The following is a 72089-nucleotide window of genomic DNA, read 5'->3' as shown; positions in this document are numbered from 1 at the left end:
GACTTTGATGGCTCTACAAATTGCCTTACGTTTTAGCAGGAAAATCACTTATGGGAAGCCTCTCGTTTGGCACGCTTTTTCTTAAACCAAAAGCACTTTACTGATAAGTGGACCTTAGCAGATGGAGCAGATGGAGCTGCGACAGAAGCAATAAGGGAAAGCAGGAGGGGAAAGCCAAAGAGTCCTGGAGGCAAGAAAGAAAGGCTGATGACTATTTTTGGTTTGGGGCTCTTTATTATATTTTTATCCACTTTACTTTACACATCTAACTTACAACTCAGTATTCTGTCAGGAAGTACCAACAAAGTTTCAGAACTCGCTTTCCCCTGATCAAGATTAATTGTTTTACATTCTAATGATCCAAGAGCCATGAGCAAGTGCGTTCAGCTTGTTAAGGATTTTAGGACCAGGTTTTCGGGATCCACATAAAATAGTACATTCCTTATTATTTGGAGAATTCTGATGTACACCATCTGCTCCTCCTTTTATAGCCATAGGTGTTTTGTGTCTGGAACCCATTCCTTTATGCGTGGTCTCATCCTCTTAGCTCCTTCTGTGTCCTAAAACTGGGGAGACAGTTTGCTTGTTGGAATAAAAGCCTAGACGAGCTGGTATCTGCTGTTATTTAAGCTCTTTGTGAATGTTAGGGACAAACACATGAATCTCAGGTATAAATACAATCCATAGGCAGGGGAGTGTTCTCATGTTAAAAATGTGCAAACTATTTTATATTCAACTATTGGATAGCTGAAACATAATTTCAAAAATTATTATTCAAGAGCTCTTTTTTGGTTATTTGGGCTTTGTTTTTGCTTTATGATTTAGATAAAAAATGGGAAAGTTAAGTTTTGGAAACATAATGTAATTGTCACTTAATGCTCAAAAATTATTACCATGGTTAACTTTTTAAAAACATGGTCATAATTGCACCACCAGCATATGCCAGAAATCAGAAATTTCAGATTTTATTCCAATATTGGTAATGATGCTGTGAGTAAGCACTATCTGTACATCCTCATCTGGGCTCAATAGTTAATAGTGTTTTTCCTTTTTTAAAAACTTCCTAATTTTTTTTTAAAGATTTTGTTTATTTATTTGACGGAGAGAGACACAGCGAGAGGGGGAACACAAGCTGGGTGGGTAGGAGAGGGAGCTGCAGGCTTCCCGCTGAGGAGGGAGCCCAATGCGGGGCTTGATCCCAGGACCCTGGAATCATGACCCGAACCGAAGGCAGATGCTTAGTGACTGAGCCCCCCAGCCACCTCTGTTTTTCCATTTTTGCTAAATATAAGTATATTTTAGTTTGGTGAAACATTGCCTATAAAGTACTTTGGTCAGTTGAAAAATGCAAGAGGAGGATGGCAAAATAAAGATAATGACGATCAAGAGTGAGAATGAGGAAATTCGAACATTTCAAGGGGTGTTCATTTACTCAAGCAATTCTGAAAAAGGAATACCTACTTAATATATGTAAAGCAACTGAAGAATTGTAAAGCCAATGGTGGCCAAAAACCCCCACCATACTGCTAGTAAAAATCCTAAGATAAGCATGGTTTATTGACCTCAACCTTGGGCATGGATTAGCTCTTTAATAGTGGTCAGTTTACCAGAATGTCCACTAGACTCATTGCCAAGAGCAGAAGGAAGTGGAAGAATGGGGCAGAGACTGGGTAATGTTTAAAGCCAGCATTTGCACAGAGTTGGAATATGTAAAAAGGGGCATAGGGACACAAAAACCCCTGAATCCAGCTCTGACACTTGTAAAATGACATTGAGGAACTTTCTATTATGTAAACACATACCAGCAATTATCATTACTTTCCTTAAGGGGCTCTGCCTTTTAGTTAATGAAATATATTTATTCAAGATTAAAATAATAGAATAACACTGACTTGAAATTAATTTGTAAGTCAAAACCTGGTTTCTATTTCTAATCTACTGAAATGGTAGGTGGATCGGACTTTGAACTAGCTAACAAAGACTGCATAATAGTGTCAGAATGCCTTGATCATTACAATTAATTAAGCAAAACACAATTTATTCAATATCAGTGTGTACTTGGCATCATTACAAGGAAAGAACAATTACATTTCTACTTTTTATTCCAATTGGAGATAATCATTGTAAATAAAGATATTTCTTCACATGCAGATATTTCTTTAAAGTCTTGTCCATTAAACATGTCGTTTATAGAAATATTTCTTCTAGTATGGCTTTTCTTTCTTTTAAATAAAAAGATTATAAAATTAGATTTTGTTCAGTTCATTAATTGTGGCTAATTTGCCGTTCTGACTACTTTTATTTTCTGGAAATAAAAATAAATGTTTCCCTATATCAATTTAGAGGACAGAAGAAAAGCTTAGTTGGCTATGTAGATTATTCCAAAATTTTCCCCACAAGTGTACTTTAGACTTTCTAAAATTAAATTCTTCGAGGCCAAGTTACACAATGATGCTACTAAGTACAAAAATGAGATTACACTAAGTGCTATAATGATATTTTAGAGAGTTCACAAGTCCTGTCATGCCTGCTTTATTACGTACATTAATTCAAGATTATTTTACCCACTTGGGAAGCTCATTCCCTTTTAACATATGCTTCTGATTCAGCTGTAACAGTGCACTGACCAAGCCAATGGACTCTTCACTGATGCTTTATAGGGTCCTAAATATCAAAACTGCATCTACCACAAATCAGTAAAAATTACCAATTTTATCAGCAAGAATTATTTTGTTTATTAAGTGAATATTTAATGCATACTTTATGTCAGCACTTTTTAAGTTTCGGGAGCTATTGGAGTTATGAAGAATTTTTACACTGACCTTACTCTTAAAGTTTTATAGTTATTTTGTCAGTTGGTTTGCTTTTAGAGGCTAGTGGGTAGGAAGCAGTTGATACAATACAGTTGATAAGAGCAATAGAAGTGCTTTGCTCAAGTGTACTAGGCAGCACAATATTGGGGTGGCAGTTGCTGCCTGATTGGAGAAGTAGGGTTGATTCTCTGCTTTTAAGTGTTCAACTTTTTTAGTAGAATAGGGGGTAGGGGAAATGGGGAGATGTTGGTCAAATTGTACAACATTTCAGTTATGCTGGATGAGTAAGTTCTCATAGCTAATGTACAACAGGGTGACTACAGTTAATAAACCTGTATTGTGTACTTGAAATTTGCTAATAGAGTTGATCTTAAATGTCGTCACTACCAAAGCAATAACAACAAAGGTAATTATGTGAGGTGATGAATATAATGCTTAGCTTGATTGTGATAGTCACTTAATATTATGTACCTATATCAAAATATCACATTGTATACCTTAAGAGTGTGTATGTGTATGTGTGTGTGTGATTTATACTTTAATAAAACTGGAAAAAACTTAAAATTTTCAAAATAGACACACAAATTATTTTACAAAGTGCTTTTTAAAAAAAAAATTTACACTTTGCAGATGAAAAACTACTGGGACACCGAGAAATTAAGAAAATATCTCAAGTGGACACAACTAATAAAGGGCACAACCAATGGGCTAACCCATTCTGCAAAATCCATCTGTACATTCATTTTTCTTTGAATAGTCAACAATGCCTTTGAGAAACCAAAGATCCCGATAGTTCTCAGGTTGAATAGGATCAAAGCAGTTAATGAATAGGAAAACAAAAAAACCAGCCTTCTTATATCTACATTCCTCCTGGTCTTGTAATTAACAAAGAGGCTCATCTTTATTACTTGGAAAAATGTAGCAAATGTGCTGAGTAGACAAAATAGAAGGAAGACAGGGAGAAGCTGAGCTTCTTGTTGGTTTATTTGCTTCTGTGTATGCTGCTTTTGTTGTTTTTGATGTTTGTTAATCAAAGAAAAGTGAATTTATGGCCCACAAAAATACTATAAGCATCAATAAAAAACCTTATTTCTAAGATAGACTCATATCCTTACTCCTATCTGTTAAGGTAAACAAAAATTATTTGATCTGTTCTAGAAGAATTGTGATACTGATATTTTTTCATTCAGCATACCCGACAGGGAAGTCAGACTCGTAAAAAACAAGAATGTAAGTTGATACATTTTTACACTAATATATAAGATTTATTAAATGCCATGGGCACTAACATTATTAAGGGAAATGAAAGTACTGAAATAAAACCCTTTTGTTAAGGAGAGTAAAAAAATAGCTCTTCAAAGTACAATTTAGAATTCTTATTTATTAAATCAATAAAACAAATGGAAAATAAGAAATGGTGTATGTTCATTAATTCTATGGAACAAACAAACATGGAGGTTTTTATTAAAACCTAATTTAAGGATAACATACTTTATTTTCACATTCAACCTGATTTTATTTTAAACTATAAATTACTCTTTAAAGATATTTGATATTTTTATAGTTGAGGGATTTGATTTTTTTTTAAATTCTATATCAAGTTCATTGAAAACCCACATGAAATTCTACCTATTATTAGATGACATACTGTACCATGCACGAGAAATACTACCTTTTTTTGTCTATGCCTTTAGACATATAGAAAAGCATACATTTCCTTAAAAATATGGCATCGCCTTAATTCTTCCACACCTTGTTGGGTTGGCATATCAGGTGGCCAATGTTTAAAGAAAGGGCTTGGTAATCTTCACTCTTTTTTGTACATAAACCATTGTCTGTTTGAGGATAACATGAAAGTATCATCAACCCATGAGAAAAAAATGTGTGTGTGCTTTTTACAGTTATCAACCAATTTAAAATTTACTCCCAGGATTATACCTCATTTAATCCAATACTCTCGGTTTATAGAAAAAATTGAAGAGTAGAGGGGACAAATCATTTGTCCCAAATAAATCTAACTATTGGTAGCATCAGGCTTAGTTTTCAGATTCTGAGCTTTTTATTCCAAGATGACTTTCCTGAGTTAATTCTTTCTTATTTTACCTGTTACATATTTTCAGAATATAAAAATGTGGCATAAAAATAAATCACCCAAATAATATAGTATACGGGGGTGCCTGGGAGACTGTCGGTTAAGTGTCTGCCTTTGGCTCAGGTCATGATCCCAGAGTCCTGGGATGGAGCCCCACATCGGGCTCCTTGCTCAATGAGGAGACTGCTTCTCCCTCTACCTGTCTCACTCACTGCTTTTGCTCATACGTGCTCTCTCTCTCTGACAAATAAATAAATAAAATCTTTAAAAAAATAAACAATAACTATTTATTAAACACCAATATTTCTGAAACACTAAAAGAAGCCCATTCAACTCTGGCGTATATTATATTTTTCATAATTTTTTAAAATTTCAAGTTAGCCAGAAATTTTAATATATTGGAATGCCACATTAGGAAGGAAAGGATTTTTATTATGCAAAATATAGTATGCATTATGAATTTCAATGCTTTCTAATAGTTTCTCTCTTTATGATCATATGGGTAGCCACACCATAGTACTTTGAACAGTTGGAGTGCTTAAAAGCTATTTAGTTCTTACCACAGTGAGATGAACCATATGCTTGAGTTAATTAGTTCTCTTTGTTCCTGAAATGTTTTTCTTAACTCCTTTGTCATATTTTTGTCATATTCTGCTCTTTCTCCCACTTCTTCACAGCCCTTCACATAGCTGAAGAAACATTTTAATGAATCCAGGTTAAAATTTAAAATGTTGCCTCAAAAAAAAAAAAAATTAAACCTACTTTTTTACCAAGTTGCTATCATGAAATTTTTAAAGATAAACCTTCAAAAATATTAACAGTGTTACAATTTGGTTGGGCAACAGCACATTATCCAAATTATATGTTTGCATATATGTGAATGAAAAAGTTTTAAAAAGTTAAAAATGGAAACTTCTTAGACCAAACTACTTTTTTTCTGATAAACAATAATAGGTAATAATCTATTTTTGATACTTTCATTAAATCCACTGCATATTTTTAAGATTTATTTATTTATTTGAGAGAGAGCGCATAAGAGTGGAGAGAGGGGAGGAGGGAGAGGGAGAGGGAATCTCAAGCAGACTCCCCGCTGAGTGCAGAGCCTGATGTGGGGCTCAATCTCACCACCCTTGAGTTCATGACCTTAGCAGAAGCAAAGTGTCGGCACACACTCAACCAACTGAGCCAGCCAGGCACTCGTCCATTGCATATTTAAAATCCATGGAGACAAATTCATGAATGAATTTAGATTCAAAGAGCCTTCCATGAAGGAATGTTAAGAAGGGCCCAGATTTCCAGAACATCCCACTTCCTCCACTCCCTCACGTTGAGACTGGGGAAGTGAGGTAATATGTTAAACTGTGATTTCTTCATCTGTCAAATGACAGAAGACTAACCCCCTCATTGTACAGTTCGGGTAAATAAAGGAGATTATGTCTCTGACACACATAATAAGTTGCCTGGTACAATGTTTTCTTTCTTTCTTTCTTTTTTTTAATAAATGTCAGCTACTACTTTAGTTATCTATTTAATAAGACATTAATTTGTTATAATGTTAAGAAAAGATTCTAATGATCAGGGAGCATTTGTTATCATAGATCCATGGAGAGCAGCTACTATTTCTGGTGGGTAAAGGCCAAGAATGATGCTCAATTCCCTGCGGTGCACAGACAGCCTCATAACAAAGAATGATTTGGCTGCAAATGTCAAAAGCACGAAGATAAATAACCCTGTGGTTTAACATGGCTTGACACTAAGCTCTACATTGTGTTTTTTGAAAGCTCTTCTTAAGTAATACAGATCCAACAACTGATAACTGAATTCCAGTTTTATACAATTTATCATATAATGTATGAGTTATTTTTGATACTTTCTCTAAGTAAACTGGGAAGGAAAAATCATTCTAACTAATGCCTCAAAGTGGTTTGATCATCCTCATCATTTAAGAATTTAAATCCAATTCCACTGTCAGGGACAAACTTGAGTTCTAACCTGCCTATTTCTGAAAACAAGTCTTTCCTTCCTCCACCCCCACCCAGAAAGTCAGACTGTTAGAGCAGAAAGACATGCCCATTATAAAAACAATTCTACTGATTATGGGCCTTTTTCTAATGTCAGTTTAACAGTATTATAGAGGGGAAAGGTCACTACAAGAATCCCTGACACCTTCTTTCCTCTCACAGGACACAGCCAATCTGCCGGCAAATTCCTGAGGCTCTATCTTCAGAATCTGACCATTTGTCGTAACCTCCACAATTACCACCTTGGTCCAAGCCACCATAATTTTTTGCTCCTAACTAGTCATCAGCCTCTACCCATGCCCACTGTGTAATCTCCCACAGAAAGATTCATTTTTATATTTTTCTTTTTATCATTATAATGTAAGGAAAAATAGATTTTTGCTCTGCTAAAATTTTTGAATTGTATCTTTTTAAAAAAAAATGTTTTTAAGTAATCTCTACACCAAATGTGGGGCTCGAAATAGCCTCGAGATCAAGAGTCACATGCTTCACTGACTGAGCCAGCCAGGTGCACCCTGAATCGTGTCTTATCTCCTACAGAGTAGAGCTGAAAAGGGGAAAGTGTCTACCATGCCTTAGCAGTTGCCATTATTTGAATACTCCACCCAAGTCAGGTATCCGGAGCTTTCCACTTGATTTTTCCTTTGCTGTCACTTGCTTTCTCTTGGCATTCCCGTGGTTCATTCCCTCCTTCCTTTGCCTACGGTACTACTACCTTTTCAGTGAGGCCCTCCCAGACCATCTCTGAAAATCGTAATTGCAAATGCATGATCCATTGTGCTTTTTCCCACCAGCAACCCCAATCCTGATTCACTGCCCTTATTTTTTCCACAACAATTATCATCTGACATAGTGTATATTTTATTTGTTTGTTATTTGTTTTTCTCCTTATGAAGAAGGTAAATTGCTTTATGACTGGAATTCTTTCTTTCCCCCCTCTGTTTTGTTCATTGTTTTTTCTTTGTTCTATTGCCTAGACAATGCTTGGCACGTAGCAGGATTAAATCAGTGAATAAGCACTATCGAGGAATGCAAAGGATAATGTCTGTAATGTAGTAATTTAACTACAAAAAGAGCTACATTGTTGAACTCTATTATTCTCCACTCAAGAGCAGCATCATAAATAGAAATTCAATCTGAGCCACAGTTTTTAATATTCTAGTAGCATTTTTTTAAAGGTTAAAAAAGGTGAAATTAATTATAATATAATAATATATTTTTTAAGCCAGTATGTCTATAGTAGTATCTTCTATGTCTTTAGATCCACAAACATCTCAGTTCAAACTAGCCACATTTCAAGTGCTCAAAAGACATGTGTGTGTGTGTGTGTGTGTGTGTGTGTAGTGGTTCCACACTGGACAAAAGAAAAACAATATTATTCAGAGAGCCTAAGCATATGTCTGCAAACAGAGAAAATAATACTGTTGCATTCTGATGAACTTTGTACATATGTTTATATAAATACATGAACCTAATTTTTTAAATTAGTGAGATTTATATAGTAGTATAATTTTTATTAATTAAAAAAGACATATGCCAGAATTCACATAATTTAACAGATTTGGAATGGAAGATTTTAAAGTTGTTTGCTCTAGCCCTATCCAAATATAGATTCTTCATTATATTCATATTTGTATCATTGAACATTTAATTGAAAAGCATTAGTGATAAGCTGACATAGAGCCACCCTTCCATGCCAATTATGGACAGTTCCATAGGGAAGCAAATTAGATTAAGCCAAAATCTAATTTGTGTATTTTCACATATAGATATGTCTCAGTAACTTCCTCTGAAACCAGAGAGGAAAGTCCAGATCCTTTTCCATGTGAAAACTGGTAGAGATTTTGAATATTGAATATGACGATCTAAGTCTTTTTCTTTTCTTCTGCTTTAACAGACTTGGTCTTTTGAACAAGTCCTTTTACGTTATGTTGTCCTCGAACTTTCCTTTTCCAATCCCTGTCCTCTGGACACCAGCTTGAGTTTGCTGGTGGTCCTTTTAAAATTGCAGGAACTAGAGTAAGGCAAATATTCAAAATCTCACTCAAATATATTATCCTTTTCTGGTTTTACTGTCCAATTTTGTGCAGACTCCATCCTCTATTTCAGCAATTCTCTTGCCTGCACCCTCAATACTCTTGTCCCTTTGTTCTAACACTCCAAACAGTTTACCACCTCTACGTCCCTCGTCAGATCCGACTGTTGACCCACTTTCTCCAGTCAGGCTGCCAAACGGGACATCCCTCAGTGATGCAGATGGACACTACAATATCAGAGTCTCAAATCTCAGCTGGGTGTTCCGTGCTGCCTTATGATCCTCCAGATCTTCAGTATCCACCCTTTCCATCTCATTCTCTCTGTGCCAAATATAAAAATATTTTCAAGGCACTGAGCGAAATCCAACACACTCCACTACCAGGTTATATCACTTCCTAATTCTTAAAGAATCCAAAGGCAACCACGCACACATTTATCATCCCTCTACCATATCACTTTGCCCAACTGAAATGGTACAGTTAAAGGAAAAGTAAGCATTAGCATTTCTGAAAGCCCCATTCCATTGCTGATATGTTAAACATAACTCTGCTTTTCCATACTGTAATTATTAATTCATACATGATTTTTTCTTTAAAACTCTATTTATCTCTAGGAAATTTTACCATATTAAACCTATTATCCATTTCTTCTCAAGGATTTTTCAAGTATTTGACATTACTGCTATTTTTTTCTACCTTCTTGCAATCTAGTAATGGGATGATCATAGCTGGAATGACTTTCTTAAATTACAAACAATACTGGGTAAAGAAGATAACTGGATAAAGTTAAAAGGTCCCTAGAACTCTTTTTGGGATCAACCAAGGGGCAGCTTCGTGGAATGAACAGCCTTCTAGGAGCCAGTTAGGCAGTTACCTCTCTGCCTAACCAGCGAGTTCAGTGTCAGGTACTATATTATTCATCTTTCCCACAGTGGCCTGATCCCTGAAGGCAGGGATTGATAAAGAAATCTCCATGGGCCTGTTCCTCCCAGGTCTCAATCTAAAAATACATTGACTATTTCAAATCTCTAATTAATATAAAGCTTTAAGAATGACTATCGAAGAACCCAAGTTTTACAATTTTTCCCTGTTTATTTTTACTGACAAATTTAAGCCTTATAAATTATAAGACTATTTCATGACTTCTATATTAAATATAAGTATTTTACTTTATTTTTTTAATCTTAATTCCAGTTAATTAACATAGTGTTATATTAGTTCCAGGTGTACAGTATAGCATACCATACATTACCTTGTGTAATGTACACTTCCGTACATCACCCTGTGCTCATCTCAAGTGCACTTTCTAAGCCCTATCACATAGTTAACCTATCCCCCTACCCACCTCCACTCTGGTGACCATCAGTTTGTTCTCTATTTTCTATAGTTAGGATTTGTCTTTCTCTCTCTCTCTTATTTGTTCCCTTTGTTTGTTTTTCTTAAATTCTACATACAAGTGAAATCGTATGGTATTTGTCTTTCTCTGACTGACTTATTTTGGTTACTGTTATACTCTAGCTCCATCTGTGTCATTGCAAATGGCAAGATTTCATTCTTTTTATGGCTGAATTATATCTATATCCACCTCTTCTTTATCCATTCATTTATCAGTGGACACGGTCTGCTTCCATATTTTGGCTCTTGTACATAATGCTGAAATAAATGTGGGGGTGTACGTATCCCCTTGAATTAGTGTTCTTCTATTCCTTGGGTAAATACCCAGTAGTGTGATTGCTGGGTCATAGGGTAGTTGTATTTTAAATTTTTGAGGAACTTCCATACTGTTTTCCAGACTGGCTGCACCAGTTTGCATTCCCACCAACAGTGCAAGAAGATTCCTTTTTCTCCACATCCTCCCGAACACTGGGTATTTTTTGTGTTGTTGATTTTAGCCATTCCAACAGGTGTGAGGTGGTAGCTTAATGTGGTTTTGATTTGCATTTCTGTGATGATAAATGATGATGAGCCTCTTTTCATGTGTCCGTTGGCCATCTGTATGTCTTCTTTGGAGAAATGTCTGTTCATGGTCTTGTGCCCATTTTTAATCAAATTATTTGTTTTTTTGGATGTTGAGTTTTGTAAGTTCTTTATATATTTTGGATACTAACCCTTTATCAAATATGTCATTTGCAAATATCTTCTTCTATTCCATAGGTTGCCTTTTAGTTTTCTTGACTGTTTTCTTTGCTGTGCAGAAGATTTTTATTATATTGTTATTATTTATTTAAGATTTTCTTTATTTGAGAGAGAGAGATAGATAGTGACAGAGATAGCAAGAGAAAGGACAAGTGGGGAGGAGAGGGTGAAATAGGCTCCCACTGAGCAGGGAGCCTGATGTGGAGTAAATCCCAGGACCCTGGGATCATAATCTGAGCCAAAGGCAGACACTTAACCAACCAAGCCACTCAAGTGCCCCAAGAAGGTTTTTATTTTGATATAGGACCAATAGTTTATTTTTTAAATAAGGTATTATATAATAATAGTTTTATTGTGATCATTTCAACATTGGCAACTTTTTATTCACTTCCAATAATGGTAAAATATTGTTCATTACCATGGTCTCATTTGATGCTATAATGACATTTCAAATAAGCATGTTCACAGAGAAATGTCTTACTTGAATTAGATTGATATTGGTTGCACTAAGCAACCTTTTCTTTTATTACTGAAGGAATTGGTTCTTTAGGAGTTGACGAAAGTAGAGTGATTGCAGATTGCATGGAACTCAGGAATCCTCTGAACAATAGGTTTTTGTTGTTGTTGTTGTTTTAATAAAAAGTGTGTTAATGTTATTTTTAAAGAAAGAATAGCAGGGTGCCTGGGTGGCTCAGTGGGTCAAAGCCTCTGCCTTTGGCTCAGGTCATGATCCCAAGGTCCTGGGATCAAGCCCTGCATCTGGCTCTCTGCTCAGCAGGGAGCCTGCTTCCCCCCCTCTCTGCCTGCCTCTCTACTTATGATCACTGTCTGTCAAATAAATAAATAAGATCTTAAAAAGAAAGAAAGAATAGCATTTTCCAAGTACACATTCTCAATAAGGAAAGTAGATTTGCAGTAGTTGTATTCATTTTGTTTTATTTTTTGATTTAATACTCCCAGTTTCAATTTCCCAAAATGTTCCAATTTAAGAAAACCAAGTAAGAAATTTAAAAATAATTGTATAATATTATTTTATAAAGCAGAGTTATAAATTAATACTGAAACCCATCTATGCTGAAGTGGTTATAAACTTGGACAATATACAGAGTGCATTTTAGTAAGCAGGGTAGAATACTAAGCAAATGACTCTTTTCAAATTTAAGTCACTTTCATTTTTCATTTTCATTTTTCATTTTCATTATTTTCCAGGCACTACTGATGATGAATTCAAAGTTACAAAAAACACAAAAATACGGTCACTGACCTGTAACCTAAGCTTACAATTTAGTAAGTGAAATACTATGCAGTACACATAAGTTTAGTACCAGGCAAATCTAACTTACTATAATATTGTCACTTTCACAAAAGTCTCTGGACCATGATAACTATTGAAACAGCCTAGAGGAGATTGAGAAGGTCTTGATAGAGAAAATGTCATTTTGGAAAGAAGCTAAGCTGGAAAGAAAGGAGTCTTCTAGTACAAGGAACAGTGCAAGCGAAGACAGCAGGTGACAAGGAAAAAGAGATTTACAGCTAATAGACAGTGCCTTATGAATGAAGCAGAGCTTGGAAGGGAGTAGCAACAGATACAGGTGAATTGTTGTAGAGAGGTATAATGTCAGATTGTTACCTTAGAAATCTGATTAGGTTAGCTTAGATATCTGATTTAATTTAGTAAGGTAGTGAGAAATTGATTTAAACAGTTTTACTGAGGAACATACTCCTTTTACTTAAACACCTTGCAATTGCAAAATTCATGTATGTACACAAGTAAGAAAAAGTGTACTGTGTACCCATCTCACCTTCAATAACTAGTTGACTGCTAATATTATTTTATTTATACCCTGACCTCACTTCTTCTACCTTCCTATTACAGATTATTCTGAAGGAAATCAAAGACACAATATCATTTCATCTGCAATGTAATGTAAATACATTTTAGCATGTGTTTCGAAAAGGTAAGAATAATGGCTGCCATTACTCACTGCCATTATCACATGCTAATAAACAGTGACTCCTTAGTATCAAATGGCCAGATAGGGATTATTTACTGATTTTTTATTTTCTTGTAGTTTGTTTGAATTGGGATCCAAGTAAAGTCTATGCAATGCAATTAGTTAATGACTTTACCCTCCTACTTCTTCTATATACTTTGCCTTTTTTTTTTTTTGAGGGAATCTGTTGTCATAGTTTTTTTTTTTTAATTCAGTCTGAATTTTACTAAATCAATCTGTGTGATTATTTAACATTTTCTTCCATCATCCCCCCCACCCGCTTGTTTTGGTTTGTTTGTTGGTTGTTTGGCATTACAGAGAAATTCCAGAAGTCATCCTTCAAGCTTTCTGTAACCATACGGTCAGACATTGCTGAAGAAAATGACACAGTGGGTCATTTTGTGTTCACCATCACCAGTGTCAAATAGGTATTGTACAATGCTCAGTAGTTTTAGTATATTCCTCTAGTAAATATACTGTCCATTATCTGCAGCGCTTTTTCACATTCTTTCGGAATATGTGTGATTTTTCTAAAGGTCTTATTTTTATTTGATAATCTCGTTCCATATTTTTTCTAAAAGAACAGAAGCCTTTAAATTGGAGATACAACTTCCCATAACCACTTCCTCAATACCAGTTGTATTTGTCCATTCTTCCTTTCTCATGTTCACAGAAGGCAAGTGAGTGTGTGCGTGCTGTCTTTTTTGATAAGAAACCACTTATAAATCCAGTACATCTCTACTTTTAGCATTTGTCACAATTTACAAATGTACTTCTTGATTTTTTATTTTATGTCAATCTTTCCAACTATAGGCTAGAAACTCGGTGGGCAAAAATCTTCTTTCTTTCTTTCTTCCTTTTTTTTTTAATTTTTGCAGGTTTCATTCCATAATCACATCTAGACCAGCAGAGCGCCTCCTTATTATAGTCACTCAATAAATAGTGGTTTAATGAGAATATAGAAGAATGAGTGATGAGTGAACAACCAGAAAAACAGAAGTCCACAGAGACAAAAACAAAATAAAATGAAACAGTATGCAGTACACAGAATAAAGGTAAGTGTAACCTATTTTCATTTCTTGTGACTTATTTTAATGTCTCGAATTGATCCACATGAACAAACTGTCTGCCTTTGGGGGAAAAAATTCTGTCAGCAACTACTATTCTTTTCTGACATCTTAAATATTTAGAAATTATACTTCACAGTGCAAAAAAACTAATTGAAAGTAAAAAAAGTGTTAACTCAAGGCATCATAAGCTTTGTTCCAAGGTTTTAAGTGTCAAGAAAGAACAGCATTTACTGATATATTTTATTTAAGTGAAATATTTGAAGCTACGTCTAGAAGTTTTAGCTGTTTCTCTTATTGAAAGGAAAAAATGGATATAGAAATGTTCAGATCAAATTCACATTTTTCTAAATTTGCTTATGCTGCTTTTTTTCTGCTTTTGAAAATACACATGGACTTTCATAATTCTTCAATAGAAATAGAAATGATAATTTTATAAATTTATTGATAGAGAAAGATAATTAGTCATTGCTTGCTAGGAGTACAATTTATAGACACAAATATTTCAAACCACTATTATATAACCTGAAATGAATGTCTCCAATTATAAAGAGATGAAATATTACACATTCCAATGATTTATATATTTGTATTTGTGTATAAATATAATGATGTATATATGTATAAACTTTTAAAGATTTATGAATTTAGTATTTCTTCATTCTAATAATAAGTACCTTTTGATAAATGCATTCATTTGTCTTTGACTAATGAGATTATCATTAGACAAGAGGCCATCACAGTTCCTGGAACATATATATTTACTGAATGAGATAAGTAGGCATTATATCAAAAAGAAAAAAGTGTAATTACTTGGTTTGTAATCAATACTAAGCCACAAGTATAATTCTTATGCTAAAACTTAAGTGGAATTATTAAGCACTCAAAGAATATTCTATGATTGACAAAAGGCCTGCAGAAGAAATATGAAATAATATTTTCAAGGGAGTGGATCAAACCACATCACATCTATTGCTCCAATAATGTTAATGGGTTGTGTAATAGCAGATGACCAATGACTGTTGTTAGACAAAGGTATTCTGGAGAGTCTATGGCTAGTGCCTTGATGATCTTTTTGTCTTTGATTGCTTAACATGCATGTACCCATTTATGTATGTTCCTCTCAAAATCAGCACGTAACCCTTGGTATTATATATTGATCTACTTGAATGTACTAAGCTGAAACCTTACCCCATTACAAATAAAATATTCAGATTTTTCCTCATTTTTGAAAAAATGCAGATTTTGATTTCTTTTATTTTTTTTCATTTCTGTGTATACTATTATCTAAATAGTTTAATTTATTCATCTGATATTATTTTCCTATCATGCAACTAGTCCCTACTAAGAATTACATATCTCAAGATATGTATGTATGATGGGATATACATCATATTCAATAATTCATACTACCTGTGGGTAAAATATAGGTGCTTAATAAAAATAATTTCTTTTGGGTGCCTGGGTGGCTCAGTGGGTTAAGCCTCTGCCTTCTGCTCAGGTCATGATCCCAGGGTGCTGGGATCGAGCCCAGCGTTGAGCTCTCTCTCAGCAGGGAGTCTGCTTCTCCCTCTCTGCCTGCTTGTGATCTCTCTCTCTGTCAAATAAATAAATAAAATCTTGGGACGCCTGGGTGGCTCAGTTGGTTAAGCAGCTGCCTTCGGCTCAGGTCATGATCCCAGCGTACTGGGATCGAGTCCCACATTGGGCTCCTTGCTTGGCAGGGAGCCTGCTTCTCCCTCTGCCTCTGCCTGCCTCTCTGCCTGTGTTCGCTCTCTCTCCCTCTCTCTCTGACAAATAAATAAATAAAATCTTAAAATAAATAAATAAATAAAATCTTTAAAAAATAATAATAATTTATTTTAACATTATATCATTTTTCATTACCTATTTCCCCTTTTTAATTTTAGCTGCCAAAATTTTTACAGACATTGTAGACAATAAAGAAGATAATCTTCAGATGCCGTATGTTAAACAAATATTTCAGAAAAGTGCAACTGGGTTTTCTATTCAAAATTAGATGATCTTTTTTTTCATCCAAGAGATTTTTTTTTTTTACATTTTCAAATTTTAAAAAAGTAAAAAAGTAAATAAAAATTCTATTGAGGCTTTACCAACATCCTTAGCTTTTACATGGATTAGGAAGTAGATATTGTATAATGATAAGAAAAAAAAAGTAGTATATCATAATACAGATAAAGTATGGACGTAGAGGGACGCCTGGGTGGTTCAGTTGGTTAAGCAGCTGCCTTCGGCTCAGGTCATGATTCTGGCGTCCTGGGATCGAGTCCCACATCGGGCTCCTTGCTCAGCAGGGAGCCTGCTTCTCCCTCTGCCTCTGCCTGCCATTCTGTCTGCCTGTGCTCGCTCTCCCCCCCCCGATAAATAAAATCTTAAAAAAAAAAAAGTATGGACATAAAGGAACAAATAATCTTCCTCTCTTGTGTCAGGTTTTTAATACAGTTGGTAGAGCACATGGCATCTGATATGATTATGAGTGAGGATCCCTCCCTCCTTCTGTATCCCTGCTGTGGATAGATGCCAGTTTTTAGGCTCTTAAAAGGAAGGGAGAAAGGCAGACATACGTATCATATTAATTTAAACAAGGAATTGCCTTAATTGTTCTACTTTTTAGTTTATCTATAGCCATGTATATCTCTTTGACTGGATATAGACCTGTGTTGTTATTTTTTAAACACTTGATTATCTAGGTTAAAGTGTCAAAAATTGTGACATGTTAAGTGACAATTTAGCTTCGAAAATCATTTTGCTACTAGAATCAATACTGCTGCATTTTACAGTTTGTTCTTATGCGTCCTAAAATAAGTTTTCAGCATATGTATTTATACCTGCACCTATGCATTCTACTTTATAGTTAAATTTTTTAGAGTTAAAATTTTTATCTATTATTTAATATATTAGAAGACTTTTTGAAAAACAGTGATTCAGTATACAGAGCTATTTAAGAAAATTATTTTGTTGACAATATTTTTTAAAAGATTCTATTTATTTATTTGACAGAGAGAGATCACAAGTAGACAGAAAGGCAGGCAGAGAGAGAGAGGGAAGCAGGCTCCCTGCTGAGCAGAGAGCCCAATGTGGGGCTCGATCTCAGGACCCTGAGATCATGACCCGAGCCGAAAGCAGCGGCTCAACCCACTGAGCTACCCAGGTGCCCTGTTGACAATTTTTTAATCCAAATTCTTTCATTGTAAGAAAAGTATTTTCTTAAAAATGTTTTATTTATTTATTTAAGAGAGAGAGAGCATGAGCAGGGAGGAGGGGCAGAAGCAGACTCTCTGGTGAACAGGGAGCCCCAAGAGGGCCTGATCCCAGGACACTGGAATCATGACCAGAGCAGAATCATGACCAGAGCAGAAGGCAGATGCTTAACCAACTGAGCCACGAAGGTGTCCCAAGGAAAGTATTTCTCGCAGGGAATCAAAAACTCAACTAATTGAGAAAGACTTTAGAGATCACGTGGCTCAACTTCCTGTCTCCCACAGCTGGACTGGCAATTAACAATTAAGACGTCAGATATGTTGTTGAGAGTGGAGTTTCTTGTGCTTTTCCAAGCATTTCATTCTTCATTCCATTTCATTTTTCATCATGAGAACTCTTTTATTTTTTTTTAAGATTTTATTTATTTATTTGACAGACAGAGATCACAAGTAGGCAGAGAGGCAGGCAGAGAGAGAGGGGAGGAAGCAGGCTCCCTGCGGAGCAGAGAGCCCGATGTGGGGCTCTATCCCAGGACTCTGGGATCATGACCTGAGCAGAAGGTAGAGGCTTTAACCCACTGAGCCACCCAGGTGCCCTGAGAACTCTTTTTTTAATGGAATCTCTATTTTATTTTATTTTATTTTTTATTTGCTTAAATTTATTTTATTATGTTCAGTTAGCCAACATATAGTACATCGTTAGTTTTTTATGTAGTGTTCAACAATTCGTTATTCATAACACACAGTTTACAACATGTGCCCTCCTTAATATCCATCACCTGGCTACCCCATCTCCCCACCCCCTCCCTTCTTAACCCTCAGTTTGTTTCCCAGAGTCCAAAATCTTTCATGGTTTATCTCCCTCTCTGATTTCTTCCCATTCAGTTTTCCCTCCCTTTCCCTATGGTCTTCTGCAATATTCCTTATGTTCCACATATAAGAACTCTTGATAATTATTGCATTAAAGCTTTTATACTTCCCATTAGTCTTCTTAAGCCTGCAGCTAAAGAAGTTTCACCCAAAGTGATGTGACGTGGTTTCACATTCCTCTTCCATTCAGGTTTAAAATCAAGCATACCATGCCAAATGTATGCATGCATTGCTTCACTACTAAGGGCTCATACAGATTTTGTGATCAATGAAATCTGCTAAGTCTTTCATATAACTAGCGTTGATATAATTATCTAACAGTTTGATAAAAAGAGAATTTTAAAGATATATATTTACCTCCTCTTTCCTCCAAAATAAATTCCAAAACAATTTTGAGAAAGAAAAGCACAGCTAGAGGTATCATAATTCCAGACTTAAAGTTATACTACAAAGTTGTAGTCATCAAGACAATATGGTACCAGTACAGAATAGACACAGAGATCAATAGAACAGAATAGAAAATCCAGAAGTGAACCCACAATTATATGGTTAATTAATATTTGACTAAGTAGGAAAGAAATCCAATGGGAAAAGGACTGTCTCCTCAATAAATGGTGTTGGGGAAACTGGGCAGCTACATGGAAAGAATGAAACTGGACCACTTTCTTACACCATACACAAAAATAAACTCAAAATAGCATGAAGACTTAAATTGAAGACCTGAAACCATAAAAGTCCTAGAAGAGAACATAGGCAGTAATATCTCTGACATAAGTTGCGGCAACAGTTTTCTCAATATATCTCCTGAGGCAAGGTAAATAAAAGCAAAAATAAACTACTGGTACTATGTCAGTATGAAAAGTCTTTGCACAGTAAAGAAAACAATCAACAAAACTGAAAGACAATCTACTGGATGGGAGAAGATACTTGCAAATATCCAAATAAAGATATTAGTTAGTATCCAAAATATATAAAAGATCAGTATCCAATATCTATAAAGAAATGATACAGCTCACCACCCAAAAACCAAATAATCCAATTAAAAAGTGGTCAGAAGACATGGCAGATATTTCTCCAAAGAAGACATTCAGATGGATGAAAAGATGCTCAACATCACTCATCTTCAGAAAACTATAAATAAGAAGCATAAGATATCACACCTGTCAGATTGGATAAAATCAAAAGCTCATGGAACAAGAATTGTTGAGGATGTGGAGAACAAGAAACTCTCATGCACTATTGGTGGGAATGTGAACTGGTGTGGTCACTGTGGAAAATGGTAAGAGTTTTCTAAAATAATTAAACATAGAATTACCCTATTACCCAGTTATCACACTATTAGATATTTACCCCCAAAATACATGAACGCTAATTCAAAGGAATACATGCACACCTATAAATATTTTACAATAGCCAAATTATGGAAACAACTCAAGTGTCCATCAATAGATGAAGGGATAAAGAAGATGATGTATATACATATGATGGAATATTACTCAGCCATAAAAACTAATGAAATCTTGACATTTACAATGACATGGATGGAGCTAGAGAGTATAAAGGTAAGCAAAATAAGTCAAAGAAAGAGCAATAGAATATGATTTCATTCATTTGTGGAATTTAAGAAACAAAAAAAATGAGTGAAGGAAAAACAGAGGGAAACAAACCAAGAAACAGACTCTTAACTACAGAGAACAAGCGGATGATTGCCAAATGAAAGGTGGGTAGGGTGATGCGTGAAATAGGTGGTGAGGATTAAGGTGTACATGTGTCATGATTAGCACTGGGTGCTGAATATCTATAGTGTACACCTATAATACAATGCTGTATGTTAAGTATACTGAAATTAAAATTTTTAAAGTTTCAGATAAATTAAGATCAAAATGTAAAACATTAAATAAAAATATAAATCTTCTAAAATTATTCAAGGAAAAGAAAATATAGCAGAAAATACTGATGATCTTAGAGTAGTGAAGAATTGCTTAAAACTATTAAAAAAAAAGAATTGTTTCATAATGGAACAAATTGTCAAGTGTCTTAAAATGTCCTTCGCAGTTTTGATAGCAAGTTTCTATCAGCCTTGTAAAAGGGTTTGGGCAACTTTTCCTAATAGAGATTTTTTTTGTCCTTGAATTCATAAGAATGGCTAGTAAAGTGATTTGTGCTTGAGATACTTCTGCTTTCTCCTTATTTTTTTGCAGGGTGCTGGAGAGATGTGAAAAATTTAAATTACATTATTTCTCATAGGGGTTTTGGTATGTTTCAATTTATATTTTTTCCTTGAGCCATGTTTTTTTTTCTTATGTTCCTGCAACATTTTAACTTTCAGCTGTTTTAGTGTATATGTGTTCACATAATTTATTGGTATAAATTAATGGTCATATCTCATGATTATTTTAGTATGTATTTTACGGATATTTATGCCCTTCCTTTTCTTTTCTGGGTATTTATACAAAATTTTAGTTGCTTTTTTACTGTAAGATCAATCTTTCCAGATGCGTATCTAAAGTATTTTTTTTCTAATTTTTAAAAATTTTGTTAATTATCTTTTATTTTTTCATAAATTAACAATTTCTGATTTTAACTTTACTTCTAATTTCTTAAGATGCATTTTTATGACGTTTTTCTAATTCTTAGATCAAACCATTAATAATTAATTTTCATCTTTTCTGTTTCTAAAAACAGAGTTCTCATTGCTTATTATTTCTAAATATTTTCTTTCCACTATGATTATTTCTTTAACCCTAATATTTTTAGGATGATTTTACTATAGCCATTTATTCGATTTTTATTTACAATTTGTTTATTGCATACTCTAATTTCTACCACTTTTCCCATTCCGTTTCCCTTATTTAATTTTTATTTATTTATTTATTTATTTATTTTTAAAGAACATTACTTTTCCATTAAAAACAAAAATAGAGGAACTAGTACAATGGAAACACATTGAATAATTAATCTAAATTAAGCTAATTAAATTAATCTAAATTGGAGAAGCATATCTATTCCTTATTCCTGAGGTATTTACATTTACTTATTTATTGAATAATGTTGTAAAAGAGTTTGTATTTGTTCTATTCATGTTTTCATCATATTATAAGCAAATTGATAAAAGTTTTGCAAGAAATATAGCACAAAATAAATAATATTATCGTCCATTAATATTTCAATGATCACTTTTTTATAATCATTATAAAATGCATCATAATTCTAAGAAAAAAAAGCAGCTAGCAAAGGCAAGAAACTAAGCTATTTCAAAGTTATTTTGCTCCTAATAACTCAAGTCATAGATAAGGGTTGTGTGCTCTTCTGATAAGTACTAAAGTAAAGCAATTTCCCCCGACACATCATATAAGAGAGCAATTCAGTTAGGATGACATGCTTCCTATTTCAGAATATTTTATTTTAGTGATGTTGGTATTTATCTGGGGATGAATGCAAATAACCTTCTTTCAATATTTTGAACTAGCAATATTTTCGGTAACAATTACCACTATACTTTGAGGTAAAAATTAAGGCATATTAATGTTGCAAGAATATAAATTAATAATTTTATGGCCTATTTTAAAGGCAAACATTTTAATTTTTTAAAAAAAGCTTCTGGTGTTTATATGTTTAAGGCATTTGGAGTAATTACTTATGACATTGATTATATAATTTAATGCTCTGTTTTCCAATATAAAAACTAATTTCAAGAAGAGTCTACTTTTAACTTTTAGATGTAATATAATATAGAGGAATTTGGAGCCTCAAATTTCAAGTCAAAACTCAAAGAAAAAGTATATAATTCTGGCTAGTATTACAGATAATAAAAATGTAAAGCTATAGTGGTTAATAAGCAGTATCACCATTTACAATTGAAGTTTCCTTCCATAAATGTTTTACATCATAAAATATAGTAAATTATAGTAAATTGCATTATTTATATGAGTATTTCTGACCAATATTTTTGAAAATAGTGTATGGTGTATTATCTATATCATCTTTATCAAAAACTATAAAATCTGACTCAGAAATAAAACATTTAAGTACATTTGATTAAAAAATACATTATTGTTTCTTCATACAACTTCCTCCAGATAATGCAGCATGCTTCACAGAACATTTATGCCAAACTACAGGCTATTTGGGGGGCTTAAAAGTAACAGTGGCCACCATGAAATATTAATTTTAAATAAAATACACTTACTATGAATCTAGAAGATGTTGTTAAATTGTTAATTTTCAGATAGTTTGTTTGAGGCATAGCATTTCAATTCCAAATCCTCATTTTAAAAAATTACTTATTGTGGGCGCCTGGGTGGCTCAGTGGGTTGAGCCGCTGCCTTCGGCTCAGGTCATGATCTTGGGGTCCTGGGATCGAGTCCCACATCGGGCTCTCTGTTCTGCAGGGAGCCTGCTTCCTCCTCTCCCTCTCTCTGCCTGCCTGTCTGCCTGCTTGTGATCTCTGTCTGTCAAATAAATAAATAAAATCTTTAAAAAAAAAATTACTTATTGTGAAGAAAGAAGTATGGCATTTTTTCAGTCCAAGGTAGTAAACTTATTTTAATATGGTCATGAAGGTCTAAACACTTAGAGTAAGCTTTCCAAATCCAGAATAAAAAAGAAGCATAGAATTTGTTAATTCTGTTTTGTCAAAGACTGGTTATTCCATCCGTCTGAAGGTGACCTAGACAATTCTATTCTATTTTTAGTTACTTTTTTTTTTCACTTTAAGACTATAACTGTATTTTAATGGATGCCTGCAACATAGCTAAGCAAATATCTTTAAGGGTGAGGACCACTTAGTGAATTTATTAATCCTCGGGGCACCAGAAAAGTAGTCATTACTATTTACCATCTGAGTTCAAGGGACCTATTTATTTATATTTTTAAGTCTTTTTATTATTTATATTCTTGAGTATATTTGGAATACAGTTGAGAATGAATTTCTTCCACTTTAAATGAAGTTTAAAAATTATTTTGCCAGGGTGTCTGGGTGATACAGTACCTTAGTACATGACTTCTGGTTCCAGATCTGGTCATGATCTCAGGGTCCTGAGCATGAGCCTTTTATTGGGTTCTGGGCTCAGTGGGGAGTCTGCTTGAGAGTCTCTCTCTCCTTCTCTCTCCTCCATTCCCCCCACAGGCAAACACTCTCTCTTTCTAAAATAAACAAGTAAATCTTTTAAAAAATTATTCTGCCAATTTTATACTATAAATCCAAAGAGGATTCACTGATGCATTCCAAATGTCTAGCAAATCCTTATCACTCAATAACTATTTATTTAATTTACATATATATAAATAATACATTTTAAGTAGATGTATTCTTGAAAGAAGAAAGATGAAGTATAGTTTCTGAAAGAATTTTTAAAAACTGATTTATTTTTTAACCTTTATAAGAAATCAGATATTGTTCTTTTTTAAATATTTGACAAAGTTAGATATAAAGATTTTATTTATTTATTTGACAGAGAAAGATCACAAGTAGGCAGAGAGGCAGGCAGAGAGAGAGAGAGGAGGAGGAAGCAGGCTCCCTGCTGAGCAGAGAGCCCGACGCGGGACTCGATCCCAGGACCCTGAGATCATGACCTGAGCCGAAGGCAGCGGCTTAACCCACTGAGCCACCCAGGCAACAAAGTTAGATATAAATGGAAGTATTATATATTTTCAAAGTTTGCTTAATAGAGTCACTGGATAAACATATACTCTCAGATATCACCTTGCTATTATTGCATTATTTTTCATGTACTCAGAAATAGTACATTTCTTTTCTCAAAAAGAAAGAAAGAAACCGCATTTTCACAAGCATTTTTGTCTTGTCATGTAGGTCAAAGTAATCTAAAAAAATTTGGGGGTGGTGTCTGGAAACTTTCAAAATAGCTTGTACAGATAGAAACACATGCCTTAGTTTATATATAAATTTTAAGATTATGCTTTTTGCTTTTATTTTGAAAGCAAGTAACATCTTGGACATGCTTTTTGTGAAATTTCACTATGTGGCCAGCAATTACCTTGAATTTAATTTCTGCCTTTCTTCTTAATAAGAAAATCTATGAATGTTAATAGCCAATGCATGCATCTGTTATTTGGCATTTATAAAGTTCATCAGAAACACTTATATTTTATGTGTCAATTGGGATGGTACCACATTAGCCCTGATTTATAAGTATCATCTATCAGAGATAACACCTACAGCAAAAAACAAAACAAAACAAAAAAAACACACAAGGTCACTTTTTCTCTTAATATCTCTGCTGCCAATTTATTTTTTATGAAGTTTCTTACTGGTATTCTATTTTTTTTTATCACTAGTACTTAATCAGTAAGATAAAAGTCTATATCTTCATTATGCTTAAAGGGCCATATACACATAAATTATATAATATATGAATAATACATAAGATCTATATCATATATGCATATTTAAATTTTTCTTAACTTTGGTTATGTATATATAGTATGCCTATTCATATATTCTGTAAGTTTTATAGTATAGCAATTTGAATGCAGGTTCTGGGAGATTGGCTATTGTCCATATATACAATGGAGTATTATGCCTCCATCAGAAAGGATGAATACCCAACTTTTGTATCAACATGGACAGAACTGGAAGAGTTATGCTGAGTGAAATAAGTCAAGCTGAGAGAGTCAATTAACATATGGTTTCCCTTACTTGTGGAGCATAAGGAATAACATGGAGGACATTGGGGATGGAGAGGAGAAGGGAGTTGGGGGAAGTCAGAGGGGGAGACAAACCATGAGAGATTGTGGAGTCTGAGAAACAAACTGAGGTTTGTGGAGGGGAAGGGGGTGGGCGGTTGGGTGAGCCTGGTGGGGGTTATTAAGGAGGGCATGCATTGCATGGAGCACTGGGTGTGGTGCATAAACAATGTATTTTGCAACACTGAAAAAAAATTAAATTAGATAAATTTAAATTCAGTTTAAAAAATCAACCATTTGTGGTTTACATTATGATGAATATTTATTGAATACTATTACATTATTATAATTATAATTATATAATTACTATATAATAAAATATATTATGTATATATTTTATATTATTACATTCATATATTGTAATAAATATATACATAATATATTTATATTATATAATAATTATATAATTACATATTATTATATATAGGTGTCAATATATAGATATATTATATAGGTGTCAGTATTTTGAGGTTTTTTGTAGTAGGATTCTGTACTCATGTGTTAACTTTAGATAGCATGCTAAAACTTTATAGAAAAATATTGTGGATGTTTAAAGTTTCCAGGGTAAAATGTTTTGATGACTTAAAGAGTCAATAAAGAATGACTTTAATAAACGTTCTATGATTGATGGAGGGTGAGAATATCTCTCCTTGAGAAATGGTGCTATAGTGCAACTCAGAGGCCTAGTATTATTTACTCTGAGAACCCAATCTTGGAGAAGTAGCTATCCTTACAGTAGACCGCTCTAATGTTTGCTGTACCTAAACTGGGTTGGGTTGACTGTCAGTAACTGCAAAGAATCTAAGGTTTCACTCTACTTGTAAGCTAAGAAGTTAAGACTTTCACCTTTCATGGATGCTAGTAGAAAATATGAAACTCTGGGTCACAACAAAAGGAATTTGCTATTTGCAGCACAGTAGGAAGTAAAACCTCATTTTCATGAAAATTCTCCCTGTCCTTCAAGTCCCAGTGATGATGTGGAATAGCCCAGATGGATGTTGCATACATCCATCTTTAGGAATCATGCACTTAAAGAACTCAAGTCTTCTATGGCGGGCAATGAACTTGCCTGAACTTTGCCCCAGAGGGAGAAAAGTTCCCAAGGCTGTTTCCTATCTACACATCTTTGATAACACAGTCAGTGCCTTTTATTTCAAAAGTGGGCAGAAATGGTAGAGAACCATGGAGAATTACCTCTCAACAATGACTCCCTTAAAGGTTTTCTTTTCCTTAGGACTCTTGTCCTCATTGGTATATAACTTTCAGGCTATTATCAGGGAATGGTTTTTCTGGAAAAAGGATAGTGAGTCTCAGAGAGATAAACACAAGACCTCACTTGTAAGAGTTCTCTTTTTCAGGTTCACAAAGGATCTCTTTATTAAAGGAATAATAGGTATATTTATTGCCTCTCAACACTGATATATTTTCTAATTTGAAGAAAAATAACAAAGATTTAAAAAAAGGTTGAAACCTCAACTGGGATGACCTCACTTATATTTCAGATGTTCTTTGACTGAAAAATTTCTTACGATGTCTCACTTTTTATGAATCTGAGTCCACCGCTGATCCTGCCACTAGGGAGTTCAGAACAAGGCCGGAAACAGCTAGGGAAATTATAAAATTACTCCACAATATGACAATGGTTTAATGAATGGTTAGTATTGTCAAAACACCATGAGAAATAAGACGTGACTTCTTAATACTTTATAACCTAATTCAGAAGATAAGATTTTTATTTTTTTAATTTATTTTTTAAAAAGATTTTATTTATTTGACTGAGAGAGATCACAAGTAGGCAGAGAGGCAGGCAGAGAGAGGGGGAAGCAGGCTCCCCGCCAAGCAGAGAGCCTGATGTGGGCCTTGATTCCAGGACCCTGAGATCTGAGCTGAAGACAGAGGCTTAACCCACTGAGCCACACAGGCGCCCCAGGAGATAAGATTTTTAAATGCGAGAAATTGAATAAAAGTATTAAGTACCAAACTGAAATGGTAATTTTATAAACAACCGTGTAAATAATTGTTAAAGCTTATGTTAGCAAACAACCCTGATGCAAAGAATTTATGTAGGCGATTACTGGTAAGAAATATTCTGTTGCAATAAAGTAGTTAGCTCCTAGTTTAGCTCCCAATACATAGTGGGCCCTCAGTGTAAATTAATTGGTTAAATGAATGGAAATATAAAGGAATTGCATACACTGTCTGCATTAGTGATCAAAATTGCCTCTTCTTGCAAATAACTTAGAGGTTTTATAGCAGAATTTCCTAGCAGTTAACTATGTACTTCTTTCACAGCTCTGTGGGATAGAGCTCATTCTCTATCCCTCCCCAAACCTCTTATACCATCGTCAACACACATTGGCTACTTGTGAAAGGTACCTAGTCCAGGGTTAGTACAAAAACATCAGATTTTTCTCTTTCTTTCCTTCTCCTCCTCAGGGGAAAAAAATCTCCAAAACAATTAAAATTAAGAAAAATATGTGTTCTCTAAAACAAAACCAAACAGCACTAAAGCCCCATTGTAATGGTCATCATACCCCACTACTTCTCCAATAATTCCATTCCAGAAAGAGTGGGAAGAGTGAGAACTAATAATAGTTATGTGAGAATATATGTTAAAAAATTATAAAATCACGTTACAGAATTTGTTCTAATATTTAAATTATTCACCTAATAGCTTATCCTGGAAATATTTTCACGGGGTTATATACTTTGTAACCCACACAGTACTTTTTAAAATTTATTTTTCCCTACTTTTACTGAGAAATAATTGACATAACCATATGTAAGTTTAAGGCATACAGCATGATGATCTGATTTACATATATTGTGAACTGATTACAATAGATTCACCTAATATGCATCTTCTAATAGAGATACAATAAAAAGAAAAGAAAGAGAAAAAGAAAAAAGGGGAAAAAGCCTTTTCTCCTTGTGATGAGAACTCTTGAGAGTTTACTCTCTAACTTTTCTGTGTATCATCTAGCAATGTTAGCTATAGTCATCGTGTGATACCTTATATCCCTACTACTTAATCATCTTCTAACTGAAAGTTTGTACTTTGATTACCTTCTTCCAAGTGTCCCTCCCTTCACCTGACCCACCTCCTCTGGTAACCAAATTCTAATCTCAGTCTCTCTCTCTCTCTCTTTTTTAAAGATTTTATTTATTTATTTGAGAGAGAGACAGACAGAGACAGAGATAACGAGACAGATCACAAGCAGGGAGGAGAAGATGAAGTAGTCTCCCTGCTGAGTAGGGAGCCCAACACATGGCTCAATCCTAGGACCTTAGGATCATGACCTAAGCTGAAGGCAGACGGCTTAACTGAGCCACCCAGGTGCTCTTTTTCTAGGAGTCTTTTTTTTTAAGGTTCTACATATAAGTGAGATTATACAATATTTTTCTTTCTCTGACTCACTTACTACACTTAGCATAATGCTGTCAAGGTCCATCCATGTTGCAAATGGCAAGATTTAAATTTTTACTACTGAATAATAGTCCATTGTGTATATGTATATGGTATATATATTACATTATGGTATATACATTATGTGTGTGTGTGTGTATCTTTTTTGTCCATTCATGTTGTGGCAAATGACAGGATTTCCTTGTTTTTTTTACGGCTGAATAATATTTCATTATATATGTGTATGACATGACTTTACCCTTTCATCCATATGGACACTTAGGTTGTTTCCACGTCTTGGCTATTGTAAATAATGATGCTATGAACACAGAACATAGATATGTTTTTAAATCAGTGATTTTGTTACTTTTGTATATTTTCCTAGAAGTGGAGTTGCAGGATCATATGGAAGTCTATTTTTAATTTTGGGGGGATTCTTCATACTGTTTTCTGTAGTGGCTGTATCAATTTATAATTCCATGAGCAGTGCACAAGAATTCTCTTTTTTCCACATCCACACCAGCATTTGTAACATCTTGTCTTTTTGATCATGGCCATGCTAACAGGTGTGGTTTTCATTCACATTTCTCCAATGACTAGTGATGTTGAGCATCTTTTCATGTACCTGTTGGTCTTTGGTGTATTTTCTTTGGAGAAATGTCTCTTCGGGTTAGTTGTCCATTTTCTAACTGGGTTATTTTGATTTTATTGATTGTGCCGTAGTGTTCTATCAAAAAAAATCGTTACCAAAATCCACATCAAGGAGTTTTGTGGGGCTACGTCTCTGCTTCCTTGCCTGGAGGTGGGTGGAGGGGGGGTTGAGGGAGTGGAGGAGATGGAGTGCTGTAGACTACTTTCAATTTTCCAGACTCTCTGATAAGGAGAGGCTGGAGCTACCCCCTGCCTTGGCTGTGAATTATCCTCCTGCCTGTGCTTAGCATGGGAAGGCCTCATGACCACTTCTTTCCTTGCCCTAGGGACAATCAACCTGCCTTGCTGGAGTGCCACTGGGCCACACAACTTCCAGCCCTTCTGGTCAGATGGGACTGGAAGGCAGTCTCCACTAGAAGTGGAGCTATGATTCACACTTGGCCTGGACATGGGCAAACTGGGCTCTAGGACCAGCGAAGCTCCTTTTTTTTTTTTTTTTTTTTTGAAGATTTGTACCCCACCAAGCTCCCTCTCAGAATGCACTCCCAATTTGGTTCTGCAGATGAGCAAAACCACTGGTTGTGATAACTGCTTAGGCACTACAAGTATGAATTAGGTCTGCTAAAATCCATGTGCTGATAGTTGCAAGCCCTCTTCTTTCTCCATCATGGTCAGATTCCCACTGACTGAGTCCTGCAGATTCCCCTGCATGCTTGTGGTGTAAAATCAGAACTGGGCCTCCCACAAAGCAACACAAAATGCTGAAGGAGGCTGGTGTTTCCCCTTGGAATCTCTTTCTTTGCTGGCCTGCAGGAGGGAAAATGCAGTCAACGTGTACCTGCTCTTCTTCACCTTCCTGTGCAGTCTCTCTTGGTCACTGCAGTGAGGCAGGTGCTTCAGCCTCACTCCCATACCCTAAGACTCTTTCAGTAGCAACTGTTTCTTTCTTTTCTTTTCTTTTCTTTCTTTTTTTTTTTTTTTTAGATTTTTATTTATTTATTTGACAGATCCCAGAACCCTGGGATCATGACCTGAGCCGAAGGCAGAGGCTTTAACCCACTGAGCCACCCAGGTGCCCCAGTAGCACCTGTTTCTTGAACAGTTGTTAGTGGCTCTTCTTGTGAGCAGGAGAAAAGTTGGAAAAGACTTATGTTGCCATCTTGGTGACATCATACATTTCTCAGTAGAATTATTAGATATTGCATAAAATTTCTTTTTCATCTTCACAGCATGCCAACATTTACAATTTCCTTTTTTAAAAGATTTTATTTATTCATTTGACAGAGAGAGACAGCAAGAGAGGGAACACAAACAGGGAGAGTGGAAGAGGGAGAAGCAGGCTTCCTGTTGAGTGAGGAGCCTGATGAGGGGCTCAATCCCAGGACCCTGGGATCATGACCTGAGCCGAAGGCAGATGCTTAACCACTGAGCTACCCAGGCACCCCAACATTTACAATTTCTAACACAAAATAAGTATCTTTAATAATAAAAAAGATGAGATAACCACATTATGAAAATTGTCTAGCCAGTAGGTTATTATTAACACCTCTTCTCTACTCCATTGTTTTAATTTACAGTTTCTTGTCAACATAAGAAATTTAGTTAATCTCAAATGCCTATTGCAAATTGTTACTGTTTTTTGTGAATTACTTTCTGTTTGCCTCATTTTCTTAATATGCTTTGCAACTATTTTGTTCCAGGGAATAGTTTTACTTCTCACTTTCTATAATGTGTATCTTACGACGAAATTTTAAATGTTCAGATAGTTAAATGCATTAATCTCTTTATTTGTAAATAATCCGCAGACTAGCAAAACCTTCTCTACCTTAAACTGTAAGAGTATTTACTCATATTTTATATTTATGAGTCATACTTAAAAATGTAAAATTACAACTATTAAACTAATTTTTAAATTTTATTTTAATATGAAAATATCAAGAATGTTGATTTTATTATGGCATAGATTATCATTAATTTTTCTCCAAATCAGGGTGCCTGCGTGCCTCAGTCAGTTAAGGGTCTGCCCTTGGCTCAGGTCATGATCTCAGGGTCCTGAGATCGATTCCCATATCGGGCTCCCTGCTCAGCAGAGAGCCTGCTTCTTTCTCTCTCTCTCTCTGCCTGCATCTCTGCCTACTTGTGCTGCTGCTCCCCCTGCTTGTGTGCTCTCTCTCTCTGTCAAATAAATAAAATCCTAAAAAAAAAAAGAAATCTACTGTTAAAATTTTTTTCTCCAAATCAAGTCAATTATACAAATAATATAGTTTTATTATATATAATTTTTCCTGCTTATTTAAAAACATATATTCTGAATATACATGTATGACTATACTCCTTTCTGCCTTAATGAATTCTGTCTATTCTTCTAAAATATCACATTATTCAATTGTGTAATTTTGTATTTTGTTATAATATGAGGTAGAATATGCTCCTCTTCATTATTTCCTTTCCTGAAATATCAATGACTATTCTTATAAATTACTTTTCTGCCTGAAGTTTATAATAAACACCTTGAGATTTATTTTTGAATCATATATTTATGTATATATATATACACACACACACATAAATACACATCTTATTAAGATATTGGATAGAGCTGTATGGGTTTTATAATTTAATACAAGAACAATTAATCTTTTCAATATTGAGTCTTTTTCATTTTAAAACATGATCTTTCTCTCCAGTAACTCCTTTTGGCCTCAATGAAGTATTTAATATCTCTTACTATTCTTATTTGTATTTTTTCATTTTGGAAATTTTATTTTCATTGGGGTTTTTCCAGTGCATTTTCTAGTTGTTGATTGTTGCTGTTATCTACAGGAAAGATACTGATTTTTGCACATTATTTTCCTACTTCACTACTAGGTTATTCTATTAGTTATAACAACACTTCTTTCATTTCCAGGAATTTTCTAGAAACACAGGCATTTCTTTGGCATTTGTGAGTTTTGTCTTCTCTTCTCCTTAGTCAATTTTTAAACATAATTTGTTATTTTTGTATTATCTGGGTCTTCCATAATTAGGCTAGCCATAAAGGAAGAAAGTCTATGGGAGAAGTGTTCAGCAAACCTACATCTATGATGGAACACCTATTTGTGACTGGCTTAGTGAATGAGTTAGATTCATCAGAGTGCAATGTTGAAAGCAAGTTACTAACTTCTATTTTTCATTAATTTTATGGCAGCAAAATCTTTCAGGACAAATTTTTATTTTTGTTCCTTTTTTATTTTAATTTTTGATAACTTTTTTAACTTTAAAAAATCAAGCTGATCATTATTTACAGTGTCTATTTTCATATGTCCTATATATAATGCAAATATCCCCAGAATATAGTCATTGCAAAACCACTCTACTCAATAGTTTATTTTATTTAAATTTAATTAGCCAACATATAACCCACATTTGTTATTTATCCTGATCCCAAACTAGAGAAAGGATCAATAGAGCATGGTATAATGAATTGTATGTTTCTAGAACTATTCTACCATTCAGATGACTCTTTCAGCTATTATAGCTCTTTTAGAGCTTACTCTGTATTTTAATACTACAACAGAAGCAAAAATACTCGTAATAATTCATAAGCAATAGCTATTATTTTCCATAATAATTTCCATAATAATTTTACAAAAACTGTCATTATTGCCAAAATTAACTTCTTAGCATTTTCTAAAATTTTACTAATTTTCTTGAGTTATTTCTTTTAAAATTTCTCAACACATATAAGGAAAATAATTGTTTAAAGCTGTTCATCCAATATGATAGATACTATTTCCAGTGGTTATTTAATTTTATTTTTTGAGAAAGAGAGAGTGGCAGGGGAAAAGGTAGAGGGGAGAGAGAGAATCCTCAAGCAGACTACTGATGTGCCCCTCCAGTGGCTGTTTAAATTTAAGTTAAATAAAATTTAAAAACTCAGTTCCTTGGTCTCACTAACCATATTTCACATGCTTGATAACTACTTGTGTCTCGTGTTTACTGTGCAGGATAGCACAGACATAGGACATTTCCAAGATTGCAGAATATTCTATTGGACAGCTCTGGTTTTGAGCATGGCAAAACTAGCATGTGTTTGTTACTTATACATTGATGTATTTTTTTTTACAGTTTAATAGTTCATTATAAGTTATATAGAGATTAAATTATGAGATTTAGTGTCATAACAGAAATAATAACTATTTTCAATTTTAGTTCCTCTTAAAAATAGCACCAGAACTCCCTGTGTAGAAGTTGTTGAAGAACCTCAAAATCAGAAACATCAGGATCCAAGAGAAGAACTGGGGAGGGGACTATCAGAAGCATAATAAGGAGAGGCTACTTAAAAACTCTCTCACTTGATGATATTGGTGCTTTTTTGAAAAAAGTTTTTATTTTAATTCCAGTTAGTTAACATACAGCATTATATTATCGTCAGGTGTACAATGTAGTGATTCAACACCTCCATACATCACTCAGTGCTCATCACAAGGGCACTCCTTAATCCCCATGGCCTATTTAACCCCCCCCCCCACTTATCCTCCTTCCTGGTAACCATCAGTCTGTTCTCTATAGTTAAGAGTCTGTTTCTCGGTTTGTCTCTCATTCTCTCACTTTTTCCATTTGTTAATTTTTTTCTTAAATTCCACATATGAATGAAATCATAGGGTATTTGTCTTCTCTGACTGGCTTATCTTGCCTTATCATTATACCCTCTAGCTTCATCCATGTCATTCCAGAATGGCAAGACTGCATTCTTTTTATGGCTGAATAATATTTGGATGATATTGGTTCTTAAACTACTTGGATTCCTCATTCATCCATTCATTAAATCCACAACTATTTACTGAGCTCCTATAAGTGTCAATTATTATAAATGCTAAGGATAAGCAAAAATAGTATGTATAGAATGTTCTACGGTAGTAAATGCAAAAGCCAAAAGAAAAAAAAAATGCCAAAGTGAATGGGTATTTGGGATTGGGGAGGGATTCTTATCTTAGACTCTTAGAGTAATCAGAAAAGCCTCCAGTCAGGTGATATTTAAGCAGCAACCTGAAGAAGAAACTACTGTGTGCCTGCAATTGACTGTATGCTGTGCTAGATTTAAGAGGATTTTTTGTTTTAGGCGTTATGCTAGACTTTGGAACCACAGAGAAGGAAAGGGCTTTTAACTGATCCTCAGGGAGATCTAGTGGAGCTTAGGGAAGAAGATGAAAGAGAAGATAACCCATTCCATACCACTTGCTAAGTGAAATATTAGAAGTATGTGCGTGTAGCAATGTTTTCTTACACACTTGGTAGTATTTTTTTCCCTAAAGTCATTTTAAGTAAGCCTTATTAACAGCATTGAAAATAATAATCCATTTCCTTATTCAACATCAATTTTAACAGAAAATAACTAATGTTAATAACAGATTTTTAAAAATGTATTAGCTCGAATAGGCCTTATTTTGGATAATATAAGCACTTTAACTACTTTTCTTTTTTAAAGACTATTTATTTGAGGGCACCTGGGTGGCTCAGTTGGTTAAGCGACTGCCTTTGGCTCAGGTCATGATCCCAGGGTCCTGGGATGGAATCCCACATCAGGCTCGCCCATTCTGTGGGGATCCTTCTTCACACCCTCCCTCTGCCTGACACTCCCCTATTTGTGCGCGCTCTCTCTCGCTCTCTCTCTGTCAAATAAACAAATAAAATCTTAAACAAACAAACAAACAAACAAACAAACCTCTATTTATTTGACAGAAGGGAAAGGCAGAGTGAGAGAGCACAAGCAGGAGAACTATAGAAGGAGGCTCTCTGCTGAGAAGGGAGGCCAGTGCAGGGCTCAATCCCAGGACCCTGGGATTAAGACCTGAGCCAAAGGCAGAAGAAGCTTAACGGACTGAGCCACCCAGGTGCTCCTACTTTTAATTTCTGAAGTTAAACCATCTTCCTTTCCAGGGGAATAGGGTAACAGTAACATTTGACAAAGCTAATAAACACAGAATCTAAAATGTAATAAATAAACAAAATATATGTGTCATTTTTTTTTTTTTGGTTAAGTATATCCTAATAAATAAAAGTGATAAAACATGGAAACTTTTTATAGTAAATCTTATCCTACTGACAGTATTTATCATTTTTTACAAGTGTTTCAGAAAAAAATGTAAATTAATTAAAATTTTCCTGTTATTATTCTTTGATATTTTTTAATAACTCCCAAAGTAAAATATGATATTCAGAAATTTGTATTTTTGAGTTTTCATTTTCTTAAACTGAATATTAAGAATCTTAAAACAGATATAATTTTTCATGTACTTCATGATGGATGCCTTAGAAAGACTTACATGGAGAGAGGTAAACACATCTATTAGTTATCTCCAATTAACCATGAAATAAATAAAAAGCAGATATATGATTGATTACTAAAAAGCGGTGAGTAATTAGATAATAAGGCAGTAGTAATGTTATATATTCATAGAATATAATCTAAGAACATGATTTTGTTTGTATAATTGATTACAAAGCAGTTGAAATTCGTATGACTTTTAGGTAAGGACACAAGATAAGGGGTTTTAAAGACAGCAAATATTTGAAAACAAAGCATTCCTATCATTTTTTTATGTGACTATAAAAGGACATCTTACTCTACTATATTTAAAAACCATTACTTGTTTTGGATTAGACATGTAAACAAAAAATGATATTTATTTAAAGCCTGTGTTTTAATTAAGCAAGGCTTTTAATGTAAATTAATTCATCCTAGAATTTAGTCATGTGTAACATCATATAATTTTACTGTTATTTCTACAGTCCATTAGTTTAAAATTGATTCAATTTATGCTAACAGTTGAGTGATTAAATAATTTCCGAGGAAATTTTAATTATCACTGTGGCTGTTTTCTAGATATAAATTAAAAGTTCTTACACACAAGTTGAATTAAGAAAAAGAACTTTTTAGAAAATTTAGAATCTATAGTGGGAACAAAAGATATTTCTATTCTATTTACCATTTTCCCATTTAGTTCTTACTTTTAAGTCATATATCAGCACTGGAACAAGAAAGATGACTTGAGGATTCATTTATTTTATGCCTATTATTTTGAGGATGGCCTTCTATAGGGCCTTTGTACATACTGTCTGTGAAAACTATGTACTCTTTCCCTGAATATAGTGTGTATTATCGCTTACTTGATTCACGTTCCGGTTAAAATTTTAAGAGAGGATTTTCCTAATGATCCCTAATCCCTTCCCTGCTTTATTTTTCTTATCACTTACTTGTTAGTAAGCAATAATCTTCATTTATTTATGTGATGTTCAGTCCGCCTTTAATTTTTCCATAGGAGTAAGATATCTTTTTTGTTTAAAATATGCATCCAGGGCCTTGTTGAAGGCCAGGTAATATAAAAGATGCTTGTCAGATATCTAGGAAAGTATGCGTGATTAAATGATTATCTGTAAATTAGCTATCTCATGCAGTCAGATGTTACCCTAAAGGCACAACTGATCTTACAGAATACAGTTTCAAAACAAATGAAAATAACACCCAAAAGCAACTGACTAGCAAATCCAACTCTTTCTGTGGTTTCAGGAAATAAAATATTGGATTTAGTTGCATTCCCTCATGTCGATATGTTGATTTAGGATTGTTCAAAATTAGATATATTTCATTAAGTCCAGATATCTAAATTATCAAAGAGCGTCTTTTGGTTTCTCTCTTAATTTTCTTTATCCAAGTTTCTGTATTTTTCTAGATACAAAATACACTTCAAGGGGATGCCTGGGTGGCTCAGTCAGTCAGTTAAGCATCTGCTTTGGGCTCAAGTCATGATCCCAGCATCCTGGGATCACCCCTGCCTCTGGCTCCCTGCTCAGAGGAGGGTCCACTTCTTCCTCCCCCTGCTCTTGTGCTCTCCCTTAATCGTTCTCTCTTTCCCTGGCCAAATAAATAAATGAAATCTTTTTTTTTTAAAGATTTTATTTATTTATTTGACAGAGAGAGATCACAAGGCAGAGAGAGAGAGAGGAGGAAGCAGGCTCCCTGTTGAGCAGAGAGCCCGATGCGGGACTTGATCCCAAGATCCTGAGATCATGACCTGAGCCGAAGGCAGCGGCTTAACCCACTGAGCCACCCAGGCCCCCAATAAATGAAATCTTTAAAAAAAAAAAAAAAAAAAGAGACAAAATACATTTCAATATTAATAGTTCCTAAATTTGGTTATAAGCTTAGGATTTCGTTTGCCAAAGCCATATTTTTCCCTCACAAATTTCCAAATTTTAATGTGTAGATGATTTTAAGTTTAAAGAACTCTTCTCTGCGAGTTAATCAAGCATTTACCTGCCAGAAGATGAGCATTTTTTATGCAAAACTTTTTGCAGTGATGTGCTCCATTTTCCATTTTTTGACATAGGAAAATGCTTTCTTTAGAATGCTTTCTTGAGTACTTCCTGGACAAAATGTTGGAGGTATGGTAGAGTAAAAAAGAACGCATGACTTAATTAAAACAACCTTAGCTAAAATTTCAGCTCTTCCACTTTAAAGATTTTGAGACTCACTGTCTACAATTCTATGGGGTATAAAAAGGAATACTATCGGGGCACCTGGGTGGCTCAGTGGGTTAAAGCCTCCACTTCGGCTCAGGTCATGATCCCAGGGTTCTGGGATGGAGCCCCACGTTGGGCTCTCTGCTCAGCAGGGAGCCTGCTTCCCCCTCCCTCTCTCTCTGTCTGCCTCTCTGCCTACTTGTGATCTCTGTCTGTCAAATAAATAAAATCTTTAAAAAAAAAAAAAGGAATACTATTGCTTCTCAGCCTTTGGCTAAGATCAAGTGTATTGTAGTATCTGTTCTTATCAGTAAAAAGGAATACTGACCACATATCAGGCTCTTATGAGGTAGACACACATACATACACACACATGGAGTCAATATAAAAATTTTTCAATATAATTCCTGTTACAAAGAGAACATCTGATACATTCAATTCTCTTATTTCCTTATCTTGTCTCATTCTCTAAAAGTGTCTCAAGTAACATTTTCATTCTGTGGTCTTACATCATCTCAAATTAGTTATGACAGAAAACTTTAAATATCTATTGCCTTTACTCTAGATCTTAGTCTTAGAAAAAAAAACTATCATACTACCTTAATTTGCTTATCAAAACCATTTGCTTCCTAACATGAATGGGATATGCTAGAGGGATGTCTGGGTGGCTCAGTCAATTAAGCATCTGCCTTTGGCTCTGATCATGATCCAAGGTCCTGGGATCTAGGTTCCTTGCTCAGTAGGGAGCCTGCTTCTCCCTCTGTCTACCATTCCCCCTGCTTGTGCTCTTTCTGTCTCTCTCGCTCTCTGACAAATAAATAAATAACTGAATGAATGAATAAAATATTTTAAAAAAAGATTTACTAGAAATTATGGCTATAAAATTTAATACAAGGCATAATACCTTTTAGAAATGAACCAAAAGCATAGAAAATAAGGAGAAAGGAGAATTAAATTAAATAGAAGGATATTGTAAAATATAATATACCACATACATTTTTAAAATTATAAGAGAAAAATAGAATAAACACATGGATGGCTATATGTGTGCCGAATGCATGGAACAACCAATTAGGCCAATATAAGTTTTGTAGAGCGCAATAATGTTTCACAGAGAAACTGACATTGGACAGGCATAGAGGAATAGTAAGATTAAAATGGATGGAAAGGAGACAGAAGGTCATTTCAGAATCAGCATAAAGTGAGGAGATAAGAATTTCAAAGCTACCTGAAATTATATATATATTTTTTCTATTTTGATGCATTTCCTATTATCTAAACTGATTCCCCAAATTAATGTAATATGCCAAGTGAGCTGAAGCCTGAACGGATCAACACCCATGTCAGGTAAACTCCCAGAGATGGATAAAGTAGAGAATACTTAAGTGCTTTGAATTGTACTAAGAAGCCCATTGATTTTGTTTTTTGTTTTTTAATTTTGTTTATATACTTGAGAGAGAGAGAAGGAGAGAGAGCACAAGTCAGGGAAGGGGCAAAGGGAGTGGGAGAAGTAGGCTCCCCTTGGAGCAGGAATCCACATGCAGGGCTCCATCCCAGCATCCGGGATCATGACCTGAAGCAGATGCCTAGCCAACTGAACCACCCAGGTGCCCCTTGATTTTGTTTTTTAAAGAGACATTAAAATTAAAATTAAATTAAATCAAGTTAAAAAAATTAAGAAACTATTGCTAATCTAAAAAGACATTAAAATTAAATATAACTAGCAAAAAGATACTTTGTTTTTAGAAAACATGCAAATTCCCCCAATATTAAGTTACCATTTTACTATTAACCATCGTTAAATAGATACGCATAGATGTGGAAAACACCTTCCGCCAACAAAATTCTAAGGATAGGTTTCTATCTTTTCATTAAAAGGTATCTTTTCATTAAAAAGTACTGTAATTGATAAACAGCTCTATCCTTACTAGCCTAATTGGTCATTTAGGAAGAGAACATCAATCAGGTATGTGGAGTCAGACACTCAGAGATGCCTTAGTGCTCCTTCTCCCCCTCGTCTGGATTCCGGCTGTCCCTTCCCCAGCCTATAGTTTTCTTTTCCCTTGTGCGTGGATTTTCTTCACTGACATACTGGCAAAAATTACCCCCAAATTAAGGCTTTTGTCCCATAGAGAAAACCAATCTGTGTTTGGTTTGGGTATTAGAGTAAATCTTGTCTCTTCTATTTTCAGGAAGATTTTGTATATAATTAGTATAATTTTGTCTGTAAATGTTTAAGAGCATTCACCAAGGAAGTATCTAGGCTGGATGTTGTCTTTGTAGTCACATTTGAAAATACAAATATAGTTTCCCTAAAAGTTGCATGGACTATTCAAGGTACTTATTTTTTCTTGACTGAGCTTTTCAGGAAATTTCGTAGTTCCTGGTTTGCAGGGACTCTGTCCATTTCATTCAAGTTGTTGAATTTATTGCCATAAATTTTTCATAATATCTTACTATTTTCTAAATATTCTACAGATATTTATTGATGTTACCTCTCACATTCCCTTTTGATATCTTTTTGACCCACAAATGATTTCAAAACTTTTACTTAGGTTTCAAATATTTGGAGATATTCTAGGTATGTCTCTTAAACATCTTTTGCTCTGTAACAATAAAACAGTTCCCATATACACATACATTTTTTTCCAAGCCATTTATTTATTTAGGAAATTGGGCTAATCACTTTGAGTTAAACATGTTCCATAATCTTTATTTGATTTATTGCTCTCTCTTGATAATATTCAACACTTTTTTTTCCTTTCCTTTATATTTCCTGGGATTAAATCCAGAAGTTTGCAGATACAGACTCAAATTTTGGCAAGAATAACTTGTAGGTGGTTTGTATCTACATTTACTATTACTTCAGGGGCACATATGGCCTGGTTTTTCTAAGATATTTCAGTGTTTTCAGTTGTTGTTACCCAATTCATCCATTATTAAGTTCACTAGCAACATTTCTTGTGATTTTTATAGCATCTGGTAACAATTATTATCTAGATCCATTACTTAACCTGGCCCTGTAAAATGATCATTTTATAGTTCTTTTTGTTTCTTTATTAGTTCGATTTCTGTAAAGGAAATTAACCTTAGCAAATATTTGGCTACCCTTAAACAGTTTATATTATAAAGTAGTATAATTTCTTTTTTTATTTGTCAATTTGCAGAATAATGAGTTATTACATCAGTACCCTACAAAAGTAGAGTAACTATATGATTTGGCCTCCAAAATTGAAACATTTGTGAGTGCAATGAGGTGATATTAAGAATTAATCTAGGGGCGCCTGGGTGGCTCAGTGGGTTGAGGCCTCTGCCTTCGGCTCAGGTCATGATCCCAGGGTCCTGAGATCGAGCCCCAAATCGGGCTCTCTGCTCAACAGGGAGCCTGCTTCCTCCTCTCCCTCTGCCTGCCTTTCTGCCTACTTGTGATCTCTGTCGAATAAATACATAAAATCTTAAAAAAAAAAAAGAATTAATCTAATGCAATGGTTATTGAGAATATTCCAGAGAAACCTAGCCAAAGGTGATCTGTGAGTATTTTTAAAAATTCGTTGATTCCTATGTATTTTATGTGTTACTTCATTGCAATCGTTATTTTTTTGATGCCCCAAAATGTTTTATCTTTAACCATGAAGAGCCATTTCAAGTTGGCTACTGAATCCTTTTAAGGTGATCTCACTGGTCTTGGATAGATTCCTTACTTTCTTGGACAATCTACATCATGTTTATCTTGTAAGAAATATATATATGCATATTTATTTCTTATATCATATATGTATATGTTTATATATAACATATATAATAAATTATAATTATAATAAATTATAATTTCTTAGAAATAATTATAAATAAATTAATTAATAATAAAAATGTGTTTTTCCTTCTCCCAGATCTGAAAACCTAGTAATTTTTCAAAGTATCCTTGTTTCTTTTTTTCTTTTTTTTTTTTTTTTAAAGATTTTATTTATTTATTTGACAGAGAGAGAGATCACAAGTAGGCAGAGAGGCAGGCAGAGAGAGGAGGAAGCAGGCTCACTGCTGAGCAGAGAGACCATGCGGGGCTCGATCCCAGGACCCTGGCATCATGACCTGAGCTGAAGACAGAGGCTTAACCCACTGAGCCACCCAGGCGCCCCTCCTTGTTTCTTTTAGTGAGTAGCAATGTGTAAAACAGCTGTAGACTGTGGTTGCTTCTGTGTTGTCATTGCCTTTATGCCCTCTCAATGACCAGAGCTTGGAAAAAGCACTTTTTTTTTTAAAAAAAAAGAAGATTAGTAATAAGTGTATGCTGGCATTTGTAAATGAAAAGAAATATTACTTGAATTTTACTCGATTTCTTTATTTTATATGTGATTTTCTTTTATTCTAAAAATACTGATTATATCCTTGCTTTGTATATTACCTATGTTGTTTAATATATATTCACTTAATACCAATATTTTTACTGTCAATGGCTATTTAATTCAGTTTCAAATGTTTTTGATGATATTTTTAATCCTTAAAGCATAGCCCAGTAATTGTTAGTTAAAATACCATGTCTTTAAATCATGTTAAATAATTATTATCTGAGTGGTTATGTATCCAAACCGATGTGGGGACGTGGGGATTTTTTTTTTAATTTCTTTTCAGCGTAACAGTATTCATTATTTTTGCACCACATCCAGTGCTCCATGCAATACTTGCCTTCCTTAATATCCACCACCTGGCTCCCCCAACCTTCCACCGCTTCAAAACCCTCAGGTTGTTTTTCAGAGTCCATAGTCTCTGGACTTGAAATTTCCCTCAACTCCCTTCTCCTCTGAGATGGAGGAGATTTTTTAAAATCTGACATGGGGATATTTTTAAAAATCTGACATGGGGATATTTTTTAAAATTTTATTTTATAATTCATGTAAAACATTTAAAGTTTCAAATTCAAAACTATAAAACAAGATACTCTAAAAGTTGTAGCATATCACTTAGCTTGTTTCTATTGTTGCTACTCCCCCCAAATATAACATTACTAAAATCATAGTAATGCTGCAATATTGAAGCTAGTATTATTATATTTAATGACATATCAACACATAAAAGTACACCCCTAATATGGAATGACAATCTTAAGTGTCTCTGATCTCATTCTAGTTTTAAGCAATCTTTTTCCTTCTCTCTGTTACATACTTATGTATGCTATGCTAGTTCCCATAAACTGGTCATTTTCAGGTATCTGCATTGGTAGGCTACTTTTAGGAAAATCTCTGTAGTTTTTCAGATACCAGTCCTTAACTTCAGATTATTTCATCACAGCTCTTTGTGTAATGACTGAGTTCACCAAGCAAAAAAATCTTTTTTATTTTTGCTGTGTTCTATTCTGACCCTATTGCTGTGGTATGGATTTGTAGAAAGCAGAAACTACTAGATGTATGATTCTCCTTTGAGAATAGGTGAATGCTAGAGATGCTGAAAATGCCATTTTTAGAGCTGTCTCATGCAAAAGGTGATATGCTATAAAAATAATGTCTCCCAAGAAACCTTCATCCTAAAAAATTCTGCTGCATTATTCAAAGGGGCTACAAATGTCGGCAGTGAAACTCTGGAAGTGTGGGAAATGATCAGTCCCAAAGGTATAGCTTCCTTAGTAGCTGAACTTCACTTTGTAATATGATTTTTCCAGTTCATTTCAGATGGTGGGCAGAGAAAATAACATGACTCTGAAAGAGTTAATATTGTATTCATTCAGATACTGAAGTAAAATCTAGAAAAAATAGTAAATTTCGGTTTAGGAAATACTATAGTAAAGAAAACTATTAAATTTTATTTAATTGATTAATATTCAAACTCATTTGACCACAGAATTTTTTACTCTTCTGTATCACATATTAATATGGAGAAGAATCAGGGTTCCAGAGAATACATACATTTTGTAAGGCTATATTAAATGAAGTTCAACAGGTATATTTGTGATAAATCTTAGCAGGGTTTTCTAATTGCTACTGTGAATCAAGAATCCAAGAATCCTCAAGCTGGAGTACAGTCTATAGACCATATTCCAAACTCCTTTATGTAAGAATAAATTTTCTATATGATACAAACTCAAATAATTTGGGGGAGGGGTAATCATTCTTATTTTTCACAATTTATTTCCCTCTTTCTTACTCAGAGAAGTTCATATAATTTCTACATCATGAAATGTAGAGAAATATTATTTTATTACTTATCTTACTTATTAATAATAATTATATTTATTGAGGTACATACAGACAGAATTCTTCATATTTCATAAATGTAAAGTTCAATGAATTTTAACAAACAAAGCCTACCCAGGTAACCAGAATCTAGCTCAATAAATAAAACATTATACCTACCTATTAAAGAAGGAAAAATACACACATTTCCTCAGAATTTCCAAGGCTGCCTCATTTTCTTTAAAGGAATAGTAAGCAGTGAGGTCAGGAGAAAATTCTACCGAAATCCTGCTAAATTGTACTAGCTCAACTTACTGTAGGTTGCAGAAATTGGAGTAGAGGTTTTGATAATCAGTGGTACTGAGAGCCACACTGCAGATCCATGCTCCTTCCCAAAGCTTTAGACCTAAGAAACTGACCAGCAAAAATGTGGAGTAAATACTTTAAGTGAAATCCATTCAAGCTGTCTTTCAGCAAATGTTCCATGTACTGTGGCTCTTTCCCTCTGTTCCCTGAGCTTTTGTATATTGATAGTGGGGTTGGAGTTATAGTGAAAAAATACAAATAGATTTGTTTGTAGAAATGTTAATTCATGGGAGAAAGAGCGAAAACGACGGGCAGTTACAAACAGTATTCACAGACCATGGTAGAAGTGGTAGATGGGACAATTCTCTTTGGAGCAGTATCTGCCTCATTTGTAACATGGCTCTTTATTAATTTGTTGTGCTATCTATAATTGTCTTTTCTGCCTGTTTTCATGGCCATTTAAATTTGATTTGGGAAAAGTGAATGAGAGTCTCCCAATTATCACTATTTTAACTGACACCACTTATAAAAGCTATAAAAATTGATAAATCTTATGTTCTCACCATTATGCTTATGTATCTAATTATGCATCTCTAAATCTCACATCAACACCATGAGTAGATACTATTAGTCCTATTTTATTAGTGAATAAAACCAATAGAGAGACAAGGCACCTTGCCCTAAATTGTACTAATACTGCACTGAGAAAACAAGTTTTTTTTTTTTAAAGATTTTATTTATTTATTTGACAGAGAGAAATCACAAGTAGATGGAGAGGCAGGCAGAGAGAGAGAGAGAGAGGGAAGCAGGCTCCCCGCCAAGCAGAGAGCCCGATGCGGGACTCGATCCCAGGACCCCGAGATCATGACCTGAGCCGAAGGCAGCAGCTTAACCCACTGAGCCACCCAGGTGCCCCAGAAAACAAGTTTTAACTCTACGTACATTGGCTCAAAAAATCAAGTAGACTTCAACATGCAGACTATAAAATCTTCTAGGTTCTATGTTCCTGAGAGCCACACTATGAGAAAGGGATTGTTTTCATTCCACAGAAATGCAATAATAGAACCAGGGTTTGAACCCAGGTCAGCAGACTATGGGTACATGGCTCTTTCAACTAACCCAACAGTGTATTTACATATATATTTTTCTTTTTAAATTCAACTTTATAAAACCTCTTTATACTAAGAAGTTAAAAGACTTACTGTATCAAAGTAAAGGAAACATGCTTCTAACTTTCAATAGAAAATGAAAACTCATGGTTTGAAATGGGAATATGGCACTAGCATGATTTTACTTTTAAGGTACAGCCTAAGAAATGGTTTCTTGGATAAGGAGACAAAAGATTAAGGCTGGATTTGCATCATTCACCTTTTTTTTCTGTGATTGATAACATTAATATTTCTATGTTTCAGTTAAGGATGATGAAATTTTTTTTCAGATTTTAATATGTATTGAAGTTAAGATACAATATAAGAACATAAACATAAATACCTGAAAATCATTAAACATAAAATTACATCCATTAGCATTATGTACCCAAAGGTAGATATATTTGCAGAAATTTAAAACACCTTTTATGGGAATGCAAGCTGGTGCAGCCACTCTGGAAAACAGCATGGAGGTTCCTCAAAAAGTTGAAAATAGAGCTACCCTGTGACCCAGCAATCGCATTACTAGGTATTTACCCTAAAGATACAAATGTAGTGATCTGATCACGTACACCCAAATGTTTATAGCAGCAATGTCCACAATCACCAAACTATGGAAAGAACTTAGCTGTCCATCAACAGATGAATGGATAGAGAAAAAGTGTGTGTACATATATATGTGTGTGTATATGTACACACACACACACACACACACACACACAGGAATACTATGCAGCCATCAAAAGAAATGAAGTCTTGCCATTTGCAATGACATGGATGGAACTAGAGGGTATTATGCTGAGTGAAATAAGTCAATCAGAGGAAGACAATTATCATATGATCTCTCTGATATGAGAAATTTGAAAGGCAGGGTGGGGGGTTGTGGGGGGTAGGGAAGGAAAAAATGAAACAAGTTGGGATCGGGAGGGAGACAAACCATAAGAGACTCTTAATCTCACAAAAACTGAGGCTTCCTGGGGAGTGCAGGGTAACGATAGGGCAATTGGTTTATGGACATTGGGGAGGGTATGTGCTATGGTGAATGCTATGAAATGTATAAGCCTGATGATTCATAGACCTATACCCCTGGGCAAATAATACATTATATGTTAAAAAAAACTAAAAAAATAAAAAATAATTTAAAAAAACACCTTTTAGTGCAATGAAAGAGACACATTATAAATTATACTACTTTCGGATTAACTGTTTTACCCTTAATTTTCTGACTTCTCTGGAGAATTAGTCTTATATTTTCTTAATTGATTTTAGAGTTAGTAAAGTTAGCATGCCACAAAAAGAGGAAAAAGCCAAAAATGTAATGTTAACTGATTTTGGACATTACAAAGTAATGTATTACTGAGATCGATATATCTATACCTATATAGATCTATCGTTCTATAGATATATCTGTATCTATATCTACATAGATATATCTATCGATCTATAGATATAGATGTATCTATCAGTTATATACAAGAAAAAATGATTTTTCTGTAAGAAGATTATTCTGATAGTTCTTAGTAGACACTTCTCTAAAAAGTTAAAATATGGCATAAATTAGTTTTGTTGACAGGACTGCTTTATGTTTTGTTTACCAACAAACTTGATATGGAATTTTCACAATTTTATCAGCCTTATTCAGGTATATTTTCATATAAGAAACTGTACCCACCTAACATATATAATTCAGCTAATTGTGATAGAAATATACATTGCAAAACCACTGTTTAAATCAGGATACATATTTGCACCACTCGGGAAAGATTCTGTGAGCCCCTTTAGAGTCCATCCCTCCCTCTGCACCCTGCCCCAGGGAATCAGATGATTTTGGTTACCATAGGTCAGTTCACATTTTAATAGGTATTTATAAGTAGAATCAAATTGCATGAATACTTTTGTAACAGGCTTATCTCAGCACAATGACTTACAGATTCATACACACTATTGTATATGTCAGCAGCTCATTCACTTTTATTGTTGAACACTATTCAATTATAAAGATAAATCACATTTTACTTATCCATACATCCAATGATGGACTGTGGCGTTATTTGAAGTTTTAGTTATTTTGCATAAAACTGCTATGAATATTTCCATGTAAGTCCTTTGTGTGGCTATATATTATCAATTCTCTCAAGTAAGTAACTGGAGTAAAATAGCTGAGTTATTTGGTAGGTATATAATGTGTTTTTTTGTGTGTTGTTTTTTTTTAAAGAAACTGCCTATTTTCCAATGTAATCGTACAACTTTATATCCCCAGTAGCAGTGCATGAGAGTTAAAATGGCTCCATATTCTCATAAAACACATGAAATTTCCAGCCTTTACTGTTAACTCTTCAAATTGACATGCTGTGGTAACTTTTTTGCTTTAATTATAATTTCTTTAAAATATAATTGTAATTTGTTTAATTGTAATTAAATAATGTAGTTGATATATTTTCACATGTTTATTTGCCATGTATATATATTTTGTGTGATGTGTGTGTTCAATTATTTTAAATAGTTTTTAATTAGATTAGATTTTAAAGGTGTATAGTTTTTATTTGTCTTCTGTTACTGGGTTTTAAAGTTCTTATATGTTCTTCATATAAATCCTTTCTCAGACACACACGTGGTGTATTTTCTCCCCATCTGCAGCTTGCCTTTTCATTTTTTAAATAGTATGTTTTGGGGAACAAAAAAGGAATTTTGTTGAAAGCCAAAAGATTATTTTTGTTTCTGTTTCTTAGTGTCTATCTAAATCCTTGCCTACCTCCAGTTCACACAAATAATCTACTCTTTTGTTTAGTACTGTTATGGTTTTTATTTTTGTGTATAGGGCTATGTTCCATATCAAGTTAACTTTGGGGTAAATATTGATGTTTCTTTTTATTCCATAGATATATCTAATTGTTCCAGCACTATTTGTTAAGGAAGTCTTTTCTTCTCAACAAATGATCTTGAAAACGTCATCAAAAACTGGGTGATCATATGCAGTTTGGTCAATTTCTGTACTCCCCATTTTAATTGACCTATGTCTATTCCTTCAACTATATAACATTGTTTTGATTACTAGAACTTTGTAGTGGATCTTTAAATCATGTAGTATAGCTCTTCCAAATTTGTTCTTTGAAAAAATTGTTTTGGCTATTCTAGATCATTTGTATTTCCATATTAATTTTCAAATTAGCTTGTCATTTCCTTTAGGATTTGATTGGTACTGTCATGATTTACACACACACAGACACATATTATATATATTAAAAACTTTACAATAGTTAACAATATTGTATCTTCCTATATATCTATACTTACTTAAGTTTTATTTAATTATTTATTTAATTAATTATCCAGTTTTATAGCAGTCAATGTAGAGTTCTTACACATATTTTATTAAAATATATTTAAAATATATATATTTAAAATATATTTAGGTAACAACTCAATGTGGTATTTTGATAATATGAATTTAAAAAATCACGTTTCAGTTATTAATGGCTAGTATATAAAATCCAACTGATTTATATATCTTAATCTAGCATACTCCAACCTTCTCAATTTGTTTTATTCTATTTATTCTTTTGTATATTTCTTAGGATTTTCTATAGAAACAATTGTGCCATCAGCAAATAGATACAACTTTATTTCTATTTTCCTAGTCTATTTTCTTTTATTTCTTTTTCATGCTTTATTTCAATTGTTACACCCTCTACTACAATCTTAAAGTGGTGGAAGTGGGCATCTATGCCTTCTTTCTGATCTTATATGGAAAACATTAAATATTTTACTATGAAATATGATATTAGTTGTAAGTTTTTATAGATGTATTCTACCTTATTAAGAATGTTTCTTTTTATTTCTACTTTACTGAACAGTTTCATTGTGAATAGATGTTGAATTTTATCAAACAATTTTTTTGCACCTATCGATATGATCTTGTGATTTTTGTATTTTCTTTTATTAATGAAAGTATTTATCATCACAAAATAAACCTCTTTATCTCCAGTAGTTCCTTTTTTCTTGAGGAATATTTATCAGAATTATATATATTTTTCCATCTCTTTACTTTCAATTTACCTATGTTTTTATATTGAAAATGAGTCCCTTTTGGATACCATATCCAAATTTGTTTGTGTTTGTGTTTGTTTATGTTTATTTTTTAATCTTTTCAGATGTTATGTGCCATAGATATGGAGTGTTTTTCAATTAATATTTAATGTAATGCTAATATAGTTGGATTTTGTTCTGAAATTTCACTACTTGATTCCTTTTCATCTCTCTCATTTTCGTGTTGCTCTTTTTTCCTTTTTCTTTCATAAGTTATTCCGATTATTTGGGTAGTTTCTATATATTGGCTTTATACATATTATTTTGTATTTTGTAGTGGTTTTTCTTTTTTTTTTTAATATTTTATTTATTTGACAGAGAGATCACAAGTAGGCACACAGGCAGAGAGAGAGAGGAGGAAGCAGGCTCCCTGCGGAGCAGAAAGCCCAATGTTGTAGTGGTTTTTCTAAAGGTATATTATGCATCCTTAAAATTTTACATTCTTTTGTTTTTAATTTAATTTTTTAAATTTTTTATAAACATATAATATATTTTTATCCCCAGGGGTACAGTTCTGTGAATCGCCAGGTTTACACACTTCACAGCACTCACCATAGCACATACCCTCCCCAATGTCCATAGCCCCACCCCCCCCAAACCCCCTCCGCCCAGCAACCTTCAGTTTGTTTTGTGAGATTAAGAGTCACTTATGGTTTGTCTTCCTCCCAATCCCATCTTGTTTCATTTATTCTTCTCCTACCCCCTTAACCCCCCATGTTGCATCTCCACTTCCTCATATCAGGGAGATCATATGATAATTGTCTTTCTCCAATTGACTTATTTCGCTAAGCATGATACCCTCTAGTTCCATCCACGTCGTTGCAAAAGGCAAGATTTCATTTCTTTTGATAGCTGCATAGTATTCCATTGTGTATATATACCAAAACAATATAACATTCATCTTTATCCATTCATCTGTTGATAGACATCTAGGTTCTTTCCATAGTTTGGCTATTGTAGACATTGCTGCTATAAACATTCGGGTGCATGTGCCCCTTCGGATCACTACGTTTGTATCTTTAGAACATTTTACGTTCTAATTAGAGTTGATATTATACATGTTCATGTAAAGTGTAGAAACTTTATGATCATTTTGGCCCATTAACCTCCCTTGATTTCCCTTATGCTAGAAACTGTATATGTCTTATATCAATATACATTGTAAAGTCTGCAAGAAAGTATCATAATTTTTGCTTGAAACAGCCACATATTCAAACATAATGAAAAAAATAATATATCCTTATATTTATCACTTTTTAGGGTATGTATTACCTCTTGACTGCCTACATTTCCCTCTGCTACCATAAACTTTTATCCTAAAGAGTCTTTAACTTTTCTTGCAGTACCTGTCTTCACATGACAGTTTCTTAGTTAATTTTTTATCTGAGAATACCTCTATTCTGCCTTCTTTCTTGAAGGATATTGCCACTACATATGAAACTCTGGGTTGGAGTTGTGGCTTTATTTTTCCCCCATGGCTTTCATCATGTTATTCCACTGCCTTCTGCCTTCATAATTTCTGATGAGAAGACCACAATCATTTGAATCATAATGTGCCATATTTTTCTAGATTCTTTTAATATTTTCCTTATGTCCTTGGATTTCTGCAGTTTGGATATGATGTGCCTAGAGAGAGTTTATTTATTGCATTTGGTCTGTTTTGAATTTGCTGCATATCTTACATATTTAAATTAAGAAATTTCACCAAATTATAAAATATTTGGCTGTTGTTTCCAAATATTTTTACTACAACATTCTCTCCTCTACTTCTGGGACTCCAATTGTATCCATGTTAGACCATCTGATATTACTTAATGTTTTCTGAGGCTCTGATTTTTTTCTATTAATATATTTTTCTCTCTGGCCTTCAGCTTAAATAATTTCCATTGATCAATTTTAAAGTCCTTTTTCTCTTTCTTCTGTCAGTTCCATTCTATTCTTGATCCTATCCAGTCTATTTTTTTTTAATTTCAAATATTTTTTTCTAATTTCTGTAGTTTCCATTTTCTATTTAATATTTTTATTTAGCATTTTCTATTTCTATTCCCTATTTCTCGCTGAGATTTCCTATTTTTTCCTTTGGTCTCAGGTGTATTTTCCTTTGCCTCATTCATTGTCATTATAAGAGTTTTTTAAAAATCCTTGTCGGACAACATAATTTTAGGAACATCTTCAGATTTATCTGTTTAATCGCTTCTCGGCCTTTTGGCTAAGATCAAGTGTAGATTTATCTGTTTAATTTTTGTTTTCCTTTCAGAAGAATGAATCACATTTTATTGGTTCTTCATATTTAAATAATTTTGAATTATATTCTGAAAATTGTTAGAGTTGTGTTGCTGAGGCTCCACATTCTGTTATACTATTATAAATTAAAAATTACCTTCTGTAGGGTCAAATTGCAAAATTTTTTTTGCAGCACCTCAGTACTTTTTCCTACTTTACCCTTCACTGCAAGCTGCCTTAAGTCTTCCCTATACTTAATGGTTCAGTGATTAGCCAGAGTTTACATAGAGATTTTAGGGTTTCCTTCCTTCTCCCCTCCAGGATTCCCCTTGTCACCTTCTAGGAGTATGATTGTCCTAATTCAAACTTTTGGTTCTTTAAGACAGAAAGAATGTAGGTTTCTGCTTGAGTTTTAACTTTCCTATGCCACACTGGGACAGTTGCCTGCCTTCAAACTCATGCTATAAAAGAGAGAAATAACCCCCAATATAACCATCTTCCAAGTTTTACATCTTCAAAAATAAGCAAACAAACAACAAAAAAAAGCAAATACAGGTTTCTCTAACTTCCAGATTTCTAAAAAGTTCATCCAGATTTTATGGTTGTTATCTTTGAGATGATTCATTTTTTAGAAGCTTTTTTTTTTTTTGGACGTACTTGAAGAGGAATTCTTTGGGAAAGAACAAGTTAATTCTTTTCTCAGAAGGCAGTAATATCTCTCTTGGATAGATTCCAAAACATATGTTACTGTGTAAAAAGATTATCTGAGAGATTAGACACATCAAAAACAAGATTGTCAAAAAGTGGGCATCCTAAAATACAAAGAGTTACATCAATGAATCAAAAGAGCAGAGTCAGACAAATCTTAAGCCTAAAGTAGCATTAATATTTTTTTTCCAGCTGGATATATAGCTATAATTTTATGAACTGGATTTTGTTTTGGTTGTTGCCTGTACCCCTTCCAGATGGCATAATATAAATTGTATTATGACATAGAAACAGGAAAAGAGAGAGGCAGACTGTCTAAACACATGGCTCTCAAAAATCTAATTTCTCATCACTGATAACGTGCAAACAGAATTTCCTCCTCATTGCGCCTATGGATTCCTTTTTACCAATAATTCTTTTTTTTTTTAATCAGATGCATATCTAGTCCTATGAACTGCATCAAAAGACTGCTTCTCTTTTAATTATAAATTATATTCTATGGCTGTGAAACTAAAAATCTTCATAAGACATAAACTTAGAACTTTGATCCAAAAGTTAAAATTAAAATTTTAATTTATTTTGAAAATCAAGTATGGATAAGTTACAGATCAAACTCCTTAATGGTCTCTATTGACTTTTTTCCTTCTATCAGTCTTAAAACTAAACAATGTCTTTAATAACTTTTTTTTTTTTTACCAGTGAAGGTCTATTTCTTTGGTAACACTGACAGTTGGGTGTTTTAGCCAATTCATCTTGAATTATATTTGGTGAGAATACCAAAACAGATGTTATCTGAAGTCACATAGAATAGTAGCTGAACAAGAATTCCATAACTGAGCAACATACAATACAATAAAATGGGTTTCCATTTGAAATATTGTAACTGTGAAATGTTACCTTGTATTTCTATACTTTCCCTCATTACTAAAATAAATGCAGCTATTAATTTATCCCAAGATTATTTTTTTAGATTTAGAGCTTGGATGAAATTCTAATTTCAGATAGTTATGAGTCATTCAGATGATAAATCCAGATTTCTACTCAATCTTTGTTTGATGAGAGAAAAACCATTTTAGATACTTACAGTAATAAAATATCCTTCAATGACTAGCCTTCAAAATTATAAAATTATCTGTAACATTTTATGTATTCTTTGGAAAAGTTAGGTAGTATTGAACTTTTAGTTTTATGTATAGGAAATGCACTAGTCATCTAATTTACTATTTAATTTTTGTTGAAGAAAAATGGCATTATAACTTTAACATATCAAAGCATAGTTATGTTTTCCAATTCATATTTGTATTATATAGTAATGAAAGAAATGTAGTTGTATATTGGACTTACAGTCCATTTCATTTGTGACAGTAGTCTGAAAGGATGTTTTATGACAGAATGTAATGACGACTTCTGTTTTGAAATCTTCTGAACTAGTTATTATTTCAAATGTTACCAATTATCCTATTTTATCACTTTGTATTAAGGTTCTAGATTCAATTTATTTACAGTAATTTAGAATAAAAATAAAAAGTATTTTTTCTATTACATTATATCCAAAACTAATTTGTAAAAAAATATTTCTAATACCTAGAAATGTTCTTAGATTTGCAAAGGATTTTGGTCATCATAGCTTATCGGCGTTCCAATAGCCAGAAAAATAGAAGGACTGAGATATTGTGAGATAAGCACAGAATTTATTTTAATTACATGTCTTACTTTTCAAGCTTACTAAGCTCATAAACTGCAGGCAACGTTTCTACAGATATCTATCTCTTTATAAATCAAAATTATTTCCTTATAATTTTTCACTCATTATGTATTTCTATGAACCTTCAGTTTGAAGGTTTATCTTTTCATGTATATCCTTTGCATTGTAGCCAAGGTTGTGTGTTTTGAAGTACATAGCATGTATTTTCCTTCAAACCAGATCTTTAAAAAAGTAAAGTAGAAAGTGTGTATTTTCTTATGATAGAATAGCATTCACCTGAAGGATACCTTTGCCATTGAATTTGCTGTTGGGTTTGCTGAGCTCAATGCTCACAGTCTAATCAGAGATGCAGGGTCTATGCCAGAGAGCAGCAATGGCCAGAGGCCAGAACACTGCCTTTACCAGCCAGCTCTGCAGAAGGCAAGGCAAATACACCTCTCTGAGACTGGAAATATGCTTAGAAAGTGCCCAAATGAGCCAAATGGTAAAATATTTCAGATGTGTTGGAGGAAAACAATAAACCGTCAAGATAAACAAGACATCATTAGAGTGCTTTGATGGGCATTTCTTGAATAAGATTTTTGAGTTGTGAACACTGTGTCTACCTTTGCCCATAGGACATAAATGAATTCTGTAATTTGTTAACAAAGTAGAAGAGTATTGTTTTACTCTCCAGCTGGTTTCCTGAGGGAAAAATAATACTAATTCAAAGGGGAAATATTTTGTTAAACATATTTCTTTACCAGCAATCCAGCATAGTTTTCAACATTTAAACTCACGCATCGCTACTTTATTCTAATATCTTGAGGCTAGTGTTTGGGAAAAGGTGCTAATAAAAACAGGCTTTCCCTTACATTCTCCTGAATAATAAACCATCAGTAGGAACACTTTTCCCCCATAAGCCTTGTATGCTATAACAAGCAAATATTTGGAAACCCATTAAAATTGAGCATGTTAATTTAATTCCCTTAATACATTCTGGTTTTGCTTCCCAGTGAACTAATGATGACCATGGTATATATTCAAAATAGTGAATAAAGAATTTTAAAATATATTTTAAACAAACAAAAACCATTAACAGTACCCCTCCCCAAAAAAAGGCAGAGAAAAGAAAAGAAAGAAAAACAAGCATTGCACAATTAAATATTGCCACAGAATAGATCAGATTAGTATCTCAGGGACGTGAAATAACTATGAAGACTATGGACTCTGAAAAACAATCTGAAGGGTTTGAAGTGGCGGAGGGGTGGGAGGTTGGGGTACCAGGTGGTGGGTATTATAGAGGGCACAGCTTGCATGGAGCACTGGGTGTGGTGAAAAAATAATGAATACTGTTTTTCTGAAAATAAATAAATTGGAAAAAAATTAAAAAAAAAAAGAATTACACTACAAATCCCCTTGAGGGGATGTTATGGAACTAGTTCTTGTCTTGAAAATTTTAAGATATCATTTGAAAGGTAGAGAAAAAGGTAGCCTATAAAGAAATTCTTTCTAAAGTTATGGAACTTCAGAGGTAAAAATGAGTGGGTCATAGAGTTTCGTGTGTGTTCATGTATCAACTACTCATGTTTCACAATTATACACATATAGAAAAAAAATAAAGCAGAGAAGTAAAGCAATAAGAACACAAAAATACAGGTGGTACAACAATGATCATAATCTCAAATTTTGGTTTTCTCTACACCACAATTTATAATGAGGAAAATTTAGATTTTTTCTTTCCTTTTTAGAGAATAACACATGAATTTTGAATAGTAATATTAAGTAAGGAAAACTTTTATGACATTGGCAAAACATGAAAATTGGGCCAATTTTTGAAGATTGAAAGCAATGTATAATAACATACACTGAGATATAGTTGGAAGGTTTGGTTTGAACTGTGCATTAATTACAGTGATTATACCAATGAGATGACATTACTCTTGATGAGAAATACAAACATAAGAAATAAAATATATTTCCCACTGTTCATAATTTTAGATACCTTTCAGTTTTCAATATATCATGTAACAGAAATCTTATCTTAAAAATAATTTCACTGGTATGATTTTTCATAGTAATAACAAGTATTTTAATCAAAATAATGGCATGTTATACAATCATATAGTAGACAGTAGACATCATAAAGAAAAATAGTCATAACCTTTGCCACCACTGCATCCTTCATCCAATGTAAGTTGACATAATCTTTTAGTCCTTTCTCACTTTATTTCTTTTAAGACTTTATATATTTATTTGAGAGAGGGAGAAAGAGAGCATGAGCATGGAAGAGGGGTAGAGGGAGAAGCAGACTCCCCACTGAGCAGGGAGCCTGATGTGGGGCTCTATCCTGGGACACCAGGATCATGACCTAAGCCAAAGGCAACTGCTTAACTAGCTGAGCCACCCAGGAGTCCCAAACATTTCTCATGTTACATTAGGCTAGCCTGATTATCCCTCTTCCTTGACACTTTTCCTTCTTCCCTCTCTTGGAAATTGGATGATTCTCCTTCCTAGAATCCACACATCAAGGAACTGACATAGAACAGAGTTCAGATTTGACAAATGAGGTGGGAGATGGCGAGAGCAGTGGTCCCTATTGAAATGCATTTTGCCATGTACCTTTAACAAGTTAAAAGCCGACATGTTATTTTCTCTTCATGTTTCTTCTTAGGGGTTTTTATTTTGCTGGATATAATGTAACACGAATTCTTGATGTTACAATCTAGTTCATGCCAGCTACACTGGTTGAAGTTTCTGGTTCAATACTGTTTATTTTCATACTTTCAAGAGATTTCAAAATGATTTTTTTTCTTTAAATATTTTATTTATTTATTTGTCAGCGAGAAAGAGAGCTGCTTAAGCAGGGGAAACAGCAGGAAGAGGGAGAAGCAGACTTCCCACTAAGTGAGGAGCCCCATGTGGGACTTGATCCCAGGACCCTGGATGGCCTAAACTGAAGGCAGATGCTTAACCAACTGAGCCACCCAGCTATCTCAACATTTCAAAATGCTTTAAAGATAGTATTTGATGCATTGGCTGATTGAGTCAATGCATGATATTTTTTCCTCACATTAACTTGAATGAACTTTGTATCTCTCATTAAAATAAATTATTCATATGATTTATATTTGTACTTTATAAGACTATTCAGCTTATTCATGAAAGAGTACTACCAAAGAAATCTATACTAGTTTGATTGTTGAGAAAAAGATCATTTTAATTTTTATTGTTAGAAATAACCTATTAGCAGTTTTGATCCATTATATTAAGAAATATCTGAGACAAAATATTCTCAGAATAAGAACACAAATGAAAGAAAGAATTTGCAACTTAGTATCCTTATCAATATCTGTATATCTGCATTTATTAAAGGTTGCTATGGTGCCTTGTAGTGGATTGAGTAGTTGCCCCCCAAAGGATATGTCCACTCAAAAACTCAGAATGTGACCTTATTCGAATAAGACTTTTGCAGATTTTATTAAGGTAAGGATTTTGAAATGAGGTAGTCCTGGATTACAGTGGGCTCTAAAGCCAAGGACAGCTGCCTTTATGAGAGACAGAAAAGACACAAAGGAATGCAGAAGAGAAGGCCATGTGAAGACAGAAGTAGAGAATGTAGTGAGGCACCTACAATCCAAGAAATGCCAGAGATTGCTGACAGTCCCCAGACACTTAGAGACACTCATGGAAGCTTCCAGAAAGAGCAACACATTGACTATGCACTTCTGTCCTCCAGAATTGTGAGAGAATAAATTTCTGCTGTTTTAAACCACCAAATCTGTGGTAATTTTAATCTTGTTAATCATTCTCTTGGAAATCACCTAACCCCTGTTTCATTATATGTCTTAAATACACATGTTCTGGCAAAATCCCAGTCTTGGAAAAATATCTATCTTCCTTCTGTATGGTTTTATATCTATCACTCTACATGAGAAAAGAAAAGTCATACAAGGGAAAATGGACTCTATAATGATTATTAACCTAAACTAGGCTCCCAATATCATGTTCATGCTTGATATTTTAAAATATTCTCTAATTTACTTTTCCTGTTTCTAAAGGACTATCCACACTAACTTATTCTCTGAAAATGGTTGGAAAATATTTTGAAACTGTATCAACTAAACTGTAGAATTTAAAATACAGTGGTGAGCTCTCAGGTCAGTTTTTGTTTGAAAGTTTTTAATTGTTAAAGAGCAATACTGGAGTACCCAAAACATTTAGGGCATCAAACAATCTATACCACTCAACTTTCAGTTCATTTGCTATACTGGGAGAAGTAAAAACTCAGACACTGACCAAGTGGAGGGTCTTAAAGAGAACTTCCCCCACATTATCCTGGGACATAAGGGCTATAACCTTAGGAAAAAACCAAACCAGACTTAGACGTGACTCATACCCTAACCCCAGAAGATAACAGGAAAGTCTATCTGGACTGAGCAGTGCTGGAGAAGTAAAAGGAAAGGAAAAATATTTTGGAGATATTATGGTCATAGAACAATCGTTTAATGGGTTTTCAACCCAGCTATGTACTTTTGAGATACTTAAGGAACTTTAATCCATGAACTTCACTTACTCTCATCTCCAATGGTAAGCTCCCCTCAGGTATCAGGCAGAAGCTAATGCAATTCCTCTCTGGGAAAAGGCGTACTTAATTTTGGTTTCAAGTTACCTCCAAGTGTCTTGGGCACCAACTACAGGCAAAGCTGACTAGGTAATTAAAGAAAAAAGGATGCATGAGAAAGAAGCGAAAAAATCAAGAGGAAGCAATATGAGAAACGTACGTTTCAGATAATGTATTGTCAAATTTAAAATAAACCATGGCCACCTGTCTAAATAACCAACATTGCAAGTTTCTCTAAAAGCCTTAAATAAAAAGTGGTTTAAGAGAGTTAGCCTTGTATTATACTGTGAAATTTGAAAAGCCTTTAATTCCCACAGTTGGGGAAAAGACTGAGTAGAAAATCAAAAGTCAGAGAAAACTTCAAGTCTCAGCTGTGACTCCTCCTCTTACGTGAAAACCATGGCCCCAGTAGGAAAGGCATGGGACCCTGATATCTGAAAAGAGAATATTGGAATGGATATGCATGGGAAACTTGACACCCCATATTCCTCTCAATGCTCCACGCCAGATGCAGTAGCCCACTTCTCCTTCCCAGAGGTAGGCAGCACCCCACTTTCTGTCCTCAGTTGTGCTTAATTCTGTTGAGACTATACAGAGTAAATAAAAATTAAATAGGGCTATATATTAAAGAAGACATTACATATGTAAGTATTATAGGAAATCGTATTCTACATGGCAGATATCCAGGAAGAGGTTTATGTCAGTCAGGTGTCTTGATGGTGCATCTCTGAGGTTGACAGATACCAAGAGAGTGCTCTTATCTTTCTTTAAATTTTCCCCTTTATACCTTTGTATCTCCACCAAATTGGGAAAAAAATAAAAAAACCTAAATCCTTAGGAAGTGAAACATTTACATCCAAATTTATCTCACCTGAAAATCCAACAGATTTAAGGGAGGTCTTCCCTTTCTTTGAGGACTATGTCTGGTTATGTCCAGGAAAGAACAAAGTTCATTTTATTTTCAGAAGTGTTTTGAACAACAACAACAAAAAGATGGAAAGGCTAACTAATTTATTGCATGATCATTTAGAGAACCTTTAAAAAACAAGGAAATGATGATGTTTATACTTTTTTTTAAAAATGGCAATTTTGTCTAAAACTAATTTTAAAATAAATATAATTATATATAGGAGAAAAGTCATAATAGTTCAAATCAATCTCTTCAAACAAACTGATCATCTAAATCAAAAATTTCTACTCTCTTCTCAATAGAGGTTGATTGCATTCTAGTATAAGAATTATTGACAGAACCAAAATAACTATAAGAACCATGTGTGCTTTCTAGTTAAGACAAATAGAAACAGCTCTTTGACCTTGTAGAAGTTACTCAAGGTCTTTGGAACTCAATTTACCCAACTATAAGTGAATATTTTGGCTTATCCTTTCTGGCTTCAATATGTCATGTATTTTTGATACTCTGATTCAAATGTATTTTACTATGAAATTCAAAAGGAAAAAAGTGAACAATCAACATTATTGTTAAAAATAATTTAGAAATTATTTTTGGTCTCTTCATGATCTGTGCTATAAGGTTCACACTCACTTGAAGCTCCCATATGCTGCTATTCTGAGACATTATTGCCTCCTCTAAGCCTCATGTGGTCTATATATGTCAATGATTATTCTCCATTCTACAAATGTGTATATAACCTATACTGTTTCTTCTTTTGTCATTCCTCTATTTTATTGTTTTCTCTTCCTTTTTTTGGGGGGGAGGTGGCTTTAATCCCATACTCACCTGAATGTTAAGTATTTCTTTATTAAAATTTTAGGTCAGATCTCAACTCCTTTATTAAACTTCTAAAATATAATATATCACATTATCCTATGGTTTTGTTCTATGTGTTTGTGTTTGCCTCTAAGAAAAAGTTCCTTTATCATGTCTTGGGCATGCAATATTCTATCTAATATCAGTCTCATCATTCCGCAATGCCTAGGAATTAAAGGACATTATCATAACATTGGAGAGGGTATGTGCTTTTGGGTAAATTGGAAGGGGAGGTGAACCATGAGAGACTATGGACTCTGAAAAACAATCTGAGGGGTTTGAAGTGGCGGGGGGGGTGGGAGGTTGGGGTACCAGGTGGTGGGTATTATAGAGGGCACAGCTTGCATGGAGCACTGGGTGTGGTGAAAAAATAATGAATACTGTTTTTCTGAAAATAAATAAATTGGGAAAAAAATAAATAAATAAGTAAATATTTGGAAAAAGGTGGAAAAAAAGAAAAAAAAATAAAGGACATTATCAGATTTCACATATAGTGATACTTAGGAAGGAAAAAAGCTCAGAAAAAGATTGTTATAATTTTATTGAATTTACACTTATGACCGAAATTCCAGGACCAGATACAGGATTGATAGGTCTAACTTAGTCTTAAGTTGCATTGCATCATCAACTAGATGGTATACCATTAGAAGGTTAATCACTAGCCATATTTCTGATCTAGAACTGTGACTATATTCTACTGGATGTCTTGACAAATTTATCTCTTAAGACAGGGAAGGACCTTCTGGGTGGCTCCGTCAGTTAAGCATCTGCCTTCAGCTCAGGTCATGGTCCTAGAGTCCTTGGATCAAGTTCCCTCCCCACGCTGCTCAGAAGGGAGTCTGCTTCTCCCTCTAGACCTCCCCCATGCTTGTGATCTCTCTTTCTCAAGCTCTTTTTCTCTCTCAAATAAATAAATAAAATCTTAAAAAAAAAAAAAGAACAACGGGTAAATTAGTATGAAATGCACTTCACCAACCCAAGATAGCATAACAAAAAAGAGAAATAAGATGCTTAAGATAGAATTTGTAGAAAAGGAAATATTGGGTTCCAAAGACAAAAGAGAATTCTAGGACTTGAACACTCCAAAGCAAAGGCCTTATAAACTACGAGATATACAATTGTTTATTACTTTGTATAGTTGTTCTTATTATCCCTTAATAATTGGAATTAGTATTTAAAATGGGAGAGCATAAAACATAAAAAATATCGGAAAAACACTTTGGATATATAATTCCTATGAAAACAACTGAAAAAATATAGATTTTTTTTTGCTTTATAATATTTGGACATAACTATTTGAAACAAAAAACTGTTAAGAACTATTATAATGTGGAATACTTTTGTGAGAAAGAAGTATATTAATTTTAGCTATTTCCTTTCGATATTAAAAATGAGGGTGAATTTTATTTTTTATTCATAAAAGTCCTTTGTTTCAAGTAGTAATTACATAATTTACTTGTGACTAATACAAATTGTTAAACCATTATGGTTAATAATATATGTTAATTAACAAGAAACATTAATTATAAAGCTTAATTTCTACTAAACACCTTAGCTACTTGTGTAGATATATTTCTCTGTAGATTTATTAAGGGTTTTACTTCCCTATTAAATCTTACAGTATATCCAAATACCATTTTATCCTACAGCATTATTTTAAATATAGGTAGTGAAAGTTAATGCTATGTATAATCATATAATTAGGTTCTTCCCCCTTTGAATGTGTTGACATTTATACTAGTTAATTTTTTTTTCTCATATAGAGACAGAAAACAGCAGGGAGTTCTATTTAAACAAATTTTTTACTATCTTCTTATAGAATTTTGTACAATTTTGTCATACAAATAGTGTTATAAATTAAAAATAAATCTAATTTATTCCTATGCACAGCCAGAAATACTTATTTTTAGAAATCATCTGATCCCAATGGTGTGCAAGGATCTCTTCTAGATGTCAGGATACAAGCTAATAAAAGGTTTGCTATGTAATTGGAAATATGGGCTGTAAATTTAAAGAAAAATAAATAATGCAAAATACACTTTTGTAGATACTATTGATAAAATTATTTGTATTATTATTATTTACATAATAGGAACTATAAGAATATATTTTTAAAAGCTGGATTTTATCTAGGTTTGTGTAAACAAATGAGTAGGGAGCATTTTCAGCAAGTAAACCACACATTGGAATGTATACAGTGGTTCAAAGGATGGCAAAAAACAAATACAGGGTGTGTATAGGTGATTAGTGAGAATTATATTTTGAGAAGGAGAATGTAATATCTTCGATTTTATTTCATTTTAAAGGTTTTACTTACTTATTTGAGAATGAGAAAGAGCAAAAGAGAGCGAGAGAGAGCGAGGAAAGGCAGATGGAGAAGGAGAGGCACACTCCCCTCTGAGCAGGGAGCCGAGTTCGGCACTTGATCCCCAAACCCTGGGATCATGACCTGAGCCAAAGGCAGATGCTTAACTGACTGAGCCACAGATTTAATTAATGCTATCATTCAATCATTTTTTGAAGGCCTTCTGAGTAGAGAAATAACATGGTCATGCTCAACAGAGCTTCTCAAACCTGAATCAGCACTCCAATCACTTGGGGATCCTGCTAAAAACACAAATTCTGATTCAAAAGTTCTCAAGTACAGCTTGAGATTTCACCTTTCTAATGAGTCTCCAGATGACACCAATACTGCCGATTCCCAGACCGCTCATTGAGTAACAATGTTAAACAGACAGCTGTAGAGCCTGGAAATAAAGAAGCTAATTTGAAGTCTAATGTTGGAATCCTGATGCAAAGCAAAGAAGGTTAGTGACAGAAAGGAGATTAGAGAATGTTGGAAATGTTACAATGGAAGAAGTCATATGTCAATTATACCTCAATTAAAATGTTTTAAAAAACCAAAAAATAAAAAAGTAATACTCAAAAAGGAAAAAAAGGATAAGAAAATAAAGAAAAGGAAAAGAAAAAAAGAATTAGTATGTTAGGAAATTTGTCTCCATTTGGGAGGATCTCTAAAAAGATGAATACATTTTTTTGTTTGAAGAACTGAAGGCAAAATGTTAATTTGAAAATAAATATAAATTCTGAAATGTGATTGATGTGGTTTGGAGGGAACAACAAGTATCCTTTTAGATTTTACATTTGTGTTAGTTGTGAAACACCTACTGGACTTGTGCTCAGGCCATACCAAGTGAGGATATGGAACTCTGAAGAATCCTGTACGTTTCTCTATCGAGATTAAAGTTTCAGTCAGAAAAACAGTTGAAGGGGCGCCTGGGTGGCTCAGTGGATTGGACCGCTGCCTTCGGCTCAGGTCATGATCTCGGTGTCCTGGGATCGAGCCCCGCATCGGGCTCTTTGCTTGGCGGGAGCCTGCTTCTCTCTCTCTCTCTCTCTGCCTGACTCTCCGCCTGCTTGTGATCTCTCTCTCTGTCAAATAAATAAATAAAATCTTTAAAAAAAAAAAAAACAGTTGAAATTATTCAGAAAAAAATAAGCCACAAAAATGAAGAATCAACACATAAAACCAGATATACTCAAAGGGCGGGAAATAGTCTGAAATGTAGGTAAGAAGTCATGGAAGTTAGGAGACCTTGGTACTTTAGATTTTGGGGCTGGAATGTCATCAATGTACTGAGATGTGTAGGGCAAATGCCTTATTTTAGTAATGATGAAGCTAAAATAACAGTGAAAAGTCCAAGTTTAATTGAATTAAATTAACATGTCATAAAAACATTTTCATTTACCTAGAATAATTTCAGTATCTACAAAATTTCGTTGCTGACTATAGTAATATTCTTCCATTTAGCCTTTCTCTTGTCACCTACACGAAGGTATTTTCTCCATCTCCTTATCTATACCATAATGTGAAACTTTCACATTTTTATCTCATGATAAATAGGTGAGGCTGGTCAAGGGTTAAGTCTCAGTACGGTGTGTTTGCTTACTTGAGCACGAAACTTGGGGAATTTTTTCAGAGTTTTACATCCTTCACTTATATATATGAATTTGAAATACTATTAGGCATCGCTTACGTGTGGTTTTGTTTTTGTTGTTCAGTGATGATTTAGAGCTCAGGTGAAATATTCAATTATTTATTTAATATTGCTTTATGGACTTCGGAGATATTATAAATCCTATTTTATTTTTTATAATCCTTTTTTAAAGTCAGTTTTTATTTTTATTTATTTATTTATTTTGAGAGTGAGAGAGAGCACATACATGAGAGAGAGGAGGGGAGAGGGTGAGAGAGAATCTTAAGCAGGTTCCATGCCCAGAGTGCGGTGCTCCATCTCACGACTCTGAGATCATGACCTGAGCTGAAACAAGAGTCAGACACTTAACTGGCCGAACCTCTCAGGCACTCCTAAAATTTATTTTTGAAAATGCATCTTTAGGTCTTTCGTATTACTTCTTTTTTTTTTTTTTTAAAGGTTTTTTTTTTTTTTTTTTTTACTTGACAGACAGAGATCACAAGTAGGCAGAGAAGCAGGCAGAGAGAGAGAGGAGGAAGCAGGCTCCCTGCTGAGCAGAGAGCCCGATGCGGGGCTCTATCCCAGGACCCTGAGATCATGACCTGAGCCGAAGGCAGAGGCTTTAACTCACTGAGCCACCCAGGCGCGCCTCGTATTACTTCTTTAACATTTTATTCTCCAACCACCTTTCATCATTGTATTACTTTGAATAAACAGTATGTTTAAATATTAGGAACACCTGTATTTAAACTTTAAAGACTACTGTGGGATTAAACCTAGATAGAGTATCCAGTAAATAAAATTGTACCCTTTCAAAAGCAGTAAGGAAGTTAAATCACTTTGTATATGTTTTTCCTATTTCTACCTTTTCCCCCCACTTATCTTGTGTTACTTAACAATTATACTTTGAATTATTTTTTTATTTTCTAATAATAAAATCTACCCAGTAATGCTTAAATATTTAAGCACTGGAAACATTTAAGACAAAAGACATGGATGTTACTTTAAAAATTATTCACAGGCTTGTATAACTAGTCTCAGTGTGATAGTGCCTTTAAAAGTACCAATTCTAGGGACAATTTGGTGGCTTAGTTAAGTGCCTGCCTTTGGCTCAGGTCATAATCACAGAGTCCTGGGATCAAGCCCAGACTCTTAGGCTCTGCTCAGCATGGAGCCTACTTCTCTCTCTCCCTTTGTGATCTCTCTCACTCTTGCTCTCTCTCAAATAAATAAATAAGATCTTTTTTTTTAAGTACTTATTCTATATTATCTAATTAGGTACTGATGCTGTAAATTAAAGGCTTTGGTGATCCTTCAGTATCCTTTGATTTTGAGTCATGTTGTTGATGCCTAGTGTGTTTGAACTAGGCGAAGATGAGACCTGAAAAATAAAGCACAGCTGGCCCATGTTCATGGTGCCGTTAATTAAATAATATCATGGAGACAACATTCAGAAGGGTTGAAAAGAAGAGTCTAAGTAAGTTGTCAGTGAAAAAGAACTGAAGAGATAAATATCAGGTATTGAGGCTATGGAACCAGAGTAACACAGAACAAATAGAATTGTAATAGGTTGAAAGCAGAGAGAAGAAGATTTCTAAGACCTTGGCATTTATAATGTAGGGACTACTATACAGGACAGCAACAGTGGTGATTATTAAGGTATTAGTGTTATTAGGGGTGCTGTGTTTGTTCAAACCTGACATTTTTTCTCAAATAAAAGAACAAGTTTGATGTAAATATTTGTCGGGTGTGATTTGACAAAATTATTACAAATTCAATTAAAAAATAAATGGTGATTATTGTTATGAAAATTGAAATTTGAGTAAATAGTGAAACTGTATATTGTGAGGGTTAATAGCCCTCACAATAGAGACCAACAGACTGATGAACCTAGAGTAGATTTCTGGTTCTGCCATTTGTTAACTTGTAGCAATGGCATCAATTCTGAGGGACAAGGAGAAGAATCCATGAAACAAGATGGGATAGGGAGGGAGACAAACCATAAGTGACTCTTAATCTCACGAAACAAACTGTGGGTTGCTGGGGGGAGGGGGGTTGGGAGAAGGGGGGTAGGGTTATGGACATTGGGGAGGGTATGTGCTTTTGGGTAAATTGGAAGAGGAGATGAACCATGAGAGACTATGGACTCTGAAAAACAATCTGAGGGGTTTGCAGTGGCGGGGGGGGGTGGGCGGTTGGGGTACCAGGTGGTGGGTATTATAGAGGGCACAGCTTGCATGGAGCACTGGGTGTGGTGAAAAAATAATGAATACTGTTTTTCTGAAAATAAATAAATTGAAAAAAAAATAATATAATGAATGAACTATATTGGTTTATAGCTAGACTGTTTTATTGCTTGGTTATTTTTTTGTTTGTTTTTTTTGTCGATTTGGCTGGGCCCAGTGCCAAGATCTGTGGTCAGACATTATTCTGGGTATTTCTATGAGGGTGCCCTGGGATGAGATTAACATTTAAATCAGCAGATTTTGAGTAAAGCAGATTGCCTTTAAAATGTGGGTGGGTCTCATTCAATCAGAGATGCAAAAGACTAACGACGGTAAGCAAATAGGAATTCTGCAGCTGACAGCCTTGGGATTTACAATGCAACAACAACTCTTTTCCCGGTTTTCAGCCTGATGTCTGTGGAACTTGAACTACAGTATGAGGTCTTTCCTATATATTCAACCTATTGGCCTGGACTTGCCAGGCTTCATAATTGATCAAGCCAATTTCTTTAAGTAAGAATTAGATTCATAGTTGGATGCAATGGTATTTATCTAATTTTGTGAAAAGTTTGTTTTTTTTTAAAAGATTTTATTTATTTATTTGACAGCATGAGACAGAGAGAGAGAGAGGGAGAGAGTATAAGCAGGGGGAACCGCAGGCAGAGGGAGAAGGAAAAGCAGGCTCACTGCTGAGCAGAGAGCTGGACGTGGTGCTCAATCCCAGTACCCTGGGATCATGACCTGAGTGGAAGACAGATGCTTAACCGAGACACCCAGGAACCCCTGTGAAAAATTATTTTTGAATAAACATAGAATTCTCACAAAAAGATTTAAAATGTGTGGGGATGATAACTTTAAAATTGTAGGGATGATAACTCTAAGGATAACAGACCTAGGACCTGTGAAAGAGATGATAGGTCTTTCACCGGGGCTTTTGGAAGAGGAAGCAGATGGATAAGTACAGCAGTCCCACAAGAAATAGAAAAATATGAGAAATAAGAAATATAGCAAAGAAAAGAAATTTTGGTTTTGATATATTTAGAGTAACAGATCTGGAAGGCATCTTATCTTCATTTACTCTAACTCATTTTACAAAAAATAAACCAAAATTGATAGTAGTAGATTTCTCCAATGTCACACTGCTGGTTAGTGACGGAAATCAGAGTTCATAACTCATATTGCAGGGTCTATACAACTACTCCTAAAAAATGAATTTGATATATTTGTAAAATATGTCAATATTTTACAGTATCAATATTTCCTTAGCATGCATAAAACTTTTAAACTCATTAATACCTTAATAAGGTTCGTGGATTTTTACTTTACTAAGACATGAATAGAATAAACATTTCTTTCCTTTCCTATGGTAAAAAAGAAACTATATAATTATAGAGATACTAAAAATGCTTTCTTAGGGATGTGAAACTATCACTTAACAGAAAACAACAATTCTATATTTTAAAACCAGTTAAGAGGTATTTCCATCAACTTATAAACATAGTTGTCTTTATAAAGACCTAGAAAAAGGGACTTCTCTAGGAAGAGTAACATGACAGTTCTAATTCATGTAAGTTATTTTGGCAAAGCAGTAGAGTATGCAGAAGAAGTTGCTACAAGAGAGAATATTCTATTTCATGGAATTCTAAGAACTGGAAATGTAATAGGAATGAGCCTCATTGCCATTAGAGCTTGAGAGCATTAGTTCTATATCCAAGGAAAGTTCATAGACTTTAGCAACAGGGATTTGTGAAACTTTTTTTTAATTGCTCCACTACAGATGTCTTCCTTTCTCTTCCCCACTATCAGATGGCTAACAGTAATCTCCTGTTATCTATTATCTCGTAATTTTGGCATGCACATAACTTTGGTTTATTACAATTGTCCTCCATGTTATTCCTTATTAGAATCTTATTGCTACTAAACTAACGGCTGAGTCAGCTATTTAGTTTTTTCTTGGTCTGAATTTCAGTGAGAATCTTTGTTCTAGTTCCAAATGGAAGGTTATTGGTTTGGTTGGAACTGGATCTTTTTAGATGGTTTGCACAAAAGTGGTTTAAACAGCTGTGGCCTGAATGAAAGTACTAGACTCCTGTGAAACACAAAAAAAACTTCTCCTATTAATCAGATGAGGATTTCACCAAGGTAGTTTCCATTTGGTAGGCTGTAGGAAGGAAAGGCACAGTGATCCTTGTAGGAAAATATTTCCCCCTCTTTACACATCAGAGAACTGAGGCTGAGAAAAGTAACATATCTGGCCTTGGTCATATACCTTATAAATTTTTGAGGACTTAGAGAATTGTCATTTCCATATCATACTATGTTTTAGTCCTCACACCAATCCAATTTTTGGACAGTTTCTCTTCTCTTTCTTTAGTCTTCTTATAACTAAAATCTAGTTTGGGATCATTACAAAATGTATATTTATAAGGTGAATTGAAAGATAAAAAAAGAAAAGGTAGTTAAAGGAAGAGTAAGAAAGGAAGAAGTGCATCTGCTGCTGTGATAAAAGATTACTCTTCAGGGGTGCCTGGGTGGCTCAGTGGGTTAAGCCTCTGCCTTCAGCTCAGGTCATGGTCTCAGGGTCCTGGGATCGAAAGAACCCAACATCGGGCTCTCTGCTGAGCAGAGAACCTGCTTCCCCCTCTCCTTCTGCCTGCCTCTCTGTCTACTTGTGATCTCTGTCAAATAAATAAATAAAATTCTTTAAAAAAAATAATAAATTGTTGCTACCCCATTTAGGCTTTAAAAAAAAAAGGTTACTCTTCATATGTGAGTCAACAATTCTTGTTAGAGTTCACCTGCTTCTCTTAAGTGCATATAGTTTATAATTCTTCCTATAATCTATTTTGATTGTGTACTGATGCAAGTCTGCTACTTAATATTTGGTTGACTTCCTCAGAAGAGTCAGGACTCCTAAATCTACCAAGCAAACTCAACCACTTATAAATACCATCACACTTACAATTTTTGAACTCTCTGAGTTCAAAAATGATATAAAAGGAACATGGTGATGTGTAACTAATGACACATGAGCCTTATCCAGAGATACCATCCAAATAGAAATTTACCTATAAATACATAGAACAAGTTTGCTGACAATTTGCTTAATAATGAACAGACACACACAGGAGAATAAAGGACAAGAGGTCTAGTCAAACTGATAAGTAAATAATATTAGCTGAAATATCAGCTGAGAGAGTTGACTCCTTGTCATGTTCAGAGATTTTAATCTTGAATTTATTTCTTTTAACATTTTAGAGGAGTAGAATAGCTGGCAAAAATACTGCTTACAAATTACATTGGGTAATTTTTTTCTGATTCATTATTCAATATTTCCTCTTTAAATGTTGAGAAACAAAATGTGCTTCAGATGCAAAAACCCTAGTGTCTTCCAATTTTATTAAATGTTTTCAGCGAATATTTCTTCTTACCTTTACTTATTTCCTGGCTGAGATATCAAGAAAGAGAAATAGGAAAATTTCCCATCCAACTCATAAACGATCAACAAGGGGTACACAGAGAAATGAATACAAGAAAATAAAAATTTATCTTTAAAGTCATTTGAGTATGTACTATTACCAGCATGAAATTGGAGAGGAGGAAATGAAATGTGGATATGGATGAATTTGATACTCAATTTAGTTAATTTCTAAAGTTTACTTGACAGTATCTTCATTTTTGTGAATTAATTTAGCTAAGTTAAATCTGAGTGTGCTGGTTTACTGTGAGGGTGGTAAACATACAAACTGAGCAGTCTGCTTCTTTCTTTTATAGAAACTTAAAATTCCCATAACGTTCACATAAAAAGTAAACCTATTCTAGAAGATCTGCACTTTATATAGTATAGCTTTTTGGGAAGAAAACAGTACAATGTATAAAATGGTATCCAGCTTAATTTTACTTTAGTAAAGAAAATATATTTTGGATAAAGAAAGTTATGCTTGTGCTTTTTCAGTGACTAAATGTCAAATTAAAAACAGAAAATTCCTTTCATCCAAAACAATAAGTAATACCTGCTAAACATTCTTCTACGACCTCCAGATAGCAATGTCATTGGCCCCATTTCATTTCTTAAAGCTCAAGACCAGAGAGAAATAGGAGGAAAAATTCATTTTCACAAAACAATAGAAATACAGTATAGTACAATTGCTTAACCTATGAAAATATTCTATGAATCAAAAAAATTGTGACTATTTAAATGAAGAAGTGTTATTAGACAATAAAGGTGTTATCTCTTACGGGTTTTAATCCCTGATAGGGAGTTTAAATTTGACTAATGACCCTTTATATAAAATCTCATTTGACTGATATCCTCTCTATGTCCTCTACTATGCTTTTAAATGTTTTTATAACTTGATCATTGTAATAAGCCCTGGGATTTTAAAGACGTGGGGTAAGTCAATGACATTTTAAGCAGCATCTGCTTTTTTTTTCTTCTTTCATGTTACTAGTGTCTTTTCAAGCATGTTTTATTATTTCAGAATTCTGTAACAAACTACCAAATAAAATCCATAGAATTCAATAACCAATGTACCAAAAATTTTAAACGAAAGTTAATCAAGGCAAAAGTAGCATTACCTCAAAGTAGTTTTCCTGCACTGATGGATAAATTATTTAAATTGCATTTTAATCATTTACAGAAAGTTGGCATATTAGCTGTGAATAAACTAAGTAAAAACAGAGCCACGGAAAATGAATGCGAAACTATCAACAATTCATGGCAAATGACATCTCATTTATGCTCCCAGGTTAATCTATATGTTATTCATAATGCATTGATATGTAAGACGGAATACCTATCATTTTAACAACAGAAAGACTTAAGATGTGGTGTTAAAAGTTCCCTACAAGATTGTTTACCTCTGAATCCTTATACATAACTGTCAAAGTGAGTGTATTTAAGTATTTAATGTATTTTTTGAATGCTGAAAAATAAAAATAAACAATCTTGCTCAGTACAGGTCAAGATTTCTGTGGGAGAGACGAGGAAGAGTAGATAACATTTAGGGAAATCAAGGTAGCAGAGTTCAAAGAAAATAAGAATAAAAAATACTGGGGGGACACCTGGGTTGCTCAGTTGGTTAAGTGTCTGCCTTCTGCTCAGGTCATGATCTCAGGATCCTGAGATCAAGCCCAGCACCAGGTTCCCTGCCCAGCTGAGAATTTGCTTCTCCCTCCCCATCTCCCTCTGCGCCTCTCTCTCTGTTTGTGCTCTGTGTCTCACTTTCTCTCTCTCTCAAATGAATAAATAAAATCTTAAAAAAAAAACAAAATATAGATGAATGCAATTTCCAGGAGAGAGAAGAAAACAAGAGGAATATAATGTAAAGAATGATAAAAAGTAAAAAAAATAAAGGCCGATTTCAAAAGAGGTTTATCAAAGAAGGAAGTCAAAGGATATTTTAAAAGGTTATTTTTTTTTACCTCATTCATTCATTCATTCATTCACTCATTCCTTTGCTCATTCATTCATTCATATATATTGATGTCTATCATGTACCAATCATTCTTATAGGAACTAGAGGTAAAACAATAAACACACACAAAATGCTTTCTCTTATCAAGCTATCAAGCTTACATTCTAATGGAGGAGACACAATAAACAAATATGTAATATGTTATTTCTCAGAAGAGATAAATAGTAGAATAATTTAACATTAGG

At 33.9% G+C, this 72089-nt stretch overlaps 2 pseudogenes; both read left to right on the top strand.

Moving 5' to 3' along the window:
- The first annotated feature begins 37769 nt into the window (after window positions 1–37769).
- On the top strand, window positions 37770–37923 carry LOC122905600 (annotated as a pseudogene).
- Window positions 37924–51407: 13484 nt separating this feature from the next.
- LOC122905596 lies at window positions 51408–51531 on the top strand (annotated as a pseudogene).
- Window positions 51532–72089: the final 20558 nt, after the last annotated feature.

The sequence above is a fragment of the Neovison vison genome, chromosome 4 (genome assembly GCF_020171115.1).
Source record: "Neovison vison isolate M4711 chromosome 4, ASM_NN_V1, whole genome shotgun sequence".
Lineage (NCBI taxonomy): Eukaryota > Metazoa > Chordata > Mammalia > Carnivora > Mustelidae > Neogale > Neogale vison.
Note: the sequence above shows the minus strand (reverse complement) of the source record. Positions and strands in the feature narration are given on the sequence as shown.